General features: G+C 39.7%; 1 protein-coding gene and 1 pseudogene across 1 annotated transcript; one reads left to right on the plus strand and one right to left on the minus strand.

Moving 5' to 3' along the window:
• Positions 1 to 25,185: 25,185 nt before the first annotated feature.
• LOC119804186 lies at positions 25,186 to 54,073 on the minus strand (annotated as a pseudogene).
• Positions 54,074 to 67,173: 13,100 nt separating this feature from the next.
• Dusp21 (dual specificity phosphatase 21) lies at positions 67,174 to 67,743 on the plus strand. The gene has a single exon (XM_038315634.1). It carries the CDS (start codon positions 67,174 to 67,176, stop codon positions 67,741 to 67,743), a length of 570 nt encoding a protein of 189 aa, XP_038171562.1.
• Positions 67,744 to 72,089: the final 4,346 nt, after the last annotated feature.

Consider the following 72,089-nt stretch of genomic DNA (forward strand, 5'->3'; position numbering starts at 1 on the left):
TGAGACAGAGTGAGAGGTGATGTACCTGCTTTCAAAGGATTCTTTAAAAATGTTAGCTTTTTAAAAAGCCCAGAGGTAGTACAGCACACCTTTAATCCCAGCACTAAGGAGGCAGAGAGGCACAGGGATCTCTGTGAGTCCTAGGGCAGCCTGGTCTATAGAAAGAGTTACAGGACAGCCAGAGCTGTAAAAAAACAGAAAAGTTCAATATACAGTTTTCCTATGACCTAGTAATTCCTCTCTCAGATATTTATTCGTAAAAAAATGAGCACACAGCCCTACAAATATTTTACTAGATTATTCTTAATAAATCTATTAATAATAGGCAAAGACTGAAAAGGGTCTAGATGTCCATGAATAGAATGGAAGAATAAGATGTAATACATTTGCACAAAGGAAAATACCCACTACTGTCAGTTTAACAAAGCCTAGAGTCATTTAAGCCCCTATGGAGGAATTTCCTGGATCAGTTGGCCTGTGGGCATGTCTGAAGGGGGAGGGTAATGTTTTCACTAATTGAAGAAAGAGGGTCCAGCCCACTGTAGGCAGCACCATTCCTAAGCAGGTGAACCTGGTTTGTGTAAGAAAGTTAGCTAAGTGTGAGCCAGTGAGCAAGCCAGCGAGTAAACCAACAAGCAGGATTCCCCAATGGTTCCCACCTCCAGGATCTGGCCTTGAGTTCCTGCCCTAATTTCCTTCAATGACAGACCATGACCTGGAAGTATAAGATGAAATAAACCCTTCCCTCCACAAGATGTTTTTGGTCAGAGCTAATGGAAAAGGAAACTGGAACAACTGCTGATAAAGCTAAGACACAGGTGGGTTTTAAAAGACGATGCTGGTATTAAAGGCGTTTACTGCCACCGCCCAGCCCAGTGAAATGTAGATTCTTTTTTTTTGCCAGGCAAAAATATATTCAGTCTTGAAAGCATACACTATGTGAAACCAGAAAATAATTTTGCATATTAAAACTGATGATACTATTAAAATATGGTTACACTATAAAGGTATTGTACTCGTAGAAATTATGACTGTATGTAGAATTTCTGTGCACAATTGCTGAAACAGATTTAAACTCCCATCTACTAAGATATTTTTTTCAAAAAGGTCTTTTTGGTTTAAGAGGAATGAGCAGAGATTAGAAAATCTTAGTGAAACTGCTTCATTTCATCAGATACAGTAATATCAGTATTTTTTTTCTCTTGGAGAAAACCCTGCAAGTCTTTTTTTTCTTCTTTATTAAAAATTTCCATCTTCTCCCCTCCTCCTCCTCCTTCCCTCCCCTCCCTTCCACCCATACCCCACTCCCTCCCTCTCCAGGCCAAAGAGCCATCAGGGTTCCCTTCACTATGTTAAGTCCAAGGTCCTCCCAACTCACCCTAAGTCCAGGAAGGTGAGGAACCAAACTGACAAGGCTCACAGTGAGCCCATCCATGCTGTAGAGTCCAAGCCTATCGCCATTGTCCTTGGTTTCTCAGTCAGCCTCCACCGTCAGCCACATTCAGAGAGTCTGGTTTGGTCGCATGTTCCATCAGTCCCATTCCAACTGGGCTTGGTGATCTCCCATTAGTTCTGTCCCACCGTCTCAATGGGTGAACGCACCCCTCACAGTCCTGACTTCCTTGCTCATGATCTCCCTCCTTTTGCTCCTCATCAGGACCATGGGAGCTCAGTCCAGTGCTCCTATGTGGGGCTCTGTCATTTTCCCCTTCCATCGCCAGGTGAAGGTTCTATGGTGATATGCAAGATATTCAAGAGTACGGCAATAGGATCTGGACATTTCTGGCTCCCTCTCCTCAGCTGCCCAAGGAACTAGCTGGGGGCATCTTCCTGGACACCTGGGAATCCCTCTAGAGTCAAGTCTCTGCCAACCCTAGAATGGCTCCCTTAATTAAGATATATACTTTCCTGTTCCCACATCCATCCTTCCTATATCCCAACCATCCCATTCCCCCAAGCTCTCCCCATCCTCCACTTCATACTATTCTCTCCCCATCCCCCCATACCCCCCTCCCATGCCACCCCCAAGTTCCCAATTTTTGCCTGACAATCTTGTCTACTTCCAATATCCAGGAGGATAACTATGTGTTTTTATTTGGATTCACCTTCTTATTTAGCTTCTCTAGGATCACGAATTATAGGCTCGATGTCCTTTATTTATGGCTAGAAACCAATTATGAGTGAGTACATCCCATGTTCATCTTTTGGGGCCTGGGTTACCTCACTCAGGATGGTGTTTTCTATTTCCATCCATTTGCATGCAAAATTCAAGATGTCATTGTTTTTTACCGCTGAGTAGTACTCTAATATGTATATATTCCACACTTTCTTCATTCTTCCACTGAAGGGCATCTAGGTTGTTTCCAGGTTCTGGCTATTACAAATAATGCTGCTATAAACATAGTTGAACAAATGCTTTTGTAATATGATTGGGCATCTCTTGGGTAAATTACCAAAAGTGGGATTGCTGGGTCCTGGGGTAGGTTGATCCTGAATTTCCTGAGAAGCCGCCACACTGCTTTCCAAAGTGGTTGCACAAGTTTGCATTCCCACCAGCAATGGATGAGTGTACCCCTTACCCTACAACCAGAGACAGGTGGATCTCCTTGAGTTTGAGGCCAGCCTGGTCTACAGAGCAAGTTCCAGGCTCTAAAACTACAAAGAGAAACCCTGTCTTGAAAAACAAACAAACAAACAAAAAGAATATTTCCTCAATCTGAATTTATTTCCTGCCCCCTGCATGCTCTGACTGTGTACACAGAGACCTACATATCATTTTTTATTTTCCTTATTTTTTATTTTGTGGGAAGGTGTGCTGGTTAGGTATTTTTTTGGTTTTTTTTTTTTTTTGAGACAGGGTTTCTCAGTGGCTTTGGAGCCTGTCCTGGAACTAGCTCTTGTAGACCAGGCTGGCCTCGAACTCACAGAGATCCACCTGCCTCTGCCTCCCGAGTGCTGGGATTAAAGGCGTGTGCCACCACCGCCCGGCTTGCTGGTTAGTTTTAACTGCGAAACTAGTACAATCTAGAGTCACCTATGAATTATCTTAATGAGGAATTAATATAGATCAGGTTGGTCTGTGAACATGCTTGTCAGGGACTGTCTTGGTTGGTAATTGATGTAGGAAGACCCAGCTCACTGTGGGTGGAACCATTCCCTAGGCAAGGGCTTCAGAACAGTGAAAGAGAGGAGAGAGCTACCTGAGATCAAGCAAGCACATACGTGTTTCTTCTCTTTGTTCTTGACTGTGGGTGTGATGTAAATAGCACTTGAGGTTTTGCTTTGACATTCCCAAAGCAATGGACTGTAACTTGGAGTTGTAATCCAGCTAAATCATTTTTCCCTATGTTGCTTTCTGTCAAGGGTATTTATCAAAGCAATACAAATAAAGTTAGAATATATAGGTTTGAAAAAAAAGACAATGTGTAGTGAAAGAGGCTTTATGAGAAAGAGCCCTTGACCAGTGGATTTGGGGGGGGGGTGTGTTTGTTTGTTTGTTTTTTCAGGAATAGTTCCAGATTGCTCCACAGAAGAAAATCTGGCTGAGGGCCTGGACTGTAAACAACATACAGTTACAATAACAACAGTATTACTGAATGGTCAAGGGCTTGGCACTACCCTGAAAGTTGGGGAGTGCTCCAATTTTATGGATGAAAAACTGGACTCCAGATATAGCATGATTTGTCCAGAGCTACCTAAAATATAAATGCTCTGGCAAGGTCAATTTCTAGATGAAGACTGTCTTCTTTTCAGAACAGCTCTGAATGTTTCATCCTGAGCATGCTTTGTCAGGAATTAGGTGGGAGGAGAGAGGATGCTAAAGAAAGTGAGTCACTAGGAAAGGGAGACATAAATCAGTTGCAAAGCACATGCCTAGCATGCCTGAGGCTCTTTGTTCAATCAGCATGCTCTGGAAACAAAATGGATGAATTTTGCACATATGAAATAATTTTATGAACAGATCCTGTGAAAATCTTGAAGGCTTCCCCTATAGACATAACTCCTACTTGTGAACTTCTCTGTTACATATAATGGACATACAGTCTTAAGGTAGTGCCTTGAATGATATTTTCCCCTTAGGTTCATGTATTTGAGCACTCAATACCCAGGTGTCAGCACTGTTTGGTAAAGTTAAGCTTAAGGAGGTAGAGGTGACACTGGGGTGACTTTTTAGGGTTTATAGTTTAATCTCACTTCCTGTTCTCTTTCTCTGCTTACTGTGTGTGATTGAGATGTGATCTCTCAGCTTCCTGCTCCTGCTACTTGCTGTCATGCCTCTCCAACCACAATGGATTCAAAAAAATTTCTTAAAAACTTTGCTTTGGCTTTGGGCCATGATTTTTGTTTGTTTGTTTGGTGGTTTTTGTTTGTTTGTTTGTTTGTTTGTTTTTTGTTTTTCAAGACAGGGTTTCTCTGTAGCTTTGGAGCCTGTCCTGGAACTAGCTCTTATAGACCAGACTGGCCTCAAACTCACAGAGATCCACCTGCCTCTGCCTCCCAAGTGCTGGGATTAAAGGCGTGTGCCACCACCGCCCGGCTGTGTAGAAGGAGCGGTGGGGCTGTGTCCCGCCACCTGGCTAGCTTTACCCAAAATAATTACATGGTAACTGTATTCATTTAAATACTGCCTAGCCCCTGGCCCATATCTGTAGCTTCTTATTGGTTGATTCTCATACCTTGCTTTAACCCATATTTAGTAATTTATATAGCACACGAGGGGTAGCTTACCAGGAGAGATCTTAACCTGCCTCCATCTCAGAGAGGAGAAGCACGGCGACTCACTATGGCGACTGCCTGAAGCATCTCCCCCTCTTTTCCCACAATTCTGTTCTGTTACTCCGCCTACCTAATTTTATGTCTCTTAAAGGGCCAAGGCAGTTTCTTATTAATAAATGAAAGTAACACATAGACACTTCTCCATCACGGCTGAGCTATGATATTTTATCATGGCAACAGAAAAGGAACTAAAAGTAGCTAATATACCTACTGAATTGCACCTAGATATTCTCTGTGCATAACTTCTATAAAGAGGATCAGAAGTCCAAAGTCACCCTTACATATATATATATATCAAATTCAAGCCTAGCATCTACATACTGCAATACACATACAAGTGTCTACACACATCTAATATACATGTATACACTCATACCCACCACACACAGAAATATTTTTTAAAAAGAGAAAGTAACAAAGAGGCATATACCAAAAGCTAATTTTGAACTGGCAACCTATCTGCCACATGGCAGTGCCCACCTGTAATGACAGCTTGAATTTTGCAGGAACATGGATGGAGCTAGAAAACATTATTTTTGAGTGAGGTAACCCAAACACAGAAAGACAATTACCACATATACTCACTCATAGGTGGTTTTTAAACATAAAGCAAAGAAAGCCAGCCTACAAACCACAATCCCAGAGAACTTAGACAACAATGTGGACACTAGAGAGACTTACATAGATCTAATCTACATGGGAAGTAGCAAAAGACAAGGATCTCTTGAGTAAATTGGGAGCATGGGGACCTTGGAGGAGTATTGAAGGGGGAGGGGTAAAGGCCAGGGAGGGGGAACAGTGAAAAATGTAGAGCTCAATAAGAATCAATTAAAAATGTGTATGTGACTGTTCATGGGGCAGTATTATTTCACAATAATAAATATTATGAAGAGAAGGTAGAAACTTCTCAATTCTAACCAATCATAAAACATTCATAAAATTGTGTTTAGCGTTAAGAATAATTAAGTACTTTTTATATTCTACAAACATAAGATTTTCTATTTATGGGGCTTGAGAGATGGCTTAGCAGTTAAGAGTAATTCCTGCAGATATATCTATAATTTTTAAAGCACTAATGTTTCATGAACTACTTTGTTCCTTGTTCATGAGTAATCTGTAGACTCAGTCATCAGGAGACTAATGCTTGGTCAAAAAAAAGTTGCTTGGATTTGATACCCAGAGTACAACTTATTTAAACAACAACAACAAAAAGAACTTAGGCTAGAGATATAGCTCAGTAGTTTAACTCTTAGCCGACATGGTAACTCAAACCTTTAATCCCTGAACTAGAAAGGCAGAATTAAGTGATTTTTGTGAGTCCAAGGTCATTCTGGTATGCATAGTTAGTTTTAGATCAATCAGATCTATGTAGTGAGACCTTGTTAATTCATGTAACTCCAACTCCAGGGTGATCCTCTAAACTCTATAAGTATCTGCACACACACACACACAAACACATTAAAAGTAAAAATAATTCTTTTATATTTTTATTATTTAAAACAATTTATAAATTTAAAATACTTTGTTCATATTATTTCCCTTTTCCAAGTCTTCCCAGATTTTCTCTTCCTCCCTACTGACCCAACTCTAAGTTCTTTCTAAAAAAACAACCCAAAAATCCAATAAAACAACCAAACTCCCAAAACCAAGAAAACAAAATCTATTACCATCTACCCCAAAAAAGACCCTGTAACCAAATAAAAGCATACACACAAAAAAAATTTGTAGAGTTCATTATTTGTTAGTCAAACTATCCTGAACATGAGACCTTGCCCTAGAGTGGTTGATATACCCAGTGTCACTCCATTAGAGAAAACTGATTTTCCCTCTCCCAGCAGGTGGAAGTACAGTTCAGTTGTTAACCTTTACCCTAGTGGCTAGGTTTACATTCATTCATTCATTCTTTTTAATATAACAAAAATAAAATATAATAATATAAAAGAAAAATTATCACATTGACGTCGGACAAGACAGATCAACAGAAGGAAAAGAGCCCAGAGATGGCACAAGAAGTCAGAGACCACTCATTCACATGCTTAGGAATCACACAGAAACACTAAACTGGAAGCATTATATATACAATCTTGTGCAGTCCCATGCAAACCTGTGCAAACCATGTGTATACTGCCTCAGTCTCTGTGAGTTCATATGAACTCTTCTCATGTTGGTTTAGAAAGTCCATGTTTTCTTGGGTATCCTCCATGGCCTTTTTGTTTCTTACCACACTTTCTGCCTCCTCTTCTGAGGGGTTCCCTGAGCACTAATGGGGAAGAAATTTGATGGAGACAATCCATTTAAGGCTGAGTGTTCCAAGGGTTCTCACTCTCTGTGTAATGTTAGCTGTGGGTCTTATATTTAGTCCCATCTGGCTGCGGGAGGAAGCTTCTCTGATGATGGTTGAACAAGGCACTGATTAATTTGTATTTCTGAGTCTAAGTTAACTCACTGAAGATAATTTTTTTCTAGTTCACCAATTTTCCCACGACTTTCATTTTTTTAACATCAGCATAACACTCCATTGTGTAAATGTACCACATTTCTTATCCATTCTTCTTTTGAGGGACATGTAAATTGTTTCCAGTTTCTGGGCATTATGAATAGAGCAGCAATGAGCATGGTTTGAGTAAGTGTCTTTGTGGTGAGCATGGTTGAGTAAGTGTCTTGGTGGTAGGATGATGCATCCTTTGGGTATATATATGCCCAAGAGTAGTATAGCTGGATCTTGAAGTAGATTAATCCCCACCTTCTTGAGGAACTACCACATTAATTTTATAGTGGCTGCACTCATATGTGCACACACACACACACAACAGTGTAAAGTAAAATAATTCTTAAAAAGAATTTATATTTAATCAGTCAGATGTGGTAGGCACGTACACATCTATGCCTTGATCTATGCTTGAGTTCCAGGCCAGCATTAGTCCACAAAGTAAGGAACTGTCCTTGAAGAAAGGTTTTAAAAGGTGTTCTAAAGAATGAAAAGGTTTTTAAAAAGTAAAGAATGAAGAGGTAATTCTCAAAAATTGAATTTATCATCAAACTAATGATTTGAAAAGAAAGAGGGTATCATTAAATACAAAGGAACACAGGTATAAGCAGAACTCTTTTGGGTAAACTACAGTGTATAGTCATTTATACACACAGTTGACAAAGGACTAGTAACTACATGAAAGAAACTATAAAACAGTGAAGAGCATGCTAGTCAAAAAATAGTGCTAGAAAAAAGCTACATTTACAGTTTAAAGGAAAGAAGTTGAACCCTTATTTTATGCCATATATAAAAGTTTAACTCAAAATAGAATAAAAACATAATTCTAAGACACAAATTATAAAGTTTTAAGAAAAATAGAAGGAAGTTCTGACAGTGGAATTGAGGAATGATTTCTTGCAACAAGAGCAAAAACAGACAAATGGAACAACATAAAACTCAAAATCTCTTGTTCATCAAAAAGAATACAGGACCCAACAAAATGAAAATGCTATTATGACTATGCATGAATTACATAAATATGTTGCAAATCATATGTTTTAATACAAGATTAGTAACCAGAAATATTAGTATAATATATAATATAATATCTTATATATATATATTGTATATAATATCTCCTACAATTCAAATGAAAAAAAATCAAATAACTGAATTATAACATAAAGAACTTGAGTAGATATTTGTTCCACAATATGTAAAATGACTAGCAAGCATATGAAAGATGGGCAGTCATCACTAGTCATTAGAGAAATACAAAGCAAAGCTACAATGAGTATCTTATACCCATTAGGATAGCTAGTATCAAATCAGTAAGAGCAAGAGTTGTTAAGAATGTGGAGATACTGAAACTCTATAAACAGTAGATGGTAATGGAAATGGTGCAATTAGTATAGAAACAACATAGCAATTCCTCGGAGAATGTAAAACACAGCTAACATGTATATGGAGTCCGGTAATACCACCCCTGTATATAAATCCAAAAACTCTGAAAGCAGAGTTTCAGAGGCATATCAGCACTCACAAGTTCATTACCACATATTCATAAACAGTCAGGAGGTGAGAGCAATCCAAGTGTTCATTGACAGGTGAATGGATAAGCAACTGTGTTTCATGTGTGGAATATGGACACAATGGATGTGATTCAGCCTTGTATAAAGAGATTCGTGACATGTGCTACAGCACAGATAGGCCTTGAGGACATATGCTGTGTGGATTAAGGCTCTTGGAAAAGACAAATACTGCGCGACTCCATTTTTTGTTAGGTATCAGGCAATAGAATATAAAAAGTGAGTGCCCCAGGGGCTGGAGGGAGGAAGAAAAAGTAGACATTGTATATTGAATGGGGACTGTCCATTCTGCAAGATGAGAAAGTTCTGGAGACTGCTTCATAACAATGTGAATACACTTAACCCTAAAGAACTGTAATTTAACAATGGTGTAAAATGCTAGTTCTATGTTCTTGTTTGTTTTAACCACACCCAGCAGTAAATGAAATGGAAAAACAGCATTTGGTGTGTGAGGAGTGGTCTTTGTTTCCCAGTGCTTTGTTGAAGCCTTTTAATTTTTGGTTAACCTTACAGGTCTTTTGAGTATTTATTATGGTTTTGGGTTCTGTGGGGTTTTTTGTTTCTATGTGTGTGAAAATGTGTGTCTCTGCATCTATACATGGTTCTTGTGCTTTTTCTTTGTCTCTTTTTTCTCTCTGCTTGTTTGTTTTATCCTATTTTAGTTTGTTTGGTTTTGTGTTATCTTATTTTACTATTATTTTTAGATGGCTGTTTGTTTTCTAATGAGAGAAAGGGTATGGATTTGGATGGGAGGGGAGGTGGGGAGTATCTAAGAAGTTGGGGGGGGGGGTGAAACCACAATCAAAATATGCTATATGAAAATATACATATTTTCAATAAAAGAAAAAAGAATTGAAAAGGAAAACTTAAATGTACCTTTGATAATGAAAATGAGAAGTAATGAAAAAATATATAATGAATACTCCTCAGGCTTAAACACCAATATGCACTTAAAATATGCTGAATTTCATTAGTAATTAGATAAATTGACACTGAAAGAAAAATACCTTGACATTGTCTGGAAAAATTTGAGACATACATGCCCTATAAGCCGCTAGTTCCACTTCTGTGAAAATCAGCATACATATATACACTAGGAAACACAAGTACCGTAGAGTAGGGGGCTGGAGAGACGGCTCAGTGGTTAAAAGCAATTGCTTCTTTTCATAGAGGACTCCAGTTCCCAGAACCCACATTGGGTGACCCTGTAACTCCAACTTAACAGGATCTAACACCCTCTTTTGACCTTTTTGTCAGTCACACACATGTGGCACACACACACACACACACACACACACACACAAATATACATGCACACACACACACACACACACACACACAAATATACATGCACACACACACACACACATAAATAATTTTTTTTTAAAAATCCACGGAGTGTGTGGTCTGTAAGTAACCTATTACTGTTGCTGCTGCTGCCATCCCCCATTAAAAAGATACTCCACCCCCAAGTTCCCATTTTTGTCCTGCAATCTTGTCTACTTCCAATATCCAGGAGGATAACTATATGTTTTTTCTTTGGATTAACCTTCTTATTTAGCTTCTCTAGGATCACGAATTATAGGCTCGATGTCCTTTATTTATGGCTAGAAACCAATTATGAGTGAGTACATCCCATGTTCATTTTTGGGGCCTGGGTTACCTCACTCAGGATGGTGTTTTCTATTTCCATCCATTTGCATGCAAAATTCAAGATGTCATTGTTTTTTACCACCAAGTAGTACTCTAATATGTATATATTCCACACTTTCTTCATCCATTCTTCCACTGAAGGGCATCTAGGTTCTGGCTATTACAAATAATGCTGCTATAAACATAGTTGAACAAATGCTTTTGTAATATGATTGGGCATCTCTTGGGTAAATTCCCAAGAGTGGGATTGCTGGGTCCTGGGGTAGGTTGATCCCGAATTTCCTGAGAAGCCGCCACACTGCTTTCCAAAGTGGTTGCACAAGTTTGCATTCCCACCAGCAATGGATGAGTGTCCCCCTTACTCCACAACCTCTCAAGCAAAGGCTATCATTGGTGTTTTGATTCCACCCATGGAGAAAGTGTGACTGATCTAATGGGAGCTCACCAAGGCCAGCTGGACTGGAACTGAATGAGCATGTGATCAAACCGGACTATCTGAACACGGCTGACAATGGGGGCTGACTGAGAAGCTAATAATAATGACACCGGATTTTGATTCTACTGCATGTACTGGCTTATTGGGAACCTAGTGTTTGGATGCACACCTTCCTAGACCTGCGTGGGGGGGAGGGTCTTGGACTTCCCACAGGGCATGGCACCCTGACTTCTCTTAGGACTGGAGAGGGAGGGGAGGGGCAGTGGGGGGAGTGGGAGGGAAATGGGAGGATGGGAGGAGGTGGAAATTTTTAATAAATAAATAAACAAAAAAAAATTAAAAAAAAAGATACTCCAGCTCATCAGCCTTTCAAGGTAGGACCTTCAGAACCTTTAGAAGTACAAGACTGCCAAAATGCTCAGCCTGAAAACAGTACATACATACAAGTAACATTAATAATGTACTTGAGCAGTTATAGGTTAGAAAATGTATATGTATGCAAACAAACATATATGCATGCAATAACATGTAGTGGAAGAAAAATGCCATGAGCTTGAAGGATCGCAGGGGAGGGGAGTATATTGGGAAGGGGTTTGGAGGGGAGGAGAGGGGAAGAGATGAATGTTATGATTATATTATAATTCTCAGAAATAAAGCAAACGTGCCAGATTAAGGAATGTTGTGGTTACCCCAGTTACTGAAGACTTCGGCTGGCCATATTGGAACCACAGAGTCCCTATCATGTGGAGACAATCTAGCAAATTGTCCCTGTTTATTATTATAGTTGTTTTGTTCAGATGTAAACAGAACAACAGTAAAAATGTACATACACATGTTATTAGTTTTAGTTCTTATGAACAAATTCGGCCCTAATACATATTGGACGATTCCATTTATGGCATTGCATAGAGAAGCCAAAAGTTCACAAACAGAAAAATCCAGGTGTTGGTTGCCAGGAACTGGGGGGCAGTATAGAACGCATGAGCTATTATTATCACTGGGAAAATGACTTCAGTTTTGCAGAAGAAACAAGATTCTGGAGAGCTGGAAATGTGGAACAATGTCTACATACTTTCCGCATTCCCAAAAGTATACCTCAAATAACTAACAGAGAAAAATTTATGTTTATGTGTTATTTTGCCATTATTAAAAATCAACGTGGTCCAGTGAGATGACACAGCAGGTAAAAGGCATCTTGCTGCCAGGAAATGACATGAGGTTTACCTTCAGGACCCACATGGTGAAAGAGGACAGCCAACTGATGCATGTTGTTCTTTGGCCTCCACCTATGTGTGCCTTGGGTTTTGTGTGCATGCTCACATTCACACGTAAACACACACATTCACACACACATGTGTGGTGTGTGAATGTGTGTGTGTGAAATCAATAAATAAATGAATGCAATTTTTAAAATTTTTGATCCAGACATGAATGCACATGCCAAGAATCTCGGCAATTACAAGGTAAAGCAGAAAGGTTGACAGTTTGAGGACATCTTAGCCTATAAAATGAGATTCTGTTTCAAAAAAAATAAAGAAAATAATTAAATTTTAAAACAAACAAATATTTTTAAAGAGGCAAATGTATAATGTCAAAGAGCAACATAAAAGTAAATATTATTTTTAAAAGAAGAATGTTTACAAGAACGATAACTGTTAGATCTAGAAAGTGAGAGGGAGATATGAGTGCAGAAGCAGGTGTTTTTTCTGTTTTCTTATTGTGGATGAGTTTGCAGAGATATTGCTTGTGTAGTTACTCCTTAAATGTAGTACATATATTTTACCTACACACTGGGAACATCTTTCATGAAAAAAAAATTGCCATCAGAAAAAGAAACTCCATTAATATTATTCATGATGTAAATTAGCCAACTGTGGAAAATCCCATGCTTACATCAATACATGCAAACACACCTTTCATAACTTCAGATCCCTTCTTTCACTAAAAGTTCTTGGCAAACTAGGAGGCAGAAAGGCTTCCGTTAAGATCAATAAAACTGCTCTACATGAAAAAACCTATATATATCCTCTTACTCCAACAACTGGAACAAATCAAAAGTTTTCTCCTTAGCAATGAAGAAATAATTCCTAGTATTGCACTGTGTTCCAAGACTGCCCTGTGAATATGAAACTCAAAATATATATGGGAACTGAAAATAAATAAGGGAACACTACTTAAAAATAGTATGTACTGAAAATATAAATGAATTTATACAAAAGTATTCAAGGTTTATAAATATAAAAACAAATCTGCAAAGCTCACTTGCATTACTGTGTATTAGTAACAGACAGCTAGAAAATGAAATGTTTAAAGAGCATTGTTTACGATGTTTCCTATATAAAGTACTATGGAATAAATCTAATAAACTAAGTGCAACAGAAGGACGTGCCAACTCATGAAAAGCTTTGTGATGATACCAAGTTTTGGATTTGGGCTGCAAATATTCCTCATAAAAGTTGTGTATGTTTCATTCATACACACAAGGTGATGATGGCCTTAATTAGATCGACAGCAGTGGAACAGGGGGCTTTCATGAGCTTAGACAGAAGAAACCAGAAGTGTCTGTTAGGGATTAGTTTTGAAGAAGGAGAGAAGTCCAGATGTTTGATAAATAGGAAGGTGTGCATAAGAAGGAACAGAGCTAGCCAATCTTCAATACAGAGGTGAAAGAGAGGACAGCACTTACACAAGCCATTTTCTCTAGGCTCTATGTGTCTTCAGGTCAAATGGAAAAGGGGGCTATATTTAGAGAAAAGAAGGAATGATGTAGGTTATTGGCTGATGATGACTGACCAGAAAGTTCTCAAAACATGCAAAGAAAGGGTATGGAGTTGGCATGAAGTGAGACCAATTCACACTAGGAGATCTTCAGAGGATCTGCCTGTGAACTGCCTTGTTGGTAGCTGAGGTCCTCTGGGATAGGATGCATCTGAATGAATACTCTGAGGACAGGGTAAGCCATCAAATTCTAACCTTTGTCTTAGACCATTTTGTGTTGCTACAAAAACTTTGAGACCAGGTAATTTATAAAAAGAAAGAAGGTTTATTTGGCTCACATAATGCTTTCTTTCCAGGGCTGTGCCTCTATGACCCAAAACCTACTATCTCTCATACAATGACTTTGGGTGGGAGTCCAACATGAGTTCTGTGGCATGGACAAAATACTCCCCTTGGGGATGAGTCAGTCTAAGTGACTGAGGATTTGATGACAGCTGACAGTTGTTGTAGTGGTAGAGTCAGCACAGAGTAAAACAAAGAAAAACCAAATGTTATGTTACTCTCTCTGGGTCTCTCTCTCTCTCTCTCTCTCTCTCTCTCTCTCTCTCTCTCCCTCCCTCCCTCCCTCCCTCCCTCCCTCTCTCTCCCTTTCTCTCTTACTTTTTATTTAGTCTCTCTTCTCCCTTTCTACGCCTCCCTCCCTCTCCCCCTCTCTTTTGTGTGTGTTTGTGTGTGTCTGTGTATGTCTGTGTGTATGTGTGTGAGTGTGTGTGTGTGTGTGTATGTGTGCGTGTGTCTGTGTGTGAGTGTGTGTGTGTGCGATTTGTGCATGCCACAGCTTGGGAGGTCAAAGGGCAACCTGTAGGAGTTAGTTCTTCCCCCCAGCTCTATGGTTCCTGGAAATTGAACTCAGATTGTAATCCCTGCTGATCCATCTCACTGGCCCAGTGACTCTCATATTTCTGGTTGAAACAACTAAAGCCATAGAGATACTTTACCTAAAATTAAAAAAATTCATAAATAGAAGATGACAATGATAAGTGAATAGCTCTTAGCTGATTAAATAAACTCAAAAACACAGTGAGAGCTCCAAGCAATAAAAATATTTTGAAATAGCACTTATTATGAAATGCCTTCTTGTCTGAAGAACAGCTTTTAAATTTCAGCCCATCTTAGGAGGACTGAACAAATAAGTATTAAAATACTAGAGTATTATGGATTGAAACTGAGTGACCCCAGGGGTCCATGTATTCAAACACTCGGTCCCCAACTGGTGGCGCTGTTAGAAGAGATATAGAACCTTTGTGACACAGGGTCCAGTTGGCTGACATAGACCATGAAGCATAGGCTTTGGGGGATTATATCCTGGCCGGAAGTCTGAGGAACATGTTTCTTGTTTGACATCACAATGTAACCTGCTGCCTCCCACTCCCATCATGACAGATCTGTTTTCCCCATTATGACATACTGTATAATTCTGCACCCCCTTCCATGTTGCTTCTGTCAGGTAGGTGGTCACAGCAATAAAGAAAATGAACACAGAAAGCACCTTTAAAAGAGTGACAAATTGTTTTGTTTTCTCCAATATAGTCCTAATTCACAGGCGTTGGCATGTGACATTCCAATTTGGCTCAGAACAATAGATTAAGGCCAGAAAGACAGTTGAGCAGGTAAAGGTACTTGGCATGCAAGCCTGGCGACCTGAGTTCAAGCCCCAGAACTCACATAAAGGTACAAAATAAACTGACTCCACAAAATTGTCCTCTGACCACACAGGCACCCCCCCATATACCTCATGTGCACACACACACACTTTATGCACGTGCACACACATACACACACACCACATATTAATGAGTTAAGCTTTTAAAAATAATAGCCTAAAGTGAATGAAAATACTAACCATGATGCCATATTACTTCCCCATACTACGGAAAGAAGAAAATGGAAAAATTATAGATGCTAGCAAGTGCTAGCAAGGCTGCAGAGCATCTAAATTACACATATACTACTGGTATGAATGTGTACAACTGATTTGGATAATCATTTGTCAATATTTACTAAAAATTAATACACCCATAACATCAACTCCTTTTAGGTATAATGCCTAAACATATGTTCACAGCAGTGCTTCTTATAAAAGCTCTAAGCTGGAAATTATTCAAATGTTCACCAACAGACTGAATAAGGAAATTCATTGGAAACTGCAGAATGATGAGAATGTTAACTGTAATTACAAATAATATCAGGGACGTTACAACATAATGTGGAGCAAAAGGAGTCAGGCAACAAGAAATAATACATACTATATGATTCAATTTATATAAAGTAAGAGCTGTTCAACTACTGCCCACGGGCTGGCCACCTGTCTTGGTAATTAAAGTTTTGTTGAAAGAGAGCCACATTCATTTGTGTGTAATATTGTCTTTGACAGTTTCAGTGCTACAGTTGCAGAGTTGAGTAGCTGTGACAGAGACCATCTGGCCTGTAAGCCTAAAATATTTGCTCTCTGGCTCTTTAAGAAAAAGTTAGCCAACCCTTGCTATAAAATAAAGTTCAAAAACAATCAAAATTAATCTGTGACACTAGAACTCAGGGTAACACGTAGGATGAGAAAATTGTAAACATTATTATGAATTTCCCTTTTTCTCAAAGCCATAAAAGAAAATTTCACCTAGATACAGGAGTAGTAACTATTACCATAATAATGCCTGGGTTTTATCTACTGCTACTGTGTGCATAATGCTGACCTCATTGAGACAAGTTTCCATGGACACAGTTAGAAGGACTGAAGCAGAGGTAAAATATTAATCCAGAAAACAAAGAGTATCTGTATAGATTTGAGACTAAATCAAAATATAAATTGCATCTATGAGTGGGTCATTGTTTCCATCTGTGAGTCTCAAACAAAGATGAGTCACTGCCAAACTCCTTTTATGAAGCTACAGTTACCGTGATACCAAAACCACACAAAGACTCAACCAAGAAAGAGAATTACAGGCCAATCTCACTCATGAACCTCACCCTTCACAATAGCCACAAATAGCATAAAATATCTCAGAGTAACTCTAACCAAGCAAGTGGAAGACTTGTATGACAAGAACTTTAAATCTTTGAAGAAAGAAATTGAAGAAGACACCAGAAAATGGAAAGATCTCCCGTGCTGCTGGGTAGGTAGAATTAACATAGTAAAAATGGCAATCTTACCAAAAGCAATCTAGAGATTCAATGAAATGCCCATCAAAATCCTAGCAAAATTCTTCGTAGACCTCGAAAGAACAATAATCAACTTCTTATGGAAAAGCAAAAAACCCAGGATAGCCAAACAATCCTGTACAATAAAAGAACTTCTGGAGGCATCACAATCCCTGACTTCAAACTCTACTACAGAGCTACAGTACTGAAAACAGCCTAGTATTGACATAAAAACGGACAGGAGACCAATGGAACCTAAAAGAAGACCTGACTATTAATCCACACATCTTAGAACACCTGCTTTTTGACAAAAAAGCAAAAAGTATCAAATGGAAAAAAGAAAGCATATTTAACAAACGGTGCTGGCATAACAGAATATCAACATGTAGAAGAATGAAAATAGACCCATATCTATCACCATGCATAAAACTCAAGTCCAAATGGATCAAAGACCTCAACATAAAGCCAGTCACACTGAACCTTATAGAAGAGAAAATAAGAAATACACTTGAGCGCATTGGCACAGGCAACCACTTCTTAAATATAATCCCAGGAGCACAGACACTGAAAGAAACAATAAATGGGACCTCCTGAAACTGAAAATCTTCTGTAAAGCAACAGACACAGTCAACAAGACAAAATGACAGCCTATAGAATGGGAAAATATCTTCACTAGCCCCACATTAGACAGAGGTCTGATCTCCAATATATATGAAGAACTCAAGAAATTGGTCATCAAGGACTGGAGAGATGTCTCAGAGGTTAAGAGCATTGCCTGCTCTTCCAAAGGTCCTGAGTTCAATTCCCAGCAACCACATGGTGGCTCACAACCATCTATAATGGGGTCTGGTGCCCTCTTCTGGCCTGCAGGCATACACACAGACAGAATGTTGTATACATAATAAATATAGATAGATAGATATATAGATATAGATATAAAAGAAATTGGTCATCAAACAAACAATTAATCCAATAAAATTAGAGTATAGACCTAAACAGAGAACTCTCAACAGAGGAATCTAAAATGGCTCAAAGACACATAAGAAAATGATAACATCCTTAGTCATCAGAGAAATGCGAATCAAAACAACTCTGAGATTCCATCTTACACCTGTAAGAATGGCCAAGATCAAAAACACTGATGAAAACCTATGCAGGAGAAGTTTTGGGGAAAAGGGAACACTTCTGCATTGCTGGTGGGAATGCAAGCTGGTACAACCCCTTTGGATGTCAGTGTGGTGAATTCTCAGAAAATTAGGAAACCACCTTCCTCAAGACCCAGTAATACCACTTTTGGGTATATATCCAAAGGATTCTCAATCGTGCCACAAGAATATGTGCTCAACTATGTTCATCACAGAAGTGTTTGTCATAGGCAGAACCTGGAAACAACCTAAATGCTTCTCGATCGAAGAATGGGTACAGAAAATGTGGTATATTTACACAATGGAGTACTACACAGCAGAAAAAATAACGACATTTTGAGTTTTGCAGGCAAATGGATGGAACTATGAAAAATTATTTTGAGTGAGGTAACCCAGACACAGAAAGAAAATTAGCACATGTACCCACTCATAGGTAATTTTTAAACATAATGCAAAGAAAACCAGCCTGCAAACCACAATCCCAGAGAACTTAGACAGCAATGATGACACTAAGAGAGACTTACATAGATCTAATCTACATGGGAAGTAGAAAAAGGCAATAAATTGGGAGAATGGGGACCTTGGTAGAGAGTTGAAGGGGAAGGGAGAGGCAGGGAAGGGAGCAGAGAAAAATGTAGAGCTCAATAAGAATCAATAAAAAAAGAATGCGAATGTAGGAACAATCTTATGCTAGTAACCACAGCTGCTGTGGATTCATTAGTGTTGACAACAATTTCATGTCCAAAAGATATCACAACACACTATCCTCTGGTCTTATATGTTTTCTGTCTCTTCTTCCATGATGTTTCTTTGGTTTCTTTGGAGGAAGTAATAAAGGTATCTCATTTTGGACTGAGCATTCAATTATTCTCTCTCTCTCTCTCTCTCTCTCTCTCTCTCTCTCTCTCTCTCTCTCTCTCTCTCTCTCTCTTCTCTCTCTCTTTCTCTCTTGAGAAAGGGTTTCTTTGTAGTTTGGAGCCTGTCTTAGAACTTGCTCTATAGACCAGGCTGGCCTCGAACCCACAGTGATCCGCCTGCCTCTGCCTCCCCAGTACTGAGATTAAAGGCGTGTGTCACCACCACCCGGCAGTTACTTATTCTCAGCACTCTAGCTATGAATCTCTTCATTAACTGCCACTCCTTGCACAAAATGTTTCTCTGATGAAGGTTCAAAGCAGCATTAATATATGGGCATAACGTAAGTAGTTAGAAGACAGTTGAGCAACATGTCAGTTTAGCAAAGCATCATCCCTACAATCTTCTTTAGGGTCTAGGACACCTCCAGCCACAAGCTCTTAACAAAGTAGGTATACAGTACCAGGCATAGGGTCAATTATTTATAGGCCCAAAGAAAACTCTGTGGGTCTGTATTGTGCAGTCTATGATTTCTTTCTGTGTTTTTAATTATGAGACATTTTAAACACAAAGGTATAAATAATGATATGTGTCTCATATACCTTGCCTACTTCATTTGGCATCTTGTCATATTCGGCTCAATATTTACTGGCACTCAGGAGGTAGAAGCAGAAGGATGGTGAACATAAGATCAGCCTCAGCTATATGAGATTCTGTTTCACAAGCCCAAAAAGAAATAAAAGAAAAGAGGAAGGCAGGATTTCTATTACTCAGTCTCAATAATTACCAACATTTCCCCAATACTGATGTTCCAGATCTTTTATGGAAAATGCAACAGATGCAGGTGAAACTAAGAAATTCATTGGGTATTAAGTTTAAATATTTTTCTGAATCTGTTGAACTGCTATATATTTTTCTCTTTAATGTCCTAGTCTAAGTTTTATATTAATAGATTTTCTGATGTATTACTTACATGCCATGGTAAATTCTACTTGGCTACAAATTATTATTGTTTTTAATATATAATATATTTGATTTTTAATATTTTATTTAAAAATTTTTATATTATTATTCATAAATGAACTGGCCCACAATCTACTTTTCTCATACCATCATTGCCTTGCTTTGATTTTAGTTGACCATGTAATGAGCTTGTATTGAAATGAATACATATTTTGTATTCTCTTAGGCAAATATTTAAGTTTTACTTTAAATATTTGTTTTGAGTTCATCAATTATATTTTTATTTTATTTTATTTTTTAATTTTGAGTCAGGGTTTCTCTGTAGCTTTGGAACCCTGTCTGGATCTAGCTCGTGTAGATCAGGCTGGCCTCGACTCAAAGAGATCTGCCTCCTCTGCCTCCGAGTGCTAGGATTAAAGTCATGCACTGCCACTACCCAGCTCAATTATATTTTTATAAAATTTATCAATTGCCAGGAGTAGTTTGTATATGCCTTTAATCTCAGCACTCATGAAACAGATCTCTGTAAAGTCAAGTCTACCCTGGTCTACATAGCAAGTTCCAAGTCACCCAGGGCTGCAGAGTGAGACCCCTGTTTCAAACAACAACCACAACAAAAACTACTTCTAAATGAGTTGTTTAGCCTCTATAATTTATATATTTATTTTTATTCTTCTATGTTTTGCATGTGCCCTATGCATGTATGGGCAAAAACAAACTCAAATGAATCAAAGACTTAATGTAAGGCCTGAAACTGCTGAAGAAATATATGTAGTATGGGTTTGGGAAACATACTGAACAACAGCATTCAATGGATGTATTACCCTCTGCTGTTTGTCTATGGATATGACTAGTGCTTCAAGTCCTGCCTATACTTCTCTGAAATGACAGCCTGCAACCTGTTGCTGCATTTTTTCTTCCCTAAAGTGCTTTTTGTCTAGATATTTTGTCACAGTTTCAGCAAGGAAACCAAGACATCCATCCCCCAGATGACGAGATGCCATCTCAGCTACCGATAACTGTCATCCTTGTCTCATAGACTTCACTTAGTTCCTTTTAACCTGCAGAGTCGCTGTCAGTTTTCCAGACCCAGAGCCCTCGCTGGTCAGCCTTTGGATCCTTCTCATTTTGCGTCTTTTTCTCTTCATGCTCTGTGCAGATATGTTCTCCTGTTTTTAAAGCTCAGTTGTAGGAGTTCTTGTTTTTATATTACATTTATAGATGTTAAGAATCTGAGACCTAGAGCAAAAGCCCAGCGAAATAAAGAGTAAAAAGCCAGAGTTGCCTGGTGCCATGAGGCCCAGATGCAAGGAGGATAGCTACAGCTCCACCCCATGACATTTGCCCTTGGTGTTGGCAGAAATCAGACGCGAACCTGCTGGGTGCCTCTGGCACTACATGGTCCGGCACCATTTTGGTTGGCGAGTATGTGGTGGGGAAATGGGGGGAAGAGAGACACAGAGAGAGAGAGAGACAGACAGAGAGACAGAGAGAGGACCAGAGACAGAGAGACAGAGACAGAGGAAAGAGAGAGGGGAAGAGGAGAGGGGGAGAGAAGAGAGAGAGGCAGAACTGTTCACGTGCTAGGTAGAGGGGCGGATCTGGGGAGTAGAGGTCAATGGGGGACTGACTGACGTGGGTAACCTTTTTGCTACCGGGGACCATCTGCCCCTGGGCTGCTGCAGGGGTCATGTCTGGGTTTAGTAGCCTGAATCAGATGTGGTGGTCTGTGTTGATGTCCATGGCTCCTGTTACTACCAATGGCCCTGAAGATGCCCAGGAGGCTGAACTGTCATTACCTGTGACCATGGGTGGTGTCCAGAGGATGTGCCCCCATGGGTTCTATGCCAATCTGAGAGGTCATGGATATGCCACCCATATCCATGGTGATGTATGGACCAGACTACTACTATGTCTGTGTTTTAGCCTGTGCTCTCTCTCACCCGGGACCATGATAATATCCAGATCTGAACAGGCTGGGGACCAAGTCTGGGTCCATGGCCCTACCACAGCCAGGGTTTGAGTTGATGACCATGGCTCCTGTTACCATAGAAGACCAAGCAGATCCCCAGGGTCTGAGTGGTCACCTGGGGACATAATGGTATTCTAGTGCCATGGTGCCACTGGGGCCATGCCAATCTGGGTGACCTGCAAATGCCAAGGTAGGGCCATGATGACATCCTGGCACAAATGTTTGGATCCATGGTTCTTCCGCAGCCTGGGTCTGTATTGATGTCCATGGTCCATGTTGCCACCAAAGACCACATGGATGCCCAGGATCTGTGCTACCATCTGTAGCCCATGTGGTGTCCATGGGCCGTGCCACTGCCAGGGTTATATAGACCTTTGTGGCATGCTCTGCCAACAAGGGCCATGGTGTCATTCAGGGTCAAGCTGTGGTCAGGGACATGTCTGGGGTCCTTGGCCCAGCAATAGTCAGGGTCTGCATTGATGTATCAGTTTCCTGCTGCCATCAAGGGCAAGGGCCATGTGGATGTCCGGGATTGGGCTACCACCTGGGACCATGTTGGTGCTCCAGGGCCATGCAGTCTCTGGGTCAATGCTGATCTGTGTGACCTACACTACCAGTCAGGGGTCATGATGACATCCACGACTGGGCTGCTGATAAGGACCATGTCCGGGGTTTGTGGTCCAACTGAAGTCTGGTTCTGTGTTGATATCTGTGGCCTATGTTGCCACCAAGAGCCACAGGGACATCAAAGATCTGGGCTATCACCAAGGGCCATGCTGAATAGAGAGAGGGGAAGAGGGGGAGAGAAGAGAGGCAGAACTGTTCACGTGCTAGGTAGAGGGGCGGATCTGGGGAGTAGAGGTCAATGGGGGACTGGCAATGCCTGGGTCTGTGACCTTGCTACAGCCCTGTCTGTATTGATGGCTATCGCTCCTATTACCACCAAAGAACATGAGGATAGGGCTGCACAGAGTTGGTCCCTGCCCCTCACTGGTTTCAGCACTAGGAAGAACTGGCCCTGCCTCCTCACCAGTTGAAGCAGACAGAACAGGCCCTGCACCTTGCCTAGCAGCACAGTAGAGACAATCCTGTTGCAGGGGTGTGGATAAGCCAGCCCTGAGGGCATGAGAGCAGGAGAACTGGCCCTGCCCCTTGCTGTCTGATGCATTGGGTAAGTTAGTTGGTGGCAGTGCTGGAGAGCTTACCTTGGTGGCAATGATGAGGGAAAGCTGGCAGGACTGGCAGACTGACCACCCCAGCTCCCACCCGGGTCTACAACCTACAGCTGCCTCATTTATAAACTGCTGGAGCACATGAAGGGGCTGGTCCTGCAGATCCAAAGCTGCAGGCTCTCCATGACACGAGGGAAACACAGGATATCCAAGAGAAGCCACAGTGAGGGCCCAGTATCAAGGGTGTAGCAAAAGCCAGAAGCCTTGACCCAGACCAATGATTCACTGGAATGAACACTTTCAAGTAAAGATGTGTGGACTAAGGGGTATACTGTGTGGCTCAGCTTCCATGCCAAGTACCTTTTTTCTTTGGTTTGTTTGTTTTGGGGTTTTTTTCTTTTTGGTTTTTTTTTTAACTTTTATTTTATTTTGAGGGAAGGGGAGGTTGAAAGGGGTAGAGAGATGAATGGGATCAAGATCCATAAGGTGGAAATCCATGAAGAATCAGTAAAAAGTTTTTTAAAAGAGAGAAAATATTTATATATGTAAGTTAATTTTTTAGGTTGAAATTTTGCTCAGGTGAAAAGTAAAATTTGTATACATTTCTCATAATCTATGTTGAAATATACATATACACTGTGGAATGTCTTAGTTGGCTAATTAATAAGTGCTGAGAAGAGTTACTATCTATTTCTTAGTAATTATAAAATAAAGTACATTGTTATTACATTGAAATAGAAAGAGAAATCCAACATGACTGTGGAGGGCGGAGAGAGGAGAAGCATCGTGTTTTTTTCAGGCCACCAGCCATACCCAGATTCAACAAGAGAGTAAGACAGAAAGTGATAAGACAGGACACCTGAACTTCTTGTTCTCTGAAGCAGACACATACACATGAATCTGGACTGTTCTACTAGGACCGAACTTGATGACTATTCACATTTTCTTTGAAAATTTTCAGCCTTAGTCTTACTCTAAGTGTCTCTGAAATTGCACCAAGGTCTAGGCTGTAACCCGTGGTAAGTTATTTGTTTAGCAATGCATGAAACCCCAAGTTTAATCAATAAATCTCAAAAAGAGAAAGATGTTGCTAAGCTACCCATGTTTAAATGAACTCTTTATAGACAAATTATATCTATAATAGGCATGTTTCTATTTTTGCTTTTCTATATATTGTTGATTATTTGTCTCAACCTATATCTCCTTCAGGACCCTCAACCATGTTCCAAAGTTATCTTTACACCATCCAGAACCTAGAAAATTACCAAGCATACAATACAGATACCCAGAAACTGGTTTCGTTAAATCAAGTGGACTTGAATGAAAACCCTAGAACAAATTCAAGAAAAGTGTATTTCAACACTAAAATCCAACCTCACAAAGCTATCATAATCCGTTCCTATTGGAACTTAAGTTAAAAGGAATGGGAAAGACAAACTCTAGAATCACTTCACAGATAGTCACTGGTACTGGGTGACATATGCTTATGGTGGTGAATATGTGTGCAAAGAAGAAGAAAATCATCAGAAACTGATTCCCAGGTCTCTAACTCAGATAGATAGTTGCTAACCAACACAATAAGCATTGAAGTGAGAACAGATCTGGGGAAAATGTAAAGTGTGCATCTAAGTCATGTTGAGTTCGAAATTTTGCGTACTTCACACCTACACCTCAGCTGACATGTGGGTGACATAATTAACAACATTTGAGAAAGCTCTCTGATTACAAAGTTTCAATCTGGACTGTAAAAGGTGTAATATTTTGATGAAGTTATTATAAGTTATTCACAACAATTTAGGAATATAATAATCATAAACATCTTATGTAAAATTGTTATTCTTCCAGAGTTTGCATAATTTCTCTTGATGAGGCATGTAACTGTTGCAGCATTTGCTTAATTGATAATTTGTGCATAATTTTCTAAACTTTGGAACATAATTATCATCACTTGTGTTGGAACTAACACTGAAATGAACACAATTGGTGAAATAAAGTTTTAAAGATAGGGAACAAGGAAGAAGAAAAGAAAAAAGTGTGATTACTATAACAACAGCAGGCTTGTCAAATGGTCACATGATTTAACACAACTCAGAGATAAAATTGGACATAATTAGAGCATTAATCTAAAGCAAAATTGAGGAAGCTTTTTGCTGAAACAAACCAAAATAAGAAGATTTTAGTTTTTTTTTTTTTTTTTTTTTTTTTTTTTTTTTCGAATGACACTTTATTCAGCCATTTTCTTTACAACTGAAACTCTGGGAATTCAAAATTAACATCCTTGCCTGTGAGCTTCTTATACACACCAGAAAAAGTTTCCACCTTGGCTCCACGTTGTTCTGCTGTGCTTTGTCTAAATAAACCTTTATGAGCCGGCTGCCGTCCAGTTTCACACGGATCCTCTTGCCCACAATCTCACTCGGGAAGACCAAGTCCTCAAGGATGGCGTCGTGCACTGCTGTGAGCGTGCGGCTTCTTGGACGCTTCTGCTTATTTTTCGTACGGCTTTTCCGAGTTGGCTTGGGCAGAATCCTCCTCTGAGCAATGAAGACTACGTGTTTCCCGCCTGAACTTTTTCTCCAATTCACTGAACCAGCCGGACTTGGATTTTTTGGAAGGATTATCAGCTGAGGAACTGGTACAAAAATTATGATGGCTTTCCGGCCACCACCAACTTCAATTTCCTTGGCAGCGGTGATGTTCAGCTCCCGCAGCTGCGCCTTGAGATCCGAGTTCATCTCCAGCTCGAGAAGCGCCTGAGAGATGCCAGACTCGAACTCGTCCGGCTTCTCGCCATTTATGAACTAGCCATTTAAAATTTTTGTGACTTAGTCGCCTTATCATAATTTCAAATGGAATTGTCACTGAAGATCCTTCCAATTCCACCAGTTTGTTATCCAAGCATCTGGTCTTCATGATATTCTCTTGGATTTTTAATGTTTTGTTCATTAATACCAGCATGATTGTCCCATTGAAAGGATTAGATTAGATAGTGCTTATAAAGGAGTTTTGAGAAATTAAAAGGCTTTATAAATATACAACATCATATTATAAAATTATTTAACTTTTTTTCTTTTTGTGGTGTGTCATATACACTGCACGCATGTGTGTGGGCCTGTTGTGTAGCAGTTTCCTCCAAGATTCAAACATTCTACTTCCCAAGGACTCCTTAAGACAGCTGGTGGATGGAGTTGCATACCTTTAATCCTAGCACTCAGGAGACAGAGGTAGGCAGATCTCTGTGAGTTCAAGACCAGCCTGGGCTACAAGAGCTAGTTCCAGAACAGGTAGGACTGTTTATACAAAGAAACCCTATCTCAGAAAAACAAAAAAAATAAAAAAGGGCAAGCTAAACAACTCATAATAGCTTCAGGAAATCCCTGAATCTCCCCAGATTCAGTAGGTACATTGCACGTAGAGTAAATAATAAAATCTTCTGGGGTTCACTTTCAGACAAGCTGAGCTGCAAAGAGATTAATCCGACTAGCTGTCTGGAAGAAGCAGAAACAGCCCAGATTCCTGGCAGAGGTTCAGACCAACTAAGTCACTTGGAAAAGATACCCTCTGACTTATTGAGCTTCCTGCAGGTTGTGCAGTGTGATCCAGGTTCCCAGCTTCTGTAAGCTGTCACTGATGTTGGGATGGGCTTTGGTGATGCAGCTGTCTTTGAGTCACTTCTGCTCCTGTAAGTAACCCCTCACTCATACTCCTGTAAGTAACCCCAATAAATCTTATTGGTCCAGCAAGTTGGACTTTGGGAGTAAGTATTGATATTTTGGCCAGTTCTGTGCCCCCATCTGGGGTGAGTAGATGTGTGTGTTGCATCTCCCCAGGAGAAGTCATGTTACATAACAGAATGTTCACATGTGTTTGTGTGTATATGGAGGCAGGAGGCAAAAGTCAAAAATCTTTCTCAACTGCTCTTTCTGTGTTATTCTTATTCTTCTTTTTCCTTTTCCCTTTTAAGATGGGTCTCACTATGAATTCTGTTTAGACCAATCTGGCCTTGAATGAACAGAGATCCTCCTGTCTTTGCTTCTCAAGTGCTGGGATTAAAGATGTGTCCCTCCATGTCCTGCTCTATCGTTTTTTTAAAAGCAGGATTTCTCAATCAAACACAGGGTTCACTTATACATCTATTCTTGTCTGGGAATCTTGTCTACCCAGAATTTATGTGGGTTCTGAACTCCAGTTTTTCTTCGTCCTTGGAAAATAATTTTACCACTGAGAAACCTTGCCAGCCTGTGATATATGACTTTATATACATGTATATATGTATGTATATTATAAAACTTACATACATAAATTCACACCAATAAGATTGTTTTGGAATTGAACATGATTCCATTAGCTACTTAACAGAACCTTTCACAAATAAACTGGGGTATAAAGTAAACATCATAAGAGAATCTTTTCCTGTAATGTGGTACCAATGTCACAGAGAAGCAACGCTGTGCTGTGTGGTTACTATTGTTGCACTCTATTGTCAAGAGCCAAACTTAAAGAGATGATATTAATAGTTATTTTAATACCTTGCAAGGCATTTCAAGGAATTTCAAGAGGATTCAACTGAGAGGTTCCAGTTCAAAGAATCTCATTGGGTTGCAGTTGAACACTATGGTGCTAGAAACACGGGGAGTACACACACACAATAGTAATAGCAACAATAATATAACCAAAATTTTTTAAGGAAAATACTATAAAACATTAAATATAGTAATTTAATTATGGTGCCAAAAAAAAACCCTCTTACCCTGTACATTTGCTTTTCTCCTTTCAATTTCTTCAACTTCTGTAGTGGAAAGACAATTTTTTCGTATCTTCAAGTAAAAAGAAAGCAAAAATATTATAAACAGGTTGTTAATTTAACAAATCATTGAGATATTTTACTTGTTTAGGGCTAAGTCTTTGCTATTTTTTACACTTCAAATAAGACGCTGGATTTACTGGTAATACTTGATCAGTATTTAAGTATTATAATATTCACAATTGGAAAAGTAGACTTATTTACACTAGCATGACAGTGCATGCCTGTAATTCCAGCACTTGGGAGGTAGAGGCAGGAAGATCAGGAGTTCAAGCCTAGCCTCTGTTATATAGTGAGTTCAAAGCCAGCCAGAGCTGCGTAAGATTAAATCACAAATCATGGAAGGGCAGGGGAACCACATACCTAGACTCACCTGTTTTAATTTTTAATAAAATATTCTTAGATTTTTTCTACTGACTATGTTAAGTATCATCTTTAGATTTATTTTTTAATCTCCTGGAGCTGAAGTTCCAGGCAGTTGTGAGCCACCTAATATGACTGCTAAGAATAGAACTTGGGAAATATGCAAGAAATGTGCTTGTTTTTAACTGCTGAGCCATCTCTCTAGTCCTGAATATTAATTTTTGGTTTTCTTTTGAGACAGGGTGACATGTATACCAGCCTGGCCTTGAATTTCTCAGTCTCCCCGGCTGAGCCTTCCCATCTGCTAGTATTATAGTCATGTATCACCACACCCAGCTTGCTTTCAGTATCTTACAGTTTGGTTTTTATTTTAGATTTGTTTCCTTAAAGTATGTGTGCATAAATAACCAAAGGGCATACTGGTTATGGTTATACACAAAAATTATCTGTTTTAGTAAATGAATTGATTTATTATTGATATAAATATATACAATAAAAATTTGTTGTAAACATTTTCAGTGTACAATTTAAGCGGCCTTATGTACATTCACACAAATGTATAAGCACACCATTATTCATTGTTGAAACTTATTCATCATCTCAATTTGTATCTTCTGGTCACCACTGAACAATAACCCTTTTCTCAACTTCAATAACTACTAACCACTAGACTATTTTCTGTGCCTATGATTTCCCTACCCTTGGTTCCACATACAAATGAAGCCATGTGATGTCTGTCTTTTGTATATGACTTATTTCACTTACTTATTTCACATATTAGCAAGATTTATCCATATTGTAGCATGCATTAGAATTTTACTTTTAAGGATGAAAATAGTCCTTTGTTATACCATATATATTCATGTGCTGATAATATTTGCATAGTTTCCTATATCTTGACTCTTGCAAAATAATGTTGCTATGGTCATTGGGATGCAAGTATCTGTTTGAATCTTTGCTTTCTAATTCTTGGGTATCTAATCAGATACTGAATTATTAAATTTTATGGGATTCTTTTTGGTGGGGCAGGGGATATATTCTCATCAGGATTTTGATTGAAATTGCAATCATTTTGCAAATATATCTAGTGGGTATTGGTAAGACAATTTACTTGATGATGCACATAAAGAATATTACCCATATAGGAACTCAATTTTTTCTACTTTGCCATAAATCTACATTATAACCCTTTCCTTCCAAGGCTTAGAGACCATAAAGGAGAGGAAAACAGAAGGTTCTAAGAGTCAGAGACAGAGAGGACCAAGAAAAAAGTGACTTCTGGACAAAACAGGACCATTGTTGTAGATGAATTTTTTTGTTTGTTTGTTTTACTCTTTGCTTTTTGGGGATGCCCGCCACCCCAGCTCCCATATAAATTACACATGGAGTCTTATTCTTACTTATGAATGCCTGGACTTAGTTTAGCTTGTTTCTTGTCAGCTTAAATTATCCCATCTACCTTTTGCCTCTGGGTTTTTTTTTCCTTTTCTTACTTCTGTGTATCTTACTTTCACTCTTACTACGTGTCTGGCTGGGTGGCTGGCCCCTTTTCTCACTCCTTCCTCTTTCTCTCTCCTAAGATTTCTCCTATTTATTCTCTCTGTCTGCCAGCCCGACCTATTCTTTCTCCTGCCTAGCTATTGGCCATTCAGTTCTTTATTAGACCATTAAGGTGTTTTACACAGGCAAAGTAACACAGTGTCACAGATTTAAACACATGCAAAGTAACACAGTGTCACAGAATTAAACACAGGCAGAGTAACACAGTGTCACAGAATTAAACACAGGCAGAGTAACACAGTGTTAGGGAATAAACACAGGCAAAGTAACACAGTGTCACAGAGTTAAACAAATGCAACATAAAAGAATGCAAGACATCTTTGCATCATTAAACAAATGTTCCACAGCATACACAAATGTAGCACATCTTAAAATAATATTCTACAACACATTGTATTCATTAGCTAGTTGTGGTTGCCTACACAAGATCTGCACAAACTCAAACTCAAGTCAGTGGACATTCCAGTATGGAAGGAGAAGGTGATTACCAATCCTCACCCCTAACTGAGGTACTATTGGCAGTTGATGACTTCTGTGGAGGAGGACTCAGTTTTCTTGAAGGGGTGGCCCCTGGTAGGTCAGACATACTCCAGTGAATGGCACCATACCCATGAAAATATTCGCCACACCACTAGAGTTAGTGTGTTATTTTTGTAAAAAAAAAGGAACTTGATGTTGTAGGAGTAAATTCTGTGAGTTACAGACAGGAGTTGAGGTGAATATGATCAAAATATGCTGTGTGAATGTATGAGATTCTCAAAGAACTAACAAATTAAAATTTATCTTGATTAATCAAAAATGTTATAGCCTCACAAATCAGAATAAGATACTGATATGTATTTTATAGTTTCTATCTACATTTTATAATATTAAAATAATTTATTTATATTACTAAGTTTGGAGATTTGCTATGGATTGAATGTTTGAGGCTGAAGGGGAAGCCTAGCCAAAAACCTTGTTTTGTAAGGCGTGTCCCCCTTGGTCTAAAGGCGTGTCCCCCTTGGTCTAAAGGCGTGCCCTCTTAGGTGTGTCCCCTTAGGCTAATATTGACTTATAAAATCTTGCGGGCCTGTGGCCCGCCTGCTCTTTGTTTTCCTGCCCTCCTCGCTGGAACCTTGGATTTGTAAGTTCCCTTTCCTTTCCTTTATTAAAACTGAATTATATATATTAAAGCTTGTCTGGTGAATCATAACTGCCGATCAACCACGCACCTTCATTTGGTGTCCAACTCGGGCATTTGGGAGCCTTCAGCTCCAGTTCCCACACTGCGTGGCAGGGATTCGGCCTTGGGCTCTTGATTGCTTCAGAGCAGTTTCCCAGACTAGCCTGTCCCCAGCCCCGCTTGTACGGAGCAAAGGACGTGTGTGTGCGCGGGTGACTCAGTCCGAGCCTCGCTAACCCCCTCAGGCACCACCAGTCCCGGCTGAGTTCGGCCTGGGCCCTGACCCTGCCGGAGACTAGCGGTTACTGCCGGAGTCCCAGCATTCGAGCTCCGCCGGTACTGCATACTCGGTTTTGGCCGAGCGGTTACTGCCCTCCGCCCACCTACTGGCAGGGACCGGTCATTACAGGTAAAATTTCTTTTGATTAAAAAAAAAAATGTCTGACCATATCACCGTTGAAAGCTTCTGCAGTCTATTTATTATACTATAGTAGAAATATTACAGGATACATATGATATTCCCATAACTTGGATGTTATAGGGCTTGCAATTTTTCTCGTATTTGGTTTTCTCCCTTACATGGTTTGAAAATAGAAAAATGATAAAGTCCTTACAGAATGAAACCAGGATTCTTAGGACAGAGGTTGAATGCTTAAGAAAGGGCACAACTGTTTTGAGTGACAACTTTAAGTCGGTCGAGGTATTTGCAAAAACAATTCAGACTGACACTAAGAAAGAGTTTGAAGGTCTCAAGGAAGGGAATAGGGCTTTGTCTGATATGACTCGGTCAAATGAGCAAAATTTAGAAAAACTACAGTCTGATATTAAGGAGAGATACATTGCTGCGGAGGAGGGAACAGCTGATTTGGATCATAAACTTCAGTCCCTGTCTGAAACATTATCAGAGAGAATTAAAACTGCTGAATGTGAAAATCGGACTTTGTCTAAAGGATATGACAGATTGGCTGACAGATTGTCAATACAAGAAGGCACAATTCATGCCATGAAAAATCTATCCAAGGATGAGATACTAACTCTACTGGACAAACTTCATGTTTTGGAATCCTCCATGAAGGCCTTGGAGCATAATTCTGGACAGGAGATCCAGGCCTTACAGAAGGCAATAGTAAGCAGATTAGAAAAGATTGAGGAAATTATAGACTATGATGAACAGGAGCAAACGGTACAAAGGCGAAATTTAACTCCGTCAATGAGTAAAACTCTCCGGGATAATTTCCATAAAGTTCTACCTGCCTTTCCAATAATAACGTCAGAAAAGGTGACTGGTTCCAAAAACCCTAAGGTCATCAAGGAATATACATGGGAACCCGTCCGTATGAATGATCTCAAAGAAATTAAACAAGCCATTATGAACTTTGGGCTACATTCATCCTTTGTTAGAGAGATGCTCAAAACTTGGTCTATAAGCAATAAGGCAACGCCCCATGATTGGGTACAATTAGTATCAGCTGTTCTAGAGAGTGGGTCACAATTAAATTGGAAATGCATGTTCAGACAACAGGCTAAACTTTTAGAACAGCAGGAAAGAGCAAAGGGAATTGAGATCTCCCTGGATCAAATTCTAGGTGAAGGACTTTTCTCCGATCCTCTGGAACAAGCTAATTATGATGAACACACCTTATCCATATGTACTACAGCAGCCTTAAAGGCTTGGGACAGGGTTCAAGACCCAGGACAGAGACTGGAATCATATATCAGAGTTAAACAGGATCAGAGAGAACCCTTTAGTGATTTTTTACAAAGGCTAACTAAAGCTGTACAGATAGGGATATCTGACCCAGAAGCAAGACGTATAATAATTGAGTCTTTGGCTTATGAGAATGCCAATGTGGAGTGTAAAAGGATCCTGGGGCCTTTAAAGATGAGATCAGTGCCCTTGGACGAATGGGTCTTACATACAATGAATGTTGAATCATTTGACTATGGCACTGAAGCATGGGTAGAAGAAGCAATTTCTAATGCAAAAAGGAGACATCAAGTTACCAAATGTTTTAATTATGGCAAGATGGGACATATTAAAAGGAATTGCAGACAACAGATTTTCAGAAATAATAATAATAATAATAATAATAACAACAATAATAATAATAATGCCTCTTCTAGAAATAACAGACGTAGGAGGACTCAGCCTTCAGGTATATGTAGGAGATGTGGAAAAGGCAGACACTGGACAAATGAGTGCAGGTCAACAAGAGATAGACAAGGCAACCTGTTGCCACTGGGAAACTCAATGGGGGCCTCTCGCAGGCCCCCATGGCGAATGTGGTCCAGTCATTTCCAGTTACTGCCGAGAACATGCCTCGTCAAGAAAATTAGAAAGCCCCATGCCTGCTGTTAAAAGCAAAAATGGCCTGAAAGATGAGTTACGTGTATTTTGGCAGACTTTTATAAATGAACAAAGACCAAAGTTAAGAGTGTGTGTAAATGGTGTTTTTATTACTGGCTTACTGGACACAGGTGCGGATGTAAGTATCATTATTCCAGAATCTTGGCATCCGTATTGGCCTCTTCAGGATGTAAATGTTCAGTTCCTGGGAATTGGAACCCTATCTCAAGTAAGGCAGAGCATGAGATGGGTTGAATGCATAGGGCCAGAAGGACAAATAGGAAAATTAAGGCCATATGTAGCCAATATTGCAGTGAATTTATGGGGCCGTGACCTGTTGCAGCAATGGAATACCCAAATTAACATTCCTGCTGCTTCTAGAGCCTATATCACTGAGGGAAATATTAAAAGATATTACAGAAGGCGGAAACCGGCTGTTCGGGCTGTACAAGAATGCAAAGCAATTGATGGCCCTTCAGAGATATGAACAGCACTGCCTCTAAAATGGTTGACTGAGAAACCAATATGGACAAAGCAATGGCCTTTAGCTGAGGAAAAGTTGCAGGCTTTAGAACAGCTGGTACAAGAGCAATTAGATGCTCGACATATAGAAGAATCTACCAGCCCTTGGAATTCTCCTGTATTTGTTGTTAAGAAAAAATCTGGTAAGTGGAGAATGGTGACAGATCTCAGGGCTATCAATAAGGTTATTCAACCTATGGGCTCTCTGCAATCTGGAATTCCTCTGCCATCTTTATTACCAAAAGAATGGCCTCTCATAGTTATTGATTTAAAGTATTGTTTCTTCACTATACCTTTACAAGAAAAAGACAGAGAAAAGTTTGCCTTCACAGTGCCTACTTATAATAACTCTCAACCTACAAGGAGATACCAGTGGACCGTCCTCCCACAGGGCATGTTGAACTCTCCCACCCTGTGCCAATATTTTGTAAATCAACCATTGCAAATAATATGCAAGCAATTTCCCAAGTCTATAATTTATCATTACATGGATGATATTCTGTTATCTGATTCAAACATGGCTACTTTAGAAAGACTGTTTGAAGAAGTAAAAATACTTTTACCTAAATGGGGATTGCAGATTGCTCCTGAAAAAAATTCAGAGAGGAGATTCTGTTAATTATCTAGGTTATAAAATAGGTTTGCAAAAAATTAAGACACAAAAAGCACAAATTAGGAGAGATCAGTTACAGACTCTCAGTGACTTTCAAAGGTTGTTAGGAGACATTTCCAGCTTACGACCAGCTGTTGGCATAACACCTGATATGATAATTCATTTAAATAAAACCTTGGATGGTGAAAAAGACTTAAGCAGTCCCATAGAATTAACAGCTGAAGCAGAAAAGGAGCTGAGAATGATTGAGGAGAAATTACAAGAGACACATGTGGACAGGGTGAATCCAGAGCTCAGTTGTATTCTTGTCATATTGCCTTCCAAAATTTCTCCTACAGGAATTTTAATGCAGAGAGATGATATTATCTTAGAATGGATCTTTTTACCACATAAACCAAGTAAGAAAATAAAAACTTATGTGGAAAAAGTCTCTGAATTAATTATAAAAGGCAAATTGAGACTTCGTCAACTAGCAGGCATAGACCCAGCAGAAATTATAGTGCCTTTCACTGCTGATGAACTAAAAAAGTTGTGGGAAGATAACGAACCATGGCAAAGAGCTTGCGCTAATTTTTTGGGAGAAATCAATAACAACTATCCGAAAAGCAAGAGGCTTAACTTTATAAAGAGAACTTCTTGGATTCTCCCTCGAGTCATCCGTGATGCTCCGATAACTGGAGCACGTACATTTTATACTGATGCTAATAAATCAGGGAAAGCAGGTTACAAATCAGAAGATTTGAGTAAGGTGGAACAAAGTCCTTATAATTCTGTCCAGAAGGCAGAATTATATGCCATTCTTATGGTGGTAAGGGATTTTAAAGAACCGCTTAATATAGTTACTGATTCACAATATGCAGAAAGAGTAATCTTACATATTGAAACTGCTGAATTTATACCTGATGATACAGAACTAACCTCATTGTTTATCCAGGTACAAGACATGATCAGGAACAGGCTTTGCCCTATGTATATAACACACATCCGATCCCATACGGGTCTGCCAGGTCCTCTAGCACAAGGTAATGCAGAAATTGATCAATTGTTGATTGGTAGTGTGCTGCAGGCCTCTGAATTTCATAAAAAAACATCATGTCAATAGCAAAGGCTTGAATAAAGAGTTTTCCATTACATGGCAACAAGCTAAGGAAATTGTAAAGAAATGCCCTACTTGCTCTTTTTATAACCAAACACCACTGCCTGCGGGGGCTAATCCAAAGGGCACTCAAAGGAATGAAATCTGGCAGATGGATGTGTTTCACTTTGCAGAATTTGGCAAATTAAAATATATACACCACACCATTGACACTTATTCAGGTTTTCAATGGGCAACTGCTTTAAGCTCAGAAAAAGCTGATTCAGTAATCACTCATTTATTAGAAGTTATGGCCATCATGGGTATACCTACACAAATAAAGACGGATAATGGTCCAGCTTATGTCTCTAGGAAAATGAAACAGTTTTTTGCTTATTACAATATTAAGCATATTACAGGTATACCATACAATCCTACAGGTCAAGCAGTCATAGAAAGATCAAATAGAACTATAAAGGATATGTTAAACAAACAGAAAGGGGTGGAAAATACCCCTAGAAATAGGTTACATAGTGCTTCATTAACCTTGAATTTTCTCAATGCTAATGAGAAGGGGACAACAGCTGCAGAAAGACATTGGGTAATGGAAAAGTCTGCTGAATTAAATCAACCAGTTTATTTCAAGGATGTGCTGACCTCGTAATGGAAGCCAGGAGATGTGCTGCGTTGGGGAAGGGGTTTTGCTCTTGTCTCCACAGGAGAGGAAAAATTGTGGATACCGTCAAAATTAATAAAGGTTCGGTTTGAAGAGAAGCCCCTTGGAAAAGAAAAATAATTCATTCACAAGGATGATGATCATACTGATGGTAAGAAAAGCATATAGGTTGGGGGCAGGGTTCTTTTCTTATCTCCACAGGAAACCACTCATCTTCAAAGAACTTAAGGGACCCTGGATATTTAAATACTGATGCATGGACACTAGTTACAACCTAATATGGATCAACACAAACCCGAATATGTTTAGTAAGTATAAAACATTTTTTACATATATACTGTGCCTTTATTTATATGTATATAGAGCTGGTTTTGGAGTTGGACTATGGCTCAGTCCTTCTTCAATTCCAAGCCTGTTTATAAGAGATATCTCAGAGTTTCTGTCTCAGGTCAGGAGCCATGAAATGGGACAGAATAATAATAGTAATAATAATAATAATAATGATGATGATGATGATGATGATGATACTTGATAAACTTTCTTTGCCTTTCCTCATATCTGTGTCTGTCTTTATTATACCTTCCATCGAATATATATGTCTGTATATGTCTTTGTAGATAATGTTTACCTTTCCTGTAACAAACAACAAATTTTCCTTCAGTAATCTTTGAAGTTTCCAGGATGAAGATGGGGCCCCCACAACATCAATTTCACCTGGTTACTATGACGTCATGTTTTTAATAGCGCTAAAATTAGACTTTTTTTTGTTTTTTTTTTTTTTTTGGTACCAACTACACAAGACAGTTTCAAATGGTGTACAATTTTGACAACACTCTGGCTGGACCTCCTCAAAACACTCAGAGGCTAGTTACAATTTCCTCGACCAAATGTTATTCTGGGAATTTTACCATCATTTGCTTTCATGGAACCCCCTGAGAAGAACGTCACCCCCATGTCAGCTAGAAGCAATCTTAGAGGACAACGCCCCCTCTCCCAACAGAGTTTGCCCTCTGGTTTAGGGACATCATTTAGTAGTTGGTATAGGGTTGAGGGGATGGGGGAAGTATTATATGGACTCAGGGGTGTTTATGAAAAAAAAGGGGGGGGGGAAATTACCTGGTTTGATGGGATGATTGGTATTTGTAAATTATTGTTATTAGAAAATTGCATTGGTATTGATTCTTGTATATTGAACATTGTATGTGAGTATGCTTCTACCTCTATTGTATGAGAGTATGCTTCTACCTCTGTTTAAAACAATTGTTATATTGAGATATTTATCATATTGCAATGTACATTTCTACCTCTGATATTATTTGTATAATGACATTGTTTACGTTGGGGATATTGTCCTCATTTATTGCACAGTTGTTTTTCAGGTTTTTTAGATACATAGAAATTATATTTAGTATAGATAGTATAATCTTCGACCTCTTTGAAGAGCTGTAGAACATGGCCTTTAATCTAACCTAGAGTTTGGTACTTATGAGACACAATCACTCCTGGCAACACCACTCTACTCCCGAGAGAATGTTGAGCACCAAAGACACTCCACTGGGAGCTTGTCTTCTTCTTGGCAGAAGTGGCCTTTAGGCAAAGAAAAAGCCCATACCTCGACCACTGACAGAGTTTCAGAGTATCCGTAAATGGATAAAAACAGGATTGTCTTATCTTGCCAAGACAGGGTTGGACAGTTCTACAAAGAGTTCCTTGCCTTTGAAAAATGTTATGTCAGTTGTGTTAGGCCTTAGCCAAAGTTGGTTGCCTCAACATTGCAAAACGAAACTTTGGGTGACTGCCCAGGTAGTTAGTTGTCTCTGTCATTTGTTGCACATTTTGGAAGTTTCTTATTTGTACTTCCTGGTTGCTTAAGTAATATTACTTCCCTTCTCAGATCTTTGATGGGGTTGAAGATTAGATAATTGTAGTTACCCTCTACATTATTTAGACTCCTTGAAATAGAATGCTTAGTAAAACTTTTGTTATATGTTTCTTCTTAATATTGTTTGTTGTTTGTAATTTTATATTTATTATTTGTTCCTATTGAATATAGTTGTATTTGGTTTGGTTCTGTCTTATTTAGACAAAAGGGGGAGATGAAGGGGAAGCCTAGCCAAAAACCTTGTTTTGTAAGGTGTGTCCCCCTTGGTCTAAAGGCGTGTCCCCCTTGGTCTAAAGGCATGTCCCTCTTAGGCGTGTCCCTCTTAGGTGTGTCCCCCTTAGGCTAATATTGACTTATAAAATCTTGCGGGCCTGTGGCCCGCCTGCTCTTTGTTTTCCTGCCCTCCTTGCTGGAACCTTGGATTTGTAAGTTCCCTTCCTTTCCTTTATTAAAACTGAATTATATATATTAAAGCTTGTCTGGTGAATCATAACTGCCGATCAACCATGCACCTTCATGAGGCCAATGAAACTTCACATGTAGAAATTCCAACCCCAAGGTGATATACGAAGAGGTAAAGTGCTTGGTGAAAAGTTAGATAGTGAGATCAGACTTCATGAATGAGATTAGTGACCTTTACCACTTTCACTAAGTGAGGACCCTACAGTAAGAAAATGGCCATTTATGAAGCAAAAAGTGGGGTTCACCAGATTAATCATATCTGCTGTCATATTGATCTTAGATATGTCAGTCTCTATTACTGTGAGAAATAAGTGTCCATTAATTATATGTTTTTCAACTTATATTATTTTCTGATAGCAGATCAAAAGAGCTAAGTAAAGATTTTTTATAATACTATTTATAACTTACTCATAAATTTCAACACAACAAAATACAATTCTGTTCTAGAAAGTGGTATTTACATTACCAATTGTTTTAATGGGTGATTAACTAAGACACTCCCAAGTTGCTTTTAGTCATGATGAGGTTTTGTTTCTTTGTTTGTTTGGTTTTTATATTTTTAAATAATATTTTTAATTGTTTATTTTTATGTCTGTGAATCATATGCACTCAGCACCCACAGAGATTGGAGAAGGATGTAGGATCCCTGGGGAATCGCAGAGGCTCTGGAAGAACATCCAGTTACTGCTGAGAATTTCATGCAATGCATTTTGATCATGCTCATCTCCCCTAGCTCCTTCATAACCACCCTCTCTCTCATCACCTCTCTATCACCCCGACATTGAGTTTTTGTCTGCTTTTTTTTGTTTATTTGTTTTCTCCCATCAAGTACACTTAGTGTTGCTCAACTACTCTTGGGAATGGGGCCCACCATAGTGTGTGATCCACCTACCAGGGATCACGTCATTAAAGAAAGCTGACTCACCAAGGCCAGCTGGACTGGAACTGAATGAGCATGTGATCAAACCGGACTCTCTGAATGTGGTTGACAATGAGGGCTGACTGAAAAGCCAATGATAATGACACCAGATTTTGATTCTATTGCATGTACTGGCTTTTTGGGAGCCTAGTCTGCTTGGATGCACACCTTCCTAGACCTGGATGAAGGGGGGGGGCCTTGGACTTACCACAGGGCAGGGCACCCTGACTTCTCTTAGGACTGGAGAGGGAAAGTGGGAGGGAAATGGGAGGATGGGAGAAGGTGGAAATTTTTAATAAATAAATAAATAGATAAATTTTAAAAAAGAAAAGAAAGCTGACTGTAACTCCCTCAGAAGCTATCAAATTCTAATAGCTCCTCAGGTAAAGATGGTGGTTAGCATAGCAATGAAAAGCAAACTAGAACAGTTCCTTTTTGAAAGCAGTTTTTTTTCTAATTACAACACTATAACAGTCAGGCACAATGGTACATGTTCATAATCCTAGGACTCAGGAGGCTGAGGTAAGAAGACAGCAAGTTTGCTGCCAACCTGGACTACACAGTGAAAGTATGTATCAAAAAATGGGAAAGTAAAGGCTAGCAAGATGACCCAACAGGTAAAGACACTTGTCACCAAGTCTGCTTACGTATGATGATCCTCATGCTGAAAGAAAAGAACCAACTCCTGAAAATTGTCTGACCTCAGCATGAGAACTGTGACACACACAAGCAAATGGAACAATGTAATTAATTGAAACTCTGGGGTTTGGGCTGTTTTTCTGATTTTGTTTCCTTCTATTTTTGAGACAGAATCTCCCTCTGAAGCTTTGACTTACCTAAAACTTGCTATGTAGTTCAGGCTGGCCTCAAACACTGCTTGCCTCTACCTCCCAAGTACTTGGATTGAAGGCATGGGCCATGTCTTAGTTAAGGTTTTTATTTTTGTGAAGAGACACCATGACCATAGCAACTCTTATAAAGGAAAATATTTAATTGGGGCTGCCTTACAGTTCAGAGGTGTAGTCCATTAGCATCATGGTGGGAAGCATGACAGCACACAGGCAGACATGGTGCTGGAGAGGTAGCTGAGAGTTCTACATCTTGATCTACAGGTACCAAGAATTAAGCTGTCCCACATATATGAGACCTCAAAGCATGCTCCCACAATGACATACTTCCTCCAATAACGCCACACACACTCCAACAATGCCATACTTCCCAATATGCCAGTAATTCAAACACGAGTTTATGGGGGCATAGCTCTTCAAGCCACCACAGGTCACCAAGTGTTACTTCTGTTATTATTTTATGGAAAATCATCCCAGCATGGTGGCACATGCCTATAATTCAAGCACTTGCAATGTGAAGACAAAAGATCAAGAATTCAAGTGGAAATTCCCAAATGAAGAGCTTTTATAACAACAATGCTCCAAGATAACTAATGTATACATTATTTATTATGTCCTTAGTTACTTTTGTCTATTCATGAATCTACATATGTGAGTAAATAGATTTTTTAAGTTTTATAAATTGAGATCAAACTATAGTCTTTTTTTCAAAAAAAGACTATAAACTTTTGATCATACTTATAAATGTCCTTCTAGGCTACCACTGTGAGAAGTGCATTGTATTTTTCCTTATGGAGTCCTATAATGTACTTAAATCAACCCTTATGGCCAGAATATGTTTCCTACAATTTTTTATTTATAAATAGCATTTACAACAATATGATGGTAGATAAATATGCACACATTTGTGAGGATTTCCCCAGAATAAATAGGTAAATTACCAGACTAGATACATGATTCAGCAGCACCAAGGTTCAATTCCCAACACCCATATGGCAACTAACAATAACCCTTAGCTCCAATTCCAGGGGATCTGACGTACTCTTCTGACTTTCTCTGGCATCAGGCATGCATATGGTACACAGACACACATGTGAGCAAAGCACTCATACACAGAAAATAAAATAAATAAGTCTAAATTTGTAAATTAGTAAATTACTAGCATAGAAATTTCTAGTTCAAAGCACAGTACATTTCCTCCAATATATTTTTATTATGAAATGTTCAAGCAATCTTAAAAGTCTACTGGAAGTGATATTAAATACATATATACCCAACATTTAGCATATCACACCTTAACATTTTGTCATATTTTATTTACATCCATTTTCTTCCCCCCCCCCCGAATGTTTTTAAAGACAGGGTCTCACTTTGTAGCTCTGGCTGTCCTGGAACTCACTATGTAAACCAGGTTGGCTTTGAACTCACAAAAATCTTCCTGCCTCTGCCTCCCAAGTAATGAGATAAAGGTGTGTGCCACTATGCCTGGCTTATATCTATTTTCTTAACAAAATAAAAGATGAAGCATGAAATGCACCATCTAACATTCTCAAAACCTTTCCTCTCCTCCAGAGAGAGAATCATACCCTTATTTTGCTATTTCTCAGACCCATAATAGTTTTAAATTTTTGTTATCTATAAAGAGAAAAAGTTTGCATACATACATATATGCAAATACATGTATAAACAATTTATATACTGGTTCAACTTGTTTTTAAACTTTATCCTGCATATATTCTCCTGAAATGTGCTTCTTATTACACAGCATTGTACTTTTGAGGCTTGTCCAGGTTTGTACATGTATCTTCAGTTCATTTGTTTTCATAGCTATTTGTATGGTATTAACTAGATGGCCATACTATCAAATTTTAGTATTCTTTCTGGTGGATGTCTATATTGTTTCTGTATTTTTGCTATAATAAATAACACTGCTTTTCTGAAGCAAGGTCTCTCTATATAGCCCTGACTGTGTTGGAACTCACTATGCAGATCGGGCTGACCTTTAACTCAAAGAGGTCCTCCTGCCTCTGCCTCCCAAATGCTGGCATTAAAGGTGTACACCACTACACCTGGGATATAACTATATGCCATGTCTTCTTATTTGTGTGAACAACTGTTTCTATCTGGGATAAAAGTACTGGAGAACAGAACACATGTACCTTTAGCTTTCCTGGATACCAAGTTCATTTTATTGATAGAATCTTTTTACCCAACCCCATGAATTTTCATTGCTCCACAATCTTTGTCACCATATGATCTGACCTATCTTCCCCTCTGACTCTGACAATGAGGAAGAATATCCATTTCATTTCTCAGAATTATTGTCACTACCAAATATTTTCCACTTTTGTAAATCTTACTGTTGGATATTAGCAATGCACAAGTTAGCTCTCATTCTTAATTATAAAATGACACAGCTACTTTACCAGAGACCACACCTTTACCCAGAACCCAGGTAAGGCCCATCCTACCACACACAATCTACAGATTCAACATAATCTGCATCAAAATTCCAACACAATTTTTACAGACCTTGAAAGGACAATACTCAATTTCAAATTGAAACACAAAAGACCCAAAATAGTTAAAACAATTTTGTACAATAAAAGAACATCCAGAGGTGTCACCATTTCTGATTTCAGGCTGTACTACAGAGCTATAATAATAAAAACTGCATAGTATTGGTATAAAAACAGACAGATGCATCAATGGAATTGAATCAAAGATACAGTCATAAATCCACACACCTATAGACACCTGATTTTTGATAAAGAAGGGAGAAGTGTACAATGAAAAAAAGAAAGCATCTTCAAAAAATGTTGTTAGTCTAACTAGATATCAGCATATAGAAGAATGCAAATTGATCCATATTTATCACCCTGCACAAGTTCAAGACCAAGTAGATCAAAAATTTCAACTAAATATATTGAACCTAATAGAAGAGAAAGCAGGGAATAGCCTTGAATCCATTGGCAAAGGAGACAAAACATTAATAGCATGGGCACAAAGAACAACAATCAATAAATGGGACCTCATGAATCTGAGAAGCTTATGTAAGGCAAAGGACAGTGTCAATAGGAAAAAATGACATCCTGTAGAATGAAAAAAGATTTTCACCAATTCCACATTTGACAAAGGACTAATATCCAAAATTTAAGAACTCAATAAACTAGACATCAACAAACTAAATAATCCAATTAAAAATGGGTAAAAATCTAAACAGAATTCTCAATAGAGAAATCTCAAATGGCTGAGAAATACTTAGAGAAATGTTCAGTGTCTTTAATCATCAGGGAAATGCAAATCCAAACTAATTTGAGAATACCTTACACCTGTCAGAATAGCTAATATCAAAAAAAGTGACAGCTCATGCTGGTGAGGATGTGAAGCAAGGGGAACACTCCTCTATTACTAGTGGGAGTGTAAACGTGTACCACCACTTTAGAAGTCAATAAAGCAGATCCTCAGAAAATTGAGGATCAATCTACCTCAAGACTCAGATATACCGTTCTTGGGCCTATAACCAAAGGATGCTCAATCCTACCACAAGGACACTTGCTTAACCATGTTAACTGGTTTTATTCATAATAGCCAGAAACTGGAAACAACTTAGATGTCCCTCAGCAAAAGAATGAATAAAGAAAATGTGGTAATTTACACAATGAAGTATTACTCACCTATTAAAAACAATGACATCATGAAATTTGCAGAAAAATGAATGGAACTATAAAAGACCATCCTGAGTGAGGGAACCCAGAACCAGAAAGATAAACATGGTATGTAGTCACTTGTAAGTGGATATTAGCTATTAAGTAAAGGATAATCATGCTATAATCCACATACACAGAGTCTAAGTAATAAGGAGGACTCAAATGGGACACATGGATCTCCCTGGGAAGGGGGAACAGAATAGATTTTGTAGGTGGAGTGGTGACAGGAGGGGGTGGGAACAGGTGAGATCAGGTGGTGTGTGCGAGGGACAGAGGGAAAGAGTACTGGGAGAGATAACTTGACTTGAGGGGCAATGTAGAAATATAGTGCAGTGGAAACTCTCTAGAATCTACCAGAGTGATCCTAATGAAGTCTCCTAATAAGGAAGAATACAGAGCCTGAACTGGCCATCTTCTGTAAGCAGGCAGGGTTTCCAGCAGTGGAACTGGGACACCAACCCAGCTACAAAACCTTTGACCTACAATCTGTTCTGTCTGCAAAATATGCTGGGGCAATGGTGGCACAAAACTTGTGGGAGTAGCCAACCCATGACTGGTCCAATTTGAGGTCCACACCATGGGAGGAAGCTGTGGTGATATTTTGTTTGTAATCTAGCAAATAAAGCTTGACTGAAGATCAGAGTGCAGAGCTAGCCACTAGTTAGTCATAGAGGCCAAGAAGTGGTGGCACACACCTTTAATCTCATGGCTCAGGAGACAGAGGAAGATGGATTTCTGTGAGTTCAAGGCTACCCTGGGCTACACAAAATTGATCCAGTCTAAAAGAGAAACACTCTAAAAGAGTTGAGCAGAGGTGGCTCACACATTTAATCCCAGTACTTGGGAGTCACATGTCTTTAATCCCAACACCAGGGAGGTGGGAACAGGAAGAGATATGGCTGAGTGGAGAGAGGAATATAGGGCAGGAGGAACCAGGAGCTCAGATGAATTCTGAAGATACAATCTGAGGATTCATAGAGACAGATTCTGTCTGAGCATGCAGTCTGAGGAGTTAGTCTAAGAATGCAGTCCGAGGATTCAGACTGCGCATGTAGTCTGAGAATTCACAAAGACAGGCTCACCCCTTTGGTCTAAGCATTGGTAGAGGTATGAACTCCAGTGACTGACCACTCTGCTTCTCTGATCTTTCATCATTAACCCCTAAATCTGACTCTAGATTTTTATTATTAAGAACAATTAGAATTAGTGTTTCAGGAAGCCCAGGCCTGACAGCCTGAATGGACATGAACCAGAGGCAGGACAGCCCAGGGACCCAGGATAGAACCAAACATGACTGGCAAAAAATTAAAAGTCAATGAAATGATTCTTAATAATGTTATCCTCATAGATTGGTGCCTAGCCCAATTGTCATCAGAGGGATGTCATCCAGAGACCCACAGCCAAACATTAGGCAGAGCTGGGGAAACCCACAGAAGATGTGAAGGAAGGATTATAGGAGCCAGAGGGGTCTGAGGACACCATGAGAACACGGTCCACAGAATCAACTAATCAGGGCTAATAGGGTCTCACAGAGACTGAAGCAACAAACATTGACAAAGTGAAGGGCTCTATATGGGTCTGAGCTAGGCTCTCTGCATTTACCTTTTGGTTAGTATCATGGGGTTCTTGTGGGACTCCTAAAAGTGGGAGTAGGGGTATTTCTGATTCTTTTTTCTGCACTTGGGACCCCTTTCCTCCTGGTAGGTTGCCTCCTTAAACCTTGATATGAAGGTTTATGCCCAGTCTTATTTTTCGTTAGGCCATGTTTGTGGATAACCCTGGGAAGCCTGCTCTTTTTTTAAAAGGGTAACAAGAAGAGTGGATCTGTAGAAAGGATGTGGAGGTAGGAACTAGGAGTGGAGGGAGGGGAAGCTGCTATCAGGATACAGTTTATAATAAAAGAATAAAAGTTTTAAACAAATAAAATGACTATTTTTGTACATTAAAAAGTATAACATGCATAAAGAAAGCTCCTTTTTAACTCTACCACTCAAGTGTAATACCAAATGTCTAAGATTGACAAAAACTATAAATATAAGGTAATAAGCCTGATAAATAGCCTGATTTTATCACATATATATCTTAAAAAGCATAATGTTATATACATACAATGTTAATTATCAGTTTAAAAACAAAAATATGTGTCAGCTTGAATAGTTGTTAAAGATTAGAAATAAAATGTGGGCTGGGGAAGTATCTCAGAATTAGAGTAGTTGCCTAACATGCACAAAGCCCTAGGTTCTAAGGAGAGAGAGTCAGGCATGGTAGTGTGTGCCTTTAATCCCAGCAATTAGAGCAGAGGCAGGCAAATCTCTGAGTTTGAAGACAGCCTGGTTTGCAGAAAGAGTTCCAGGACAACCATGGCTACACAAGAAACCAGAGAGAGGGGGAGGGTAAGGAAGAAGAGAAGAGAAGAATGAAGGAAAGAGAAGAGATGAAAAGAAAAAAGTTTTAAATCTTTAGTTTTATAGTTTATAGAATCTATGATGAAAACATACCCAAAAGTCCAGGGATGGATGTACCTCAGTTTCTGTAGTGCTTGCCCACTATCTATGAAGCTATGGGTTCTACCTTTAACATAGTATAAGAACTAGGCATAGTGGCACACACCTATGATCCAGAATTGTCAAGGTTGAGGACCTCACAAGGATCTCCAGCTACATAGCAAATTGAAAACAAACTTAGGTTAAATGGGACTATATGTCCCCCCAAAAAACAAACAAACAAACAGAAGAGAAAAACAAATTCAACATTATTTAATTCTTACTATGTACCCAAAGTTGTTTTAAGTATTTAATATTTCACAAATAAGATTTAGAAAGAAATATTCAAATATTTTATGACCATGATACATGGGATGACTTTATAAAATATATGTTTATTAAAATGCATTAACTTTAAAAAATTAACTAAGTGTGGGGAACAGGGGAAGCCATGAGTGAAGGTATATTGTTGACATTGGCAGAGTCATGTCAAGGACCCCAGTGCCTCAGACCCATGGGAGAGGCAATATTTTCTGCAGGTGAGGCTCAGAGGAATGGCAAAGGCTTGTGCTGGTCCAAGTACGAGTGTTTACCAACAGCTGACAAGCATGTGCAAAAAGCCTGCAGCTATAACTTCCTCTTTCAAGATGCCTGTGACCTAAGACTACTCCCCCCAGAGACATGCTACTGATACTAGATAAACCCTCCTCCTTGTGCTGTATGTGATAAACCCACTAAGTTTCACATTGTTGCATGGTAGGTGATTTCCATCAGAGTGAGCACATCTCACCTTATCCTACCTTTTCTGTATGTCTGTCATTTCTTCAGTGTCTATCATTTCTTCATTCCACCATTAGCCCAGTCGGGTTTTCAGAACCTAACTGTACAAGATGCATCAATTAAGTATATTTCTTTTAGATGCATTTTTCTTCTGTTTATTGTGTGTGTGTATGTGTGTGTACCCATATGTGCTTCTGTAGATGTAGATGAAAGTTAGAAGACAGATTATGAGAGTTGTTTCCTTCCTTCTATCATATGGGTCCTCCTAGGGATCAAACTCAGATTCAGGCTTGGTTAATGGTAGGTACCTTTGGCTGAGTCACCTTAACAACCCATCATGTTTTATTTTCATCTAAAAAAGCCATAATTATTTTCTCATGCTGTCTGTACTCAAGACAAGATGATGTAGGTGGGTCTTCTTTCTATGTGTTGCTTTCATTGGTTAATTAATAAAGAAACTGCTTGGCCTGATAGGTCAGAACATAGGTGGTGGAGTAGACAGAACAGAATGCTAGGAAGAAGGCAGTGAGGCAGATGCTCAACTGAAGGATGGTGGAAGTGAGAAAACCTAAAGCAGTATGGAATAAGGGTTCAGGAGAGCTAGCTAGCTTAAAGAATTGCATGTTAGGTTGTATGATGGACAATTAAGATGAGTTTCCTGGCAGAAGGTCCTGTGTCAAAGTTGGGAGTTAGCCTCCCTGATTGCTGTATATAAATTTAATTCAAGCATGGTGTTCTGTCAGCTGTATTATCACATATAGCCAGACAGCCTGGAATCTTGCTACTCTGGGGCTTGTTTCTGGACTCAGCCTGGTCCTTGGTGAGAGTAGACAGATGGGTACAAATGTGGAAATCTTTAAATAACACCCTCTTGTAGAAGGAGCAGAGGGCTGCTCCCACCACCCGGCTCCTGCACAGCTAGCTTTATACCCGAAATAACAACACACAAATTGTATTCATTTAAACACTGCTTGTCCCATTAGCTTCAGCCTCTTACTGGCTAACTCTCACATTTTTATTAACCCGTATTTAGTAATGTGTGTAGCACCACGACGGGAGGCTTACTGGGAATATTCTAGCCTACGTCCATCTTGGGTTGGAGCTTCATTGCATCTGCCTCATTTCCCTTCTTCCCAGCATTCTGTTCTGTCTACTCCACCCACCTATGTTCTGACCTATCAGGCCAAGCAGTTTTCTTTATTAATTAACCAATGAAATCAACAGATTGATAGAAGACCCTCCTCCATCAAGTATTGTCAGTAACTAGTTCTAGGAGATATAAAGTCCTCTTTTAACTTTCAAGGGCACCACATTTACCTGGCACACAGACATACATATAAGCAAAACACCCTTACACATAAAATATAGGTGAGTTTTTTAAAAATGAATATTCCAAGGCATTACTTTCTGAGATTCCTAGACAGTCTACCTGCCACTACTCAAAACTCATGTTTATACATGCTAGCAGTTTTGAGTTAGTCTCTGCTCTCCCATGTTTGTCAGCTTTTAGTTACTGTAACATCTGAAATAAGGCTGAGGCTGTAGTTCAATAGATATAGAACTTGCCTAGTATGTATGAAACCCCAGATTCTGTGCTCAGCACTTTATCAACTGGACTTAGTAGATGCATATCTGAAATCCCATCACTCAGGAGGAGAGAGTTTGAGGCTTCCTTGGGACCGCCCCCAAAAAAACTGGTAGGCAAGATCAAATGAGTAGGTAAAGGTGTCTGCCTCAAGCCTGACAGCCTCAGCATAGTCATTAGGACCCATATGATAGAGGGAGAGAACCCAGCCTTGAAAATTTTCCTCTGATGTCCACATGCGCACTGTGATACTGACACAAGAGCACACAAACAAAAAATAGAATCAAAATGTGGGAAAAAGTAATAAAAAATCTGGGCAGTGGTGGTGCAAGCCTTTTAATTCTAACACTTGGGAGGCAGAAGCAAGCAAATCTCTGAGTTTGAGGCCAGCACGGCCTATAGAGTGAGTTTTAAGATGACCAGGGCTACACAGAGAAACCCCATCTCAAAGAAAAAGAAAAGTAAAAGGAAAAAATCTGCCTGAAATAAATCAGTTTAGGAAAAGTTTATTTTAGCTCATGGTTTTAGAAGTTTTAGCTCATGGTTCATGACCAATTGACGCTATTGTTTAGGGTCTGTGGTGAGGCAACAAACCATGGCAGGAAGGTAGAGAAAGAGAAGGAAACCACTCACTCTCTCCTTCAAAGGCAAGTCTCCTTCAGTGCTCTAAAACCTCCATTGGCCCCACACCAGCTTTTAAGGGACACATCCACCCCACTGTGCCTCTTGTTACAAGTGTATACCTTTGTACCTTTTTATGTACTTTCCTCTTTCTGTCTAAAATGTTTTCCTCCTCCTTACTCACTGGGAATCTGGCCATTTTTCAAAGTACTGATTCAGGGACCTGGAGAGATGGCTAAGTAGTTACAAACACTTGCTCCTTTTGCAAAGGACTCATGCATGTTTAGTTCCCAGCACCCACATCAATGGATTCACAACAGCCCCTAATTCTAGCTCCAGGTAGATTCAATACCTTCCAAAGGCACCTTCTCATATGTACACATTCCCCCTACACACACACAAAATTAACTTTAAAAAATACTAAAATGATATTTTTAAATAAAATCCTGTTCAGAACATAGTCCTTCAAAGACGGTAGCACCTACTCTCTCCCATATTAATTACAAAGTGAGAAAATCCCTTTACAATAGAGAGACTTAACTGATGTCACCTAACTGAATTAGCCTGTCTTCTACTGCTGCTAACAGAATACCATAGAATGAGTAGCTAGCTTATAAAGAAAAAAAAGGCTAATTTGAGCTTGTGGTTCTAGAGGTCCAAGTTCACATGTACAAATCTGGTGATTACCTTGCTGGCTGGTTGCCTTTCCCTTGTAAGAGTTGTCTTGGTCATGGTCTCTTCATAACGATAGAACTAAGACAGTTTCCACCCTCTTAAGACTTCACAATGGGAATTAGATTTCAACCAGGAAGCCTGGGGGATACATTCAAATCATATTCAAACCACAACATTCCCCTAACTAAGTAGTCAGAAATACGCCCATTGATGAGACAAATAGATATTTTATGCTCCCTGCTACAAAGTTACTGAGAACCACACATTCACATAGGACTCTTACCAAAATTATTCCCTAAAATCTGATCTTGAGTGAACAAACAAATCTTAATTGAAAAGCGTTCTATAAAATTGTCCTGTACCCATCCAAAATGCCATGCCTGTAAAGCCCTGCTCCCAAAAAGCAGGTTTGGGAACTTCTCCAAAGAAAGATATACTAAAGCCTGATTAATAAATGCTGTTTGCAGTGTTTGGGTACCATCCTTGTTGTGTACAGTCCTTGTTGTGTACAATCCTTGACTCAACCCTGTGTCACAAGAGAAAAAGCAGGTGTCAATACCATTATTGGGAGACTTCGAACAATTTAAATATGGATTGTGTTAGGTGATACATACATTCAGTAATGCTAATTTCCTGAATATGGTCTCTTACTATGGTTATGTAAGATAACATCCTTGTTCTTAGAAGATATGTAAAGAAGGACTAAAGTGTTACTTCAATAAACACTCCGGTTCAAAAACAACACCAAGCAAACAAATGAATTTGTGTTTCTATCTTTTGAGACAAAAAGCAAATGTGGTGAGGGTAATAGGTGAAAGGTGTTCATTTTTTTATGTTTTCTTTTCCAGTGCTGAGGACTGAACTCAGGGTCTTGAACATGCTAGGCAGGTGTTCTAATCACTTACCTATATCCTCGGTATCTTTTCTTACTCTACTCTTGCAGCTTTTCTGTATGTTATTCCAAAACAAAAAACTTGGATGGAACCAACTGCAAATAATAAAAGCAAAGAAAGAGCTTTATTCAAGGTTAACAATTTTGTGAAGCCTCCCATCATATTTCTCTCTACCCTTTTCTGGTAAACACTCAAGTGAAACAATCAATCACCCTCTCTTTGAATGCTTCTGTGATTCTTTATCAACCCAAGTCCAGAATGTATCAGATTTACAGCATGCTAACACTATATGTAAAGTCATGTGTAGTGACTCATTCATATACTCTAAACATTTGGAAGACAGAGGAGGGACTGGAAGAACTTTGGGGCTTGAGTTGCATACTGGGTGCTTATGCTTAGTGACCCTCAATTTTTATTATATTTATTCTTATTTATTTGTTTGTTTGTTTTGAGACTAGGTCTTATGTAATTCAGGATTACCTTGAACTCATAACATAGACAAAGATAGTCTTGAACTGGATATGTGTGTGTGTGTGTGTACATGTTTTTGTGAATTAGCATGAATGTGTGTACTCTGTACACATGTACATGAAAACCAGAGGTCAACTTCCTTTACTGTTCTTCAGGAGCCTCCCATTTTGGTTTATTTTATCTTATTTTTTTAGACAAGATCTCTCTATGTAGCTTGGAATTTGATTTCTAACTCACAGAGATATGCTTGCCTCAGAATTCCCAAGTGCTGAGATTAAATTTATATGTCATTATACCAGGCCTCAGTTTGTTTTTTGATACTATGCTGTGGAATATTCCTATATACTATGTGAAGATGTGTTACTATGATTGGTTTAATAAAACACTAAATGGACATTAGCGAGGTAGGAAGATGTTAGGAGGGATTTCTGAGGACAGAGAGCTCTGGGAAGAAGAAAGGAGGAGTTATCAGCCTGGACTCAGAGATCAAAGCATGTAGGAGGAGAGGTAAAAGGAGCAAGGCATACGGCAACACAAAGATAAATAGAGATGGGTTAATTTAAGTTATAAGAGCTCATGGAGACAGTGGGACAGAACTAATGGGAGATCACCAACTCCAGTTGGAATGGGACTGATGGACCAAACCCGTCTCTCTGAATGTGGCCAACAGTGGGGGCTGACTGAGAAGCAAAGGACAATGGTGCTGGGCTCTGATTCTTCTGCATGGACGGGCTCTGTGGGAACCTTCTCAGCTTGGTCAATCACCTTCCTGGACCTGGGGGGAGTTGGAAGGACCTTGGTCTTAACATAGAGTAGGGAACCCTGATGGCTCCTTGGCCTGGAGAGGGAGGGAGGGGAGGAATGGGTGGAGGGGAGGGTTAGGAAGGGAGAGGAGGAGGGGAGGGAAGGGGGAGGAGGAGGGGAGGGAAGGGGGAAGAGGAAGGGAGGAGATGGAAATTTTTAAATATTAAAAAAAACATGGGAAAAAAAACATCCAGGTATGCTTGCCCCTTCCTCTTTGGTTTCCTGCACTCCTGGCATTCACCGGATCTTTGGTTGTGTAAGTTTTCCCTCAATTATTAAAATCTTTTGAATAGAAAAAAAAGAGCTAGTTAGAAACAAGCCTAAACTATAAAAATATCCTCTTTTCTGTAACTGATCTCATGGTCTTAGCTGGTATTTAGAAATACCTTCCTTTACTACCCACTCTGCATTTCCTCCACCCTCTGCAAGGACTTCAGGAGGTTTTGGCTCTTTTCTAGGAGGAGTAACCCATAACTTCATTCCTGATGGGCCTGTGCCTTTGTCATCCTGCCTGGATTAGACTATTGTAATTTCCTGTTGCAGAATATTTGTTTAATTATGCAAAGATGTGTTGCATTTGTTTAATTATATAAAGATGTATTGCTGCTTTACCTGTCTGCCTAGAGCACCTGATTGGTTTAATAAAAAGCTGAATGGCCAATAACGAAGGAGAAGGGATATAGACAGGACTTCCTGGCAGGAAGAATAAGTAGGAGGAGGAATTTAGGCTCAGGGGGAGAAAAAAACAGAGACACCAGAGAGATGCCAGGGGACAGACAGACAGACATGGATGAAGCAAGAAAATAGGGCATACAGAATGAAAGAAAGGTTAAAAAAAATCTGAGGCAAAACACAGATAAATAGAAACAGGTTAAACTAAGTTAAAAGAGCTAGTGGGACAAGCCTAAGCTAAGGCTGACCATTCATAATTAATAATAAGTTTCTGTGTCATTATTTGGGAGCTAACTGGTTAGTGGTCCAAAGAAAATTCTGACTACAGTTTTCCACTGACACTAACTTTATTACCTCCAGTGTGGTGAAGTAATCCAATTTCTCCATGGTAATCTGGATCAATCACCTCTCTTAACACTATTATTCCTTTCTAAGCCTGTTGGTTTAAGGGTTTCAGAAGCCCAGTTGGCCAGAGGAAAGTCTGAACTTCCAGTTCAATGGAATATTATATACCATTTTTTAGCCTTGATTCCTGAATCAGTAGAATCTGGATATGTGAGTGAGAAATCATACTATATATATATATGTGTGTGTGTGTGTGTGTGTGTGTGTGTGTGTGTGTGTGTGTGTGTGTGTGTATGTGTGTGAGTAGAATCTGGATATGTGAGAAATCATACTATATATTGGACACTGATTCAAAGCATATCTGCTTTCTGAAGAACCCTGCCCCAGCCCTCTAAATGGTTCAGTAACTGTGCCTTCAAAAGGCTATTCCATCTATCAGGTCAACTGCTTCAGGATGGTGAAGAGCATGGTAAGACCAGTGAAATTCATGATCATGGGTCCACTGTCACACCTCTCTGCTGTGAAGTGAGTTCCCTGGTGAGAAGCAATACTGTATGGAATATTGTGATGGTGAACGTAAGCCCATGGATGGTGGGTTTGGCAGAAGCATTGCATGCAGGAAAGGCAAATCCATAGCCAGAATAAGTTTCTACTCCAGCAAGGATAAAGTGTTGTCTTCTCCATGGAGGAAGTGGTCTGATGTAGTAAACCTGATACCAGGTTACTAGTTTGTCTCCCCAGGGAAAGGTGCCATATCTGGGTCTCAGTGGTAGTCTCTGCTGTTGGCAGATCTGACACTCAGCAGCAGCTGTAGCCAGGTCAGCCTTGGTGAGTGGAAGTCCATATTGCTGAGCCATTCATAACGCTCATCTCTGCCACCATGGCCACTTTGTTCATGGGCCCATTGGGCAATGACAGGAATAACTGAGGAAAGAGACTGACTGTCCACAGAAATGGTCCATCCTATCTACTTGATTCTCAAACTCTTCAGTTGAAGTCACCTTTTGACAACCGTTTACACAGGACACAAGTATCTTCACATCTTCTACCCATTTGGAGAGATTTAACCACATACTTCTTCCCCCTAAGTCTTTCTCCTCAATTTTTCAATCATGCTCTTTCCAAGTCCCTGACCATCCAGCCAATCCATGGGCCACAACCCAAGAATCAGTGAACTATAGAAAACCTGGCTATTTTCTTCCAGTCAAAATGTATTGCCCGAAGTTCTGCCCACTGTGAAGTTTTCCCTTTGCCAATATTTTTCAGGGTTGTCCCAGAAAGAAGATACACTTCTGGGTAGTTCCCGCATCAAGTGCAGGACCATCAGTAAATCATGCCCTACTTTTCTCGTCCTTAATCAATAAATCAAAGGCCACACCCTGTGAGACTAAAGGTGCATGTTTGACAGCAGATGGCATTGTAACAAGAGTAGAAATCATAAGCATTTGGGCAAGTTTTCCATGTAGCTTGCTAGTGCCTTCAGGACCTGCTCAGGACTGATCTTGTATACACCACTTCCATTTGATAATGGGTGGCTGCACGTCCTACTTTGTGACTTGTTGGTCAGATAACACCTATTGCATGATGGGCAGTTCAGGTCACATGGTAACTTGGTGGCCCATTGTTAAATGTTTAGTTTCCCCTAAGGCACAATAGCAGGCCAAGAGCTGTCTCTCAAAGGGAGAATAATTGCCTACAGATGATGGCGGGGCCTTGCTCCAAAATCTCAATGATCTCTTCTGTGATTCACCTATTGGGATCCTGCCAGAGACCTGAAACAGCATCCCTATCTGTCACTGACACCTCAAATCCCATCAGGTCTACTGGATCATATGATCCAAATGGTAGAGCAGCCTGCACAAGAGCCTGGACCTGTTGAAGAGTGTTGATTCAAAAGTAATATCCAATGGACCCCAGAAAGCCTGATTGTTCCCTTTCCCCCAGTGTATAGTTAAAGGCTGTAGGTTCTTCTGGGGAAGGACTGGAGAAAGGCTAACAGCCAAACTTTTAGGTATTTTATCAAGGTGCTTCCTCAGAGAAATCTGGCCTGGCCTTCCTTTCACTTAAGGGGTATTGAACCTGCAAACTGCCTCAAGTCTGTAAATTGATTTCACAAGCCATAATCCCCTTTTACCACAACCCAATGTAGCCTTTCTTTCATGTCTTTGAGATGATTTCTTCATATACAGAATCAAACAACAACTGAGTGGGCTTCCTATCTATCTCACATCTGCAAACACTATGATTGATTAGCCAGTACCAAGGGTCCATACAAGTTCCACCACCTAAAATTTACTTTGCCTGTGCTGACTATTATGGGTTAGGTTATTATGGATATTATTTTGTCTTCACTGTCCATTATGATAATTACAATCACCTTGCCTTTAGAGATTCTGACCTGCCACCTGGCCCTTGCTACCTCGGGGCCAAATTAAACCCACTGCATTTAATTCAACCACATGAGAAGTATCATCTCCAACCCTAAGGTTTGGCAAAAGGAAAAGGGCAACAACAAAACTTTTCAAATGTTTGTGTACTTCTCACTGTGTTGCATCTTATAGGATTTATGAAGAGCATGTCTTCTGGGCCTTCTTATTGTGAGGGATTAGGTTTCACACAGTGAAGCCCTTTAACATTGCAATTTCCTGAACCTTAAAATCCCTTCATCATCACTAAAACAAAGGATATCAGGATCTCTAACTTCTTTTCAGTAGGCCAACTTTTGACAAATGCTTCAGCCAACCATTCAAATAAACTTTTGACACCTTTTTGTAACTGTGCAAACTTCCATATTAAATCTAGAATCTTCACTCCATGGGCCCATATCTATAACTTCAGCCTGATCCAGTTTTACATCCCTCCCACCATTATTCCACACCCTTAAAATCCATTCCCACACTTTTCCCCCAGATTTTTGCTTGAATAAATTAGCAAAATCATTAAGCTCCTTTGTAGTATAGTGCACATTCTCATGAACTACATTTTCTACCTCCCTTCTAAGAGCTGCTTTTTGCCTTAAGTCTTGTCTAGCGGCAACTATTGGTGGGTCCTGAGGGACAACACTAGTGTCTTGCCTGGCATTTCTTTCAGAGAAAATCACTGCTGGTTTAGCAGACAATGAAGGATTAATTTCCTCAGTGAAAGGTAGAAAAGACAATATTTCAAGGTGTAAGGCTGAGGGTGGAGAAAGTACTTCATTAGGTGAGATTAAACCCTTGAAAATCTGAGGGTTCAAAGTTCTCAACTTCACTAGGGTCCTCCCACACATCCCCATCCTGATTAACAGGATGGAATCCCATTCTTTACTAATTAATGCCCACACATTAACTCCCAATGCCCTCCAGGCTGGGACTTGAATTTTTACTGTAATTCAGTCAAACTTACAGTGAGGGCTTCAGTGTGATTTTTTGCAACTCAAGCTCTGTAAGCGCTTGGAAAGAAGATTCTCTTCCAGGGCACACTTAGAAACCTTTAGACTGCTTATGTACATCTGGGTCTGGTCAAATTCATCACTGAGTTCATTGTTGTCCTTCATTGTATTCTGAGATGCTAGAAGCTGGCAAGTTTTATCACAGAGTTCATTCCTATCCTTTTTTTTTTTTTTTGGCAGTTCACCTAGAGATGCTAAGAACAATGGACCAGCGTCATCATTTTGCTTATTTTTCCACAAGCTGTCAAAAGTTTTATATACAGAGTCAAAAAAATCTGTTGCCACCCAAACTATCAAAAGTTTTATATACAGAGGCAACAAACCCATTGCCACCCACAACTGATAAACCACGATAATCAAATACATTTATCCTCTTAAGTATGTTATATAGTTCGTGCCATGGACTTTCAACACACTTTGAGCTCCCAAGAGAGACTTCAGTAACTATAGATATTGGCAAATTGAAAAGCCTGTTCCAGATATTTAAAAGATTCATTCTTATACTTCTGTTGTTCTAGAAACACTTCCAACAAAATCTGTATTAGTTACAGTTATCTATAGAATTTATAGAATGAAAAAAGTCTCTACGTGTATATATACACACACAAATATATATGTATGTATATGTGTGTGTATGAGAGAGAGAGAGACAGACAGAGAGAGAGAGAGAGAGAGAGAGAGAGAGAGAGAGAGAGAGAGAGAGAGAGAGAGAGGATGTGGTGGTTTGAAAGAAAATGGCATCCAAAGGGAATGACACTATTAGTAAGTGTGGCTTTGTTAAAAGAAGTATGTCACTGCAGGGGTGGGCTTTGAGGTCTCCTATGCTCAAGATACTCCTAGTGTCTCAGAACACTTCCTGTTACCTGTAAGATGTAGGATTCTCAGCTACTTCTCCAGCACCATATTTGCCTGCATGATGCTATGTCCCAACATCATAATAATGGACTAAACTTTCATAAATGTCAGTGAGTCACCCCTATTAAATGTTTTCCTTCATAAGAGTTGCCATGGTCTTTTCATAGCAACAGAAACCCTAACTAAGCAGGGGAATTATTAGAATGATGAACAGGTTGTGGTCCAGCTAATCTAACAATGGAAGCCTATGAACTGAAGGTGCAAGAATGCAATAGTTTCTCAGTCCACAAGGCTGGATGTGTCAGCTGGTCCTCAGTATACACTGGAACACCAAAAAATAGGCTCTAATGACAGTGAAAGAATGAACTTGCTAGGGAATTTAGGGCAAGCAAGCAAAGGGCATCATCCTTCATCCATGTCCTTATATGGGCTTCCAGCAAAAGGTGTGGCCCAGACTAGAGGTGAGTTTTCCCAGCTCAAAAAAATCTGGATTAAGGGTGTGTCTTTCTGCCTCAAGGATCTGGATTAGAAATATATCTTCCACTTCAAATTAAGCAGAAATCCCCCATGAATTTGCCCTCTATTTTTGTATTTTAGTTAATTCCAAATATAATTAAATTAACAGTCTAGAATAGCAATCACAATATACAAAGTAATAGGTTTAATTATGCCATCTTCATATATATGTCATTATGCCTTGTTTTCCTTCATTCCCCTCCTTATCCCATTGTCCTTCCTCTCCTTCAACTCCTCTCCACCTGGCTCACTTTCTTTCCCCAATTAATTTCCCCTCCTGCCTTCTTAATATATGAATCCTATCTCCTTTTCTATTTCTCAGTCCCTTAAAATCTCTTCCCCCTCCTCATGATTCTCTTGCTAGTTTTGTGACCTATAAACACACATATGTATATATATATATATATGCATATATAATGTTAAAGCTAAGTTCTACATAAAAGAAAATTCCAGGATATCAGGAATTTCAGGCAGATTCTCTGTTTTAGTTAAGGTTTTGTTGCTCTGAAGAGGCACCATGGCCACGGCAACTCTTATAAAGGAAAACATTTAATTGGGCCTGGCTTACAGGTCAGAGGTTTAGTCCCTTACCACCCTGGTAGGAAGCATGGCAGTGTGCTGCTATGGGACAATGGTCTGTACCCTGTCACTTGTATTTTAAATAAATGCTGATTGGCCAGTAACTAGGCAGGAAGTATAGGTGGGGCTACCAGGCAGAAAGAACAAGCAGGACAATGAGAATTCTGGGAGGAGGAAAGTTTCTGTCTGGAGTCATCACCCAGATACAGAAAAGCCAGACACAGAGCAAGCAAGATGAGAATGCCTTGCCAAAAAAGGTACCAAGCCACGTGGCTAATACAGACAAGAATTATGGGCTAATATAAGTTATGAGTTAATAAGAAGCCTGAGATACTAGGCCAATCAGTTTATAATTAATGTAGACCTCTGTGTGATTTTTGGGGGGACTTAATGACTGCCGGAACAGGGCAGGACAGAAACCTTGTGTACAGGCAGACATGGTGCTGGATAGACATCTGAGAGTTCTATATCTGGATCCATAGGCAGCAGGAAGTGACAGTGACACACTAGCCAGGCTTGAGCTTCTAAGACCTCAAAACCTACCCTGTAATGACACACCTCCTCCAACAAAGCCACAGCTACTCCAACAAGGTCACATCTCCCTATAAGCTTATGGAGGCCATTTTTATTTAAATCACCACATTCTTGTATCTCTATTTTCTATCTCACTGTAGGAATGCTGGGATTACAGCTTTACTCCCAATGACAAAACTGTTTACATGGTTCCAGGTATCTAACTCAGATCTTCAGGTTTGTATGGCAATCAGTTTTACCCTCTGAGCCATCTCTCTACCCCACCACACACACACACCTAGCTACTTAACATCTTTCTTTCTCTGAGAGTGGAGACAGAGAGGGGTTCTTAAATATTTTCTTGACTAAGTATCTGAAGGTGACTGACATAGAAGATGTCAATTCCTCATCCACCCAAGAAATGCCCCATAGAAGTTTAAGATAGTCATCCCTTGGACTAAGAGCATTATAGAATATTGGCTGCAAAAATATAACAGTTTGTTTAATATTGGTAATGAGTGCCTTTGAAAACAGTTCTAAATTTATATTGGTCAATTATGCTACATTTACAAAATTAAGTAGTGCATAATTTTAAAATCACTGGAGTCTAATTCTATATCAGATCTTCCTATTACTATATAAAATACACTGTATCTCGAAATAAGCCTTTTTATTTATTATTGTTTTGTTTGTTTATTTTTGGAATTGGGGATGAATTCAGGGCATTCTGCATGATAAGCACATATCTATCACTGATATATATATGATATATACATATATACATATACACATATATGTATGTATGTATACATATGTGTATGTATGTATGTATATATGTGTGTGTGTATATATACATGTGTGTGTGTATATATACACACATCTTACTCTGGACTAACTCTTTTTAAATAACTTTAGTGAAATTGAAATATTCCAAAAGGTAGTTCTCATATATATTTGGCATTTGTATTATATTATATTTTTTATTTTTATGGAAACTAATAATTTAAGTAATATAAAAATTTCATTACCACATCTCAGAAAAGGAAGACTGTGTTGCATCCTGAGGTTATCATTTCCTTGTATGAGGAGGATACTAGCTGTTTCATCTTTTTTAGTAATGATAGGGCAGTGAGATGGCTCAGTGAGTAAAGGCACTAGCAGTACAAGCTTGGTGGCCTAAGTTTGATCCCCTGCTCTCAAACGTGTCCCCTGATCTCCACATGCCCTTACACACACACACACACACACACACACACACACACACACACAAATAATAATAATAAATACATTTTAATGATCATGAAACAAAAATGAAGACTGTGTGTCTCTGGATTGTCACTGAAGCAATGCCTTAGTTTTAAGATACTCTTTAAAATTCAGTCAACTACAAGATAATTACATCTAGAAATGCAAGTCTCAGGTAGCATTTTAAAAATAAAATTTTGGTCCAAATGTAATGTGACATTAATTTGTTTCAGAATGTTTTAATATTATTGGCAATATATCTTGGTGATAATCAAAATGACTTGTAGTTTACAAAGCACATGGGTATTCTTTCGAAGAAAGCAGATGAAATTATTTGAGCTACTGTTTTAGGGAATAAAAAGAATCCAGAGATAAATCAACTGGGATGTTTGTATAAATGAAAAGTGACACTCCTGAATTAATCAGAACTGACCACTAGAAATATGTTAGCCATGCTTCCTTACAACCACCTCTAATGTATTTGTAAGCAGGAACAAAATTCTGTGGTTACAATTGACAAAGAAGCACCATGACAGCTCCACCAATCACAGTCAAGCCCTATTCTTGCTGCAATCTTATAGTGATTAGCACATCACATGAGCCAAAGGCCGTTGCAACTTCAAATATGAGACTACTACTTTGTGTGGAAAGTATAAACTCTGTTCTTGAACATTAATAAAACAGAAGCATTCAAAAGTGTTATGGTCAGAGTGGTAGAATAACTAAAGCATAAATCAGATATGTTGTATTAGAACATTTTAAAAGGCAAAAAAAAAAAAGTAATTGTTTTCTCTTTTTAAAAACAACCATGAAAGCCAGAAGAGCTTGGATAGATGTGCTACAGACACTAAGGGAACATGGATGCAAGCCTAGACTATTATACCCAGCAAAGCTTGCATTCACCATTGATGGAGAAAACAAGATATTCCAGGACAAAAACAGATTTAAACAATACGCAGCCACAAATCCAGCCTTGCAGAAAGTAATAGAAGGAAAATCACAAACCAAGGAGTCCAACAATGCCCACAATAACTCAGGCATCTAGCGACCCTTCACCAGCACAACTAGAAGAAGGGAAACACACAAACTCTACTACTAAAAATGACTGAAGTTAACAACCACTGGTCATTAATATCACTTAATATCAATGGACTCAATTCACCTATAAAAAGGCACAGGCTAAGAGACTGGATACGAAAACAGAATCCAACATTTTGCTGTTTACAAGAAACACACCTCAACCACAAAGACAGACACCTACTCAGAGTAAAGGGTTGGGAAAAGGTTTATCAAGCAAATGGACCTAAGAAACAAGCGGGTGTGGCCATACTAATTTCCAACAAAGTTGACTTCAAACTAAAATCAATCAGAAGAGATGGAAAGGGACACTTTATACTCATAACAGGAAAAATCCATCAGAATGAAGTCTCAATCCTGAATATCTATGCCCCTAATATAAAAGCTCCCACTTATGTAAAAGAAACACTTCTAGAACTCAAGGCAGCCATCAAACCACACACACTAATAGTTGGAGACTTCAACACTCCTCTCTTACCAATGGACAGGTCAATCAGACAGAAACCTAACAGAGAATTGAAAGACTTAATGGAGGTAATGAACCAAATGGACTTAACAGACATCTATAGAACATTCCACCCAAATAGGAAAGAATATACCTTCTTCTCTGCGGCTCATGGAACCTTTTTGAAAATTGACCATATACTTGGTAACAAAGCAAACTTCCACAGTTAAAAAAAAATATTAGTAACCACCTGTGTCTTAACGGATCACCATGGATTAAAATTAGAATTCAACAACAATGCTACCCCCAGAAAGCCCACAAACTCATGGAAACTGAACAGTCAACTACTGACCCACACCTGGGTCAAGGAAGAAATAAAGAAAGAAATTAAAGTCTTTCTTGAATTTAATGAAAACAAAGACACAACATACTCAAACCTATGGGACACAATGAAAGCAGTACTAAGAGGAAAGTTCATAGCACTAAGTGCCCACTTAAAGAAAACGGAGAAAGCACTCATTGGTGACTTAACAGCACACCTGAAAGCTCTGGAAAAAAAAGAAGCAGAGTCACCTAGGAGAAGTAGAAGACTGGAAATAATCAAATTGAGGGCAGAAATCAACAAAATAGAAACACAGAAAACAATCCAAAAAATCAATGAAACAAGAAGCTGGTTCTTGGAGAAAATCAACAAGATTGACAAACCCTTAGCCAAACTAATCAAACGGCAGAGGGAGAACACGCAAATTAATAAGATCAGAAATGAAAAGGGGGACATAACCACAGACACAGAGGAAATTCAGAGAATCATTAGATCTTACTACAAAAGCCTGTATGCCACAAAATTGGAAAATGTAAAAGAAATGGACAGTTTTTTAGATAAATACCATATACCAAAGTTAAACCAGGACCAGGTAAATGCTCTAAATCATCCTGTTAGTCGCGAAGAATTAGAAACTGTTATCAGAAACCTCCCTACCAAAAAGAGCCCAGGACCAGATGGTTTCAATGCGGAGTTCTACCAGAACTTCCAAGAAGACCTAATACCTATACTCCTTAAGGTATTTCATAATATAGAAACACAAGAGTCACTGCCAAATTCCTTCTATGAAGCTACAGTTACCCTGATACCTAAACCACACAAAGACTCAACCAAGAAAGAGAATTACAGGCCAATCTCACTCATGAACATTGACGCAAAAATTCTCAATAAAATACTGGCAAACAGAATCCAAGAACACATTAGAAAAATTATCCATTACGATCAAGTAGGCTTCATCCCAGAGATGCAGGGCTGGTTCAACATATGAAAATCTATCAATGTAATCCATCATATAAATAAACTGAAGGAATAAAACCATATGGTCATCTCATTAGATGCTGAAAAAGCATTTGACAAAATTCAGCACCCTTTTATGATAAAGGTCTTGGAGAGATTAGGGATACAAGGGTCATTCCTAAATATAATAAAAGCTATTTACAGCAAGCCAACAGCTAACATCAAATTAAACGGAGAGAAACTCAAGGCTATCCCACTAAATTCAGGAACACGACAAGGCTGTCAACTCTCTCCTTATCTCTTCAATATAGTGCTTGAAGTTCTAGCAATAGCAATAAGACAACATAAGGGAATCAAGGGGATTCAATTTGGAAAGGAAGAAGTTAAACTTTCATTATTTGCAGATGATATGATAGTATACATAAGCGACCCCAAAAACTCCATGAAAGAACTCCTACAGCTGATAAACTCCTTCAGTAACGTGGCAGGTTACAAGATCAACTCCAAAAAATCAGTCGCCCTTTTATACACAAAGGAGAAGGAAGCAGAGAGGGAAATCAGAGAAGTATCACCTTTCACAATAGCCACAAATAGCATAAGATATCTTGGAGTATCTCTAACCAAGGAAGTGAAGGATCTATTTGACAAGAACTTTAAGTCTTTGAAGAAAGAAATTGAAGAGGATACCAGAAAATGAAAGGATCTCCCCTGCTCGTGGATTGGGAGGATCAACATAGTAAAAATGGCAATTCTACCAAAAGCAATCTATAGATTCAATGCAATCCCAATCAGGGTCCCATTAAAATTCTTCACAGAGATTGAGAGGACAATAATCAACTTTATATGGAAAAACAAGAAACCCAGGATAGCCAAAAAAATCTTATACAATAAAGGTTCTTCTGGAGGCATTACCATCCCTGACTTCAAACTCTATTACAAAGCTACAGTATTGAAAACAGCTTGGTATTGGCATAAAAACAGAGAAGTTGACCAATGGAATCGTATAGAAGACCCGGATCTTAAACCACAAACCTATGAACACCTGATTTTTGATAAAGGAGCCAAAAGTACACAATGGAAGAAAGAGGGCATCTTCAACAAATGGTGCTGGCATAACTGGATGTCAACCTGTAGAAGAATGAAAGTAGATCCATATCTATCACCATGCACAAAACTCAAGTCCAAATGGATTAAAGACCTCAATATTAATTTGAACACATTGAGCTTGATAGAGGAGAAAGTGGGAAATACTCTACAACAAATGGGCACAGGGAACCGTTTCCTATGCATAACCCCAGCTGCACAGACTTTAAGGGCAACATTGAATAAATGGGACCTCCTGAAGTTGAGCAGCTTCTGTAAAGCAAAGGACATTGTCACTAAGACACAAAGGCAGCCTACTGACTGGGAAAAGATCTTCACCAACCCTGCAACTGACAAAGGTCTGATCTCTAAAATATATAAGGAACTCAAGAGACTAGACGGTAAAATGCCAATTAACCCAATTAAAAAATGGGGCGCTGAACTGAACAGAGAATTCTCAACAGAAGAAGTTCGAATGGCCAAAAGACACTTAAGGTCATGCTCAACCTCCCTAGCTATCAGGGAAATGCAAATCAAAACAACTTTGAGATATCATCTTACACCTGTCAGATTGGCTAAAATCCAAAACACCAATAATAACCTTTGCTGGAGAGGTTGTGGGGTAAGGGGTACACTCATCCATTGCTGGTGGGAATGCAAACTTGTGCAACCACTTTGGAAAGCAGTGTGGCGGTTTCTCAGGAAATTCGGGATCAACCTACCCCAGGACCCAGCAATTCCACTATTGGGAATCTACCCAAGAGATGCCCAATCATACAACAAAAGCATATGCTCATCTATGTTCATAGCAGCATTATTTGTAATAGCCAGATCCTGGAAACAACCTAGATGCCCTTCAGTGGAAGAATGGATGAAGAAACTGTGGAATATATACATGCTAGAATACTACTCAGCGGTAAAAAACAATGACATCTTAAATTTTGCAGGCAAATGGATGGAAATAGAAAACACTATTCTGAGTGAGGTAACCCAGACCCAAAAAGATGAACATGGGATGTACTCACTCATATTCGGTTTCTAGCCATATTTAAAGGACATCGAGCCTATAAATTTGGGATCCTTGAGAAGATAATAAGAAGGTGAACTCCCAAAAAGAGATATAGTAATCCTCCTGGATATTGGAAGTAGACACGATCGCCAGGCAAAATTGGGAACTTGAGGGTTGGGCAAGACTGGGCCAAGGGAAGATGGGGAGAGAAAAGTGTGAAGGGGAGAACGGGGGGAGCTCGGAGGAATGGGGTGCTTGGGATATAGGAAGGGTGGATATGGGAGCAGGGAAGCATATATCTTAATTTAAGGAGCTACCTGAGGGTTGTCAAGAGACTTGACCCTAGAGGGGTTCCCAGGTTTCCAGGGAGATGCCCCCAGTTAGTTCCTTGGGCAGCTGAGGTGAGGGAGCCTGAAAAGGCCAGTTCCTATAGCCATACTGATGAATTTCTTGCATATCACCATAGAACCTCCACCTGATGATAGATGAAGAAAATGACAGAGCCCCACATTGGAGCACCGGACTGAGCTCCCAAGGTCCTGATGAGGAGCAGAAGGAGAGAGAACATGAGAAAGAATGTCAGGACCGTGAGGGAACCTCCATCAGGCGACAGATGGGGAAGGTGACTGAGCCCCACATTGGAGCACTGGACTGAGCTCCCAAGGTCCTGATGAGGAGCAGAAGGAGCGAGAACTTGAGAAAGAAAGTCAGGAACGTGAGGGGTGCGTTCACTCATGGAGACGGTGGGACAGAACTAATGGGAGATCACCAACTCCAGTTGGAATGGGACTGATGGATCATGCGACCAAACCCGTCTCTCTGAATGTGGCCAACAGCGGGGGCTGACTGAGAAGCAAAGGACAATGGCTCTGGGCTCTGATTCTTCTGCATGGACGGGCTCTGTGGGAACCTTCTCAGCTTGATCGATCACCTTCCTGGACCTGGGGGGAGTTGGGAGGACATTGGTCTTAGCATAGAGTGGGGAACCCTGATGGCTCCTTGGCCTTGAGAAGGAGGGAGGGGAGATATGGGTGGAGGGGAGGGGAGGGAAGGGGGAGAAGGAGGGGAGGGAAGGGGGAGGAGGAGGGGAGGGAGGGGGGAGGAGGAGGGAAGGAGATGGAAATTTTTAAATATAAAAAAAAATAAACCATGAAAAAAAATAAATAAAAAATAAAAACAACTAAAGCTGGTGATGTAGCTCAGGTGAGTGTTTGTTTTGCATTTGTGAATCTCTGGTTTCAATCCCTAGAACTGTATAAATAGATGCAAGCCTGTAATCTCAGTCCTCAGAAGGTAAAGACAGAAGGAATAGAAGTTCAAGAACATCTGGCTACATAATGAGTTCAAGATCACCTTGGAATACCTGAGACTCTGTCTCAAAAAATAAATAAACTATACACTTTGAAGAAAGGAATGGGAAAATGGACATGGTCATGCAGGCAGGCCTGGACTCCCAAACCATAGGGAAGCTGAGGCCAGCCTGGGCTAATGTTAAGATCTTGTCTCAAATACAAACAACTACAAAAGGAAGGAAGGAAGGAAGGAAGGAAGGAAGGAAGGAAGGAAGGAAGGGAAAAAAGGAAAAAGAAAAGAGAGGGAAAAGAGAAAATGAGAAGGAAGAGAGAGAGAAGTGAAAGTGGACTGTGACCACCTAGCTAGGGGGCAGCTAAAGTTACCTTTGCCCTAGAAACCTGAGGCTTGTGTCTTTGGAGATTGTGATGTCTGGGCATTGGAGAAGAGACACAGATTGGTCACCATTGTGACACGTGGGTAGTAGAGGAGGAGACAGAGGTTAATGACCAAGTGCTTGGACCTCTCTCCTCCATACCTTTACCTAAGATTTTAGCAAAGCAGATGCTTTCCTAAAGTTGCAGAGGCTTGGTGCCCTGGAACCTAGTACAGAGAGACAGCTGACCCGACACCGTGATGACTACAGCATTTTGTCTCCTTCCATCTCCAACTATCCAACAGGACAGCATTTATGGCCTCTCTCAAATAACTAACAGCCTTTTTATCAGTAATGCTATGGCCGCTAACGACAAACTCACCGTGTCCAACAACCGCATCACCACGATTATCAATACCTCGGCAGAAGTAGTAAACACGTTCTTTGAAGATATTCAGTATGTGCAAGTGCCGGTGAGTGATGTTCCCAATTCCTACCTCTATGACTTTTTAGACCCCGTAGCTGATCGTATCCACGGTGTGGAAATAAGGAATGGCCGCACGCTGCTGCACTGCTCTGCAGGAGTGAGTCGCTCAGCAGCATTCTGCCTTGCCTATCTCATGAAATACCACACCATGACCCTGCTGGATGCGCACACATGGACCAAGACCTGCCGCCCGTCCATCCGTCCCAACAACAGCTTTTGGGAGCAACTTATTCATTACGAGTTCAAGCTATTTAGTAAGAATACTGTCTACATGATCAACTCTCCTGTGGGTCTGATCCCTAACATCTATGAAAAGGAGGTCCACTTAATGGAGCCAATGTGAGCCATCCACTTCTCCCCTAACATCTGCATTGGCATCAATGATAAATCAAGATAAAAAAAACATCAAGATAAAAAACATCAAGATAAAGGAATGACCTTGGACTTTTGGTTGGTTACGAAAAAAAGAGAGAGAGAGAGAGAAAGCAAGCCAGAAAGAGACCTTGTGGATGTGGGCAAAGGGGAGAGAAGGGATTGGAATTTTTAATTGTCAAATAAAATTAAATTGTAAGATGATAAAATGTTTCTAATATTTCTAAGTCTTATCTTCAAAGAACAAACCTCAGTAAATGTAAGATGGTGAAATGTCTCTTACCTCTTAAGGAACAGGTCAGGTGACTGGGACTGGCAGAAGGCAGGAACATGACAGAGGTCATGGGGTAGGGAAAGATGTGGATATAGGGGTGAGGTACAGAGATAGGGGTTGGAGGAAGGTGTGTCTGGGAGGCTGGAGATGTTAGACAGGATTCGGGAAGTGAAAATGAGGGGTGACATGTGTGAGGTAAGAATATGGGAGAGGGGCTGGAGAGATGGCTCAGTGGTTAAGAGCATTGCCTGCTCTTCCAAAGGTCCTGAGTTCAATTCCCAGCAACCACATGGTGGCTCACAGCCATCTGTAATGAGGTCTGGTGCCCTCTTCTGGTCTGCAGGCATACATGCAGACAGAATATTGTATACATAATAAAAAATTATTTAAAAATATGGAAGATAGAAGAGGGTTGGGATTTTGAGGTAGGGGTATACTGAGGTGGGGGAGAATAGGAGTGGGAGGGTTATGGTTGTGAAGTATAGTTGGAATAGGTGGGAATGAGTGGGAATAAATGGGAGGACGTGTGGAAGTAGAGAAAGTGAGGGAATAGAAGTTTAGGGCTATGAGGTAGGAGTATGTGGAAGCAATAGAATGTGGGGGAGGAGAAGGTTGGATTATGATGTAGATTACGTGTGGAGGGGGAAGAAGTTCTGGGGAGGAGAGAGTTGGATTATGAGGTAGGAATATGTGGAGGTGTAAGGTTGGGTGAAGGGCATGGGTGTGTGAGGATTGAGGAGTAGGGAAGTAGGAGATGACAGTTGACTAGATGTGTGAGGTAGGAGTGTGGGAGAATGGGGCCAGCAGAGCAGGTGCTGCTCAGCTTAAACAGACTTGTCAATAGCACCATGTACATAGAGAAGACTTGGAATCCTGAGCCCTGCCTGGGTTGACTACCCTGCAAGTAAATATTCTTCCCAGTCTGACTCCATGTCAGAGCCTTTGACATCATGACATCTCAGGTAAGATCCTACTGAAAAATGACTTCCAAGCCATCAGGCTCTCGGAGACCTCTGGGAGTTTCAGGCCATTCCTGTCTGGCCTTTGACTCCAGTAACCCAACTCTTATTTTGTAGATTGGATTTATGCATTTGTTGAAGAAATCATTCTACTCTATACAGTTTTGGTTTTTTTGTTTGGTTGGTTTGTTTTGTTTTTGAGTAATGTACTAAACATGAGAGCCTCAACAGGTCCTTAGAGAACCCCCTCAGCAACCTCCCAAAAGGATACTAGTTTCTTTTCAGATTATGTGCTAAGAATGAGCTAACTGGGCCTCAGGTTCCTTTCATAGGTCTTGACTTGTTTGTGTCTTAGTTAGGATTTCTACTGATGCAAAATGAACACCATGACCAAAGAGCAAGGTGAATAGGAAAGGGTTTATTGGGCTTATACTTCCACACTGTAGTCCATCACTGAAGGAAGCCAGGATAAGAACTCAAACAGGGCAGGAATAGAGCCGTTTGCTGACTTGCTCCCCATGTCTTGTTCAATCTGCTTTCTTAAAGAATCCAGGGATGGCACCACCCACCATGGGTTGGGCCCACCCCTATAAATCAGTAATTAAGAAAATGCTCTTCAGGCTGATCCACAACCCAATCTTATGGAGGCATTTTCTCAATTGAGGTTCCCTTCTCTCAGATGACTATAGTCTGTGTCAAGTTGACATAAATCTAACCAGCACAACTTGAAAGGCTGGAGTTGCTGACCATGTCTCAGTCCTGTCAACTACTGACACTTCCTTCTATTGTCTTTTGGGGGGTCTCTCTGAGCCTCAGTTTTCTTTCAAAGCAACCACAGACCTCTGTCATAGAGTCCTTCTGAATACAAAACAATCTAGCACCTGCTGTGTTTCAGCTGAGAGTAGAGACCAGTGAGCACGTTCCTCATGGCCTGTCTCCAACTCTGCAGCTCTTTGTTGTTTACAGAATACTCTTGACCCCCCCGCCCAAATCATACAGTGTGTAAAAACTGGTTTAAGGTCTTGTCAGACATGACCAAAGAAGGAACCTAGATTTAAAATCTCTCTAGGGGTTTCATTGTGTTAAATGCACCTCCCCCAAACCCACCCATGCCTAGTTTAGAATCACAGATTCTAAACTGGTCTTGCTAGTTACCGGATCTGGGTGGAGCACTTAGCAAAGGGATGCATGAATGAGCCCCATAAGTGGGCCATAAAATCCAAAATTGTTACAACATTCTAGTTACGTGGTGTTCTGACCCAGGTCCAGTCATTGTACTTCAGAAGATTCTAGACAGACACAGAAAGAGACAGATTAGGACTGTTCAGGTTGAATCTGATGTGGGAATCCCCTCTGTATGCTGTGATTACCATTGGTTAATAAAGAAAACTGGCTTGGCCTGATAGGGTAGAACAGAGCTAGGCAGGAAAACTAAACTGAATATTGGGGGAAAGAAGGAGGAGTCAGAGAGAAGCCATGTAGTCCCACCGGAGACAGACGCCGAAATTTTACCTGGTAAGCCACTGTCACATGGCAATACACAGATCAATGGAGATGGGTTAAATTAATATGTAAGAGTTAGCCAATAAGAAGCTAGAGCTAATGGGCCAAGCAGTGATTTAATTAATACAGTTTCTGTGTGATTATTTTGGGGCTGAGCAGCTGGGAACTAACTAGCAGCTGAAATGAACAAGTGGTCTCCTCCAACATGAATCCAACCTGTGAGTCTAGAGACCATAGTAATTTAAAAGCCCCTTCTGTCCAGACCGGCTCTCACCCTGATCCCTACTACCACAATGGAAATACATGGTGGGAGGATTCATCAAATGAAAATCACTGTTTTAGACAGATTGTTTCTCTTTGTGAATAGAAAACAAAAACAGGTTCACAGAACACAAGGGCTGATGTGGCAGAATCCCTATCAAATAACCTTTCTGGAAAAAAGCAAATCAAGATGGGATTTCTTTACATGTATTGTTGAAAAGGGAATGATTTGAGTGTAAGTGTGTGTGCTTGTTTTGGAACTCTTTAATATCCCATGAAATGAACTCTTTGGGAACATACTGTGCTAGGATTTGTAATACATGCATAGATCTAGATAAAACCACTACTGTAACCAAGCTAACAAGAAGTTCCATGCCTCAAAAACTTTCCATCGTTCTGCTCTGTAGTCAACAGAACCTAACCTCTGGCAACTAGTGATCTGTTTTCCTTCCCTGCAGATTTGCTTTGAACTGAATGTCACATAAAATGAAACCAAAAAGATGTGGTCTCTCAAGAGTGACTTCTTTCATTCAGCACAAGGTCTCTAAGATTTCCTCATATTGTGCTCCATAGTGTGGATATATTACAAGTGATTTTATATCAAGTTATGAGGATATCAGGATTCTATGTCAGGATATTCTATATAAAGATATGTGGCTTTATACTATAATCCTAGAAAATGTCATAACAAAATTTTTAAAAGGTGTGCCTTAAGCAACAGTAATTTATTTTCTGAAGGTGAACAGTCATAAATCAGGATGTTGGCAGGGCTATACTCCCTGTGAAACCTGTATGGGGGAGTCTTTCCTTGTCTGTTCCTTGTTACTGATGATCTTGGCACACATTCCTTTGTTTAATTCTTCATTCTAATTTCTGCTTTGTCATATGCTATCTTTCTTATGTGTTTACATCCATCTTCCTTCTGTGTATATCTGTGTTCAAGTTTTTTCTCTTCTTATTAAGATGCCAATCACAGCCAGGCAGTGGTGGCACACATCTTTAATCCCCAGAGTTTGAGAGGCAGAGGCAGGAGGATCTCAGAGTTTGAGGCCAGCCTGGTGTACATAGTGAGTTCCAGGACAGCCAGTGTTAAATACAGAGAAACTCTGGAAAAAACCCTCTGCCTTGGAAAACAAAACAACAACAACAAAAGATGCCAATCAGATTAGAAGGCCAACTGAAACTGTGATATAACCCCTTCTGGTTAGGGATATAACCAGTGTTAGAGCATCTTCCTAGTGTTTGAGAGACTCTAAGTTTGATCTCTAGCATGAGGTGGGGGAACATTCTGAAAACTACATATATAATAATCTTATTTTA

This window comes from Arvicola amphibius, chromosome X, assembly GCF_903992535.2.
Source record: "Arvicola amphibius chromosome X, mArvAmp1.2, whole genome shotgun sequence".
Classification (NCBI taxonomy): domain Eukaryota; kingdom Metazoa; phylum Chordata; class Mammalia; order Rodentia; family Cricetidae; genus Arvicola; species Arvicola amphibius.

Coding starts and splice junctions, on each gene's coding strand:
- Dusp21 (XM_038315634.1), top strand. CDS start 67,174: ATGACTACAGCATTTTGTCTCCTTCCATCTCCAACTATCCAACAGGAC.